Raw genomic sequence first — 71753 nt, forward strand, 5'->3', positions numbered from 1 at the left:
ATGTTTGAACAGGATTCCCAGGCCATAATAACCATCACTTCCTGCATTCATAATAAAAACAGTGTGAGATGGCCATGTTCTCACACATCAAACAAAGCTGCAGGACAGCCCAGTTAAATGATTTGCCAACATACTATTTAATACAGCACTTTTCTTTCTCATTATGCACATGGCTGTTAAGGACACACCAGGGGAAATGCTCACCAGCACTACTAAACTGCTTGATTTAAATTACTTGCTCCATGTCTTGAGGTAACTTTGGTATCTTCAAGCAGGAGGTTGAACGATGTAAAGTATTTTTTTAAACAGTTTGCCAAACCTTAATGTGTTCCTTTACAACAACATATGGTATAGTCATTGTTTAAGGGCAGGTTCTCAGCAGTGCACATCTTTCACTGTAGGGATTGAAACTGGGGACCCATCTGCTCAGATCTATTAAACTCTCAGTACAATTTCAAACATTTGCTGCACTGGTGACACTTTCAAATATGGTAGGATTTTTATAACGTAGGTGAATAACAGGAACAGGATCTCACTTTAAACGAAATCATCTTAAATTGTTGTCACAGAAAAGAAAAAAGGGAATAAACAGCTGCAGTCCTGAACCACGTTAAACACAATGCCAGGGCTGTGTGATACAGGCTCTGTGTTATAAAGCTTTCTTTTTTTCCTTTAAACTAAGGAATGTGCAAATAGTAATCACACTGGCTCAACAGAAAAGCACTTTACAGCACTCCCAAAATGTGGAGGTGATCTCTTTTATTAGGGCAACTAAAAATATAAAGAAGTGGTCTTTGAGAAATTTTGTTTTAATTTGTTTTATCAAAGCTTGTGAGCAGTAAAAAGGAAAATCAAAGGGTTGCCCTGTGTGGTTCCTCTTGGTAAAATAATCAGCTTTGAAGTTATTCTTTGGATAACACAAGACACTGGGTTAAGTAAGGGGCTCCTCCTTAGGATTTATTCCCATTTGACACAGCACTGCCAGACATATGTAAATTTTATACCAAACTAAATGTGAAAACATGTATTATACTAAACAACACTATGAGCACTATGATTGTTCCTTAAATAACCACACAGCTGAGAAAAAGACAGAGGAAAACACAGGAGACTAAAATCAAGGAAAATCTACAGTAAAAAAACACGAAATGAAAGAAAACCTGAACTATTGACCCATCAATATTCTTACACTGGCCACTCCCCAGCTGGAGCAATAAATTTATCACAGTTCACCAAGTCATCAGCTCTGACAACTTAGACAACAAAAGATCTGTACCTATACACAGAGTAAATGAAATTAGATTTGTTGTCAATCTGATAACCATCATATTTTGATAGTTAATTATGTTCATTTAAAGAAGCACATCCCAATTCATAATAATTAAAATGCCCACTATAGCTGAAGATCTGTTCATTGTTTTTCTTACGTGTTTTTTCTGTTAATTCACTGATTTTATTGTCTAACACAAAGAAGAAAAATTTAAAATAGAGCAGGAAAGAGACAGAAATGGAAAAAAAATACATTAAATAAAGATCAATGGTAAAATGAGAAAAAAACACAGATCTCCTCACAGAAGCAGTGTCTTGAGTACAGGATTACAAACATACATACAAGCTCAGACTTTTCTGCTGAATTTTTACACTGAATATGGTCTACCTTGTAGCATAGCTTTCCATGGCAACTTGCAATAAAAACCAACATATGCTGGAATGGCACAGTGGTAAAAGCTAAGCCCTTGCCTAAACTTGCTCATCCAAGTAAGATAAAATACACCTTCAAAGTAGAACAATTGCTTTAAAAAAATCCAGAAATCCAAACTCTCTCCATATGGACAATTTTATTCAGAATAAAAACATCCAAGAGTGACAGTAACAAGAAAAACCTCAGGAATTGTTTTAATGCAGTTCATAACTTGTCTCCTGTATCATGGAATCACAGAAGGGTTTAGGTTGGAAGGGATCCTAAAGATCATCCTGTTCCAACCCCCTGCCATGGGCAGGGACCCCTTCCACTAGCCCAGGTTGCTCCAAGCCCCATCCAACCTGGCCTTGGACACTTCCAGAGACGGGGCAGCCACAGCTTCTCTGGGCAACCTGTGCCAGGGCCTCCCCACCCTCACGGGGAAGAATTTCTCCTCATTATCTAACTAAAAACTGACCCTCTTTCAGTTCCCTTGACCTATCACTCTATGCTTTGTAAAAAGTTCTCTTGTAGCCTCTGGAAGGAGCTCTAAGGTCTCCCCAGACCCTTGCCTTCTCTATCCCTTCCCTCCATTGTATCCACATCACTACACAGGTTGGGGTCATCAACAAAATTCCCAAGGGTGCACTTAAATCCCTCTGTTCCTGTTACTGGCAAAGATGTTAAACAGCCCCAGACCTGAAGCCAACCCTGAGGAATGTGACTTGGCACAGGGCTCCACTTGGACACTGAGCCATTGACTGATACGCTGGGAGTGGGACCATCCAGCCAACTCCTACCCACCAAACACCCACCCACAAAACCCATCTCTCTCCAGTTCAGAGCCAAGGCTGTTGTGTGGGACAGTGTCCAAGGCAGCCTTGCCCAGGTTCAGGTGGGTGACACCAGTGGCTCTGCCTTTATCCCCCAAGGCTGTAACTTCACTGTAGAGAGCCAGCAAATGTCAGGCACCATTTACCTTCAGTGAAAACAAGATCACAGCAACTCCTGCACTGTTCTGATAGCTAAGTGAACACCATGTACTTTTGTTCATTGTTCATTTGAAGGCATAAATCATTTGCAAAAGGTGTGACTTTTTGATGCTGGTATGATCATTCCTCATGGTAGTTTCATACAATCTTATTATTGGAATTACCAAACTGCAGCTTTTGGTTGGTGTCTATTTATTACCAGTTGACTCTATTAATCATCACAATATACTTACTGAATGATTATATTAAATTCATTGAAAAATTCTTTCTTGATAGCAAATACCATAGGAAAAAATATTTTGAAAATTCTTATTTACATTTTTGATAATATTTTGCCACTGGAATATGGTATAGCAGTTCAAATATGCTGTGGCTTTCCACGAAAGTAACTCAGACAAAACAGAAAATTCCTCAAACTAATCTAGGTGAATTTCAAAAGACATGTAGGAATCAAACCACGGCAAAATGAAGGCAAGTATAAGAGGAAGTCAATAAAGAAAAAAAAATCTAGGTGTCAAATCATATTTGTGGAATCTATGGAAACCTCAACAAAGTGAACAAGATCTGTATCAAAGGCAATTTTTGTGATGTCAGAGTGAAATTGAGTAAATGTGCTTGGAAATCTATGTCTCAACAAAACTAAATAGCTCAATGGGGGGCTGTAAAAGTCAGATTAATGAGTGACAGCACAGCCTTCAAATCAGATCCTGCAGCTGGCATTTCTGAGCTCAAGGTACAGAACAGGATGGTCTGTACAGAAAAGGAGGTCTGTAAAAGGCAGAGAAATTCAGAACTGAACACAGGCTCTCAGTGTTGAGAGCTGTCTCTAGATATCAAAGAGAAAAACTACTGCATAAAAATATCCAGCAGTAAGTATTGCAACCAATCTACTGCAATAACTTGTCATGCATTTTGCTAGGGGGTGGGATTATCAAGCTGGGGCAGATCACTGAAGAATCATTTTGTACAATAAAGATCAGACCACAGCAGTAAAAAATTTAGGATACTGTCAGTCCTCAACCACAGACCCTTCATCGTTTGATAACATTCTGCTTGTTGAGTGAAGATTTTAATGAAAACAGTATTTCAGAACTTCCTTCCTTTGTGATTGTATGTCCTCACCTTAACCTTATTTTAACATTGTTTTTTGTGTGGGCGTTTATTGTATTGCAGAGCATGGCAAATCTGATAAGAGCAAAGCAAAGACTGAGCCCGGGCTTATTGTATCAGAATGGCTGAAATGATTCCATATCCTGGAAAACCTGGGAACTTCTGATCCTACATTCAGACACAGAATGGATACACAGTTTTTGATCACAGAAAATATTCTTGCAGTCAAACACAAAGCTAAACTTCAGTTGTATTCTCTGATGAACAATCAACATGGCTCATTTCCTGGGCTTTGGGAGAAAAACTGTTTCTTGCACAACCCAGTGAACTGAGAATAATAGGAATGATATGCTTGATGACAGCAGCAACACAGTATATCTAAAAAATATCTCAGAAGACTGCACTTCTGAATTAAAGTATGAACGTGGTAGGGAAAGCACACAGGATGTTTGATCCCAGAAGATTTCTTTCTTTCAGTGTCCTGTGAGCTACAGCTGTTGCTGTTACCACCACCCATTACCTGGATAGTTAATTCTCTCCAGACGTTCTAACTTGTTTCTCAAAAGATCACAATACTTTCTGAAAGACAACAAAACCCACTAATTTCCATTCTGGTTTCCAAAGGAAAAAAATTATTTCCTTTATCTACACTTTATTTTATTATAACTTCTTTTCAGGCCCTGTGATGCAAAAAAAAAGTGTAATTGCCTGAGATTGTTACCTCACAGGACATAATTTTTTAGAAATAATGGAAATATTATTCCCAGTTCTTTGTGTATTTTTTTGCAAAGCAAGTTTCTTCTGCTTTAACCATAAAACATCAACTAATTATTGAATTGAGGAACGATATGTGCTGATTCTCCCCTAGTCTGTTGGGATCACTCCTGAAATTCAGAAGTGGTTGGCTGCTGCAGGATGGTGGCCTTCACACAACAGCACATCCATATTCTTGGGGGATATCATCTCATCAGTGGCCAGTACAATAATAGCTGCACAATTAATCTGAACACATTCCTACTACTGGCTGGATTCCCATGCACACCTAGAGGAAAAGCAAAGATTGAACAGCCTGGTGTGAGCAGAGCTCCTGGCAGGGCACCATAGAAACTGTTCTCTGTAAAAAAATAATTCAAACTTACAATAGATACAGTTGCCTGTAGGAACTTACCGTTCTTCTAGAGTTCCTATGATGACCAATCATATTGACATATATTTTCTTTAACCTTTACATTTAAAAAAATAATCCTACCACCAATAGATTACAGCTTGAAAGAGATACCCTTTATAGGCAATCCTTTTCAAAATTATTTCTAATATACTTCCCTATGCTTCTGGTAACTGTCAAAAATTGGCTTCATATCAGATGGAATAGTGCTCTGATTTAATACAGCATTTCCTGTTTGGATATTTAACTAATTCCATTATTCTCTCCAGGGCTCCAGTTTTCACTGGGAAAGCAGACTGCACTAGCCTCCAGTGAAGGCTGTCTCAGTGCTCATTTCCTGACACTGATCTGGACTTCTGAGAGAATTAACCATTTAGTTCAGTGAGCTGCTCACTCCCAAAGTGGTCAGATCTCCATCAGCTATCTGCTTCACAACCCCCACCGCAGAATTTAGTTGAAATCATTGGAAAGTTTGTTCCACAAGGGCAAGGACTTCAAATTTCCAAACTGTTGCCAACTGAAATTTCTGACAAATGTTTCTGTTGTAAAAATGAATACTCTGTATGTATATATTAAAGGAAAAAGAGACTTGGACAACAAACAATAAGTCAAGGCTCCTTTGAGAACAGCAAGGCTCCTTAGGACTCAGCTCATTAATTTTCCCAGAGAGATATGCAATTGAAATTCGGTGAGAGCTGAACACTTGACTCCCTCAGGTTCTTTAGAATCCCAGATGAAGTGATATTTAACTAATTCCCACACTAATAGAAATCAGTCACTTGGCAGAACGATGCAATCTAATTGTTGGTCACTGGAATGGGTTCAGTCCCCAGCACAGCATTGACTGACTGGTTAGAGGAGCTCATGTGTCCTGTCTCCGGGCTCACAGCAGCTGAGATCCCGGTCACCTGGAGCGGGGTAGGAGGGAACTGCTGGAGCTGGAGGAGCCTCTCATTACCTGCAGCGAGGCTGTGAACCTGTATCCAGCTTTCCACAAACACTTTCAGAAGCATGGATATTCTACACATTAGAAATAATATATTCTTTGGGTGTGACCATCCTCCCACGTTCTATAAAACTGACGAAATTAGATCCCTCTCTGACTTGTATGAAATAAAACTAGACATGTATGGAAAGACTTACTCTTGAACAGCAAGAGTATTTCTCCCCTTTCCTGGTTTGTTTTCCCTCTTTCATTCTTGGTGTCCTGGCTTTGCTGCCAGAGATTTCTAAACTGGTGAGCTCACTCTCCCCCTCCTCCTTCCTTCGGTCCTTTCTCCTCGCCCTGCCCGGCGGAGGCTCTCAATGGGCTCCCGCAGTCACTCGGGCGGACAGCATTCCGTTGCCTGGCAACTCCCTGAAAAGAAGCACATGGAGCTGCGGCACAGACAGAGCGTGCCCGTCTGCTCCAGTGATGCTGTGGCCTAATTTCTACCTCTGTTGTGTTGGACACAAAAGGGAACATCTCCAGAGTAGTGGGTTAGGGAGTACGGAATTATCTGCACTTTTTTTCGGTGTTTGTTTTTTCCCTCTCTCCTGATCGGGTGCATCCCCTCCCATCCCGGGGCCCCCAGAAGTCATGCATGGCTAATCTGCATGCAGGCGTTTGGGACTGCTCCCTGGGCTTTGTGGGATCCTGACAACTTTCTGTTAGCTTTTGGCCGAGTTAGTAGCACTTATGGAGATCTGTTAAGCTCCCCTGTAGCTCTCCGGTAAGGGCAGTTTTGCATGTAAATTCTCCAGGCCATTCATCTTTTCCTACCTGACTCTTTATTGCCTGGGTGTTTGGGGTTTTTTAAAAGGCCTCTTTAGGAACGCAAGCATAGCTTTTCTTATTTTCCCTCCTTTCACTGTGCTTTCTTGAGAACAAAGAACAGCAAACTAAGAAATTCCTTTGGGTTTTCCATGGCCTGAAGAAAGATCACTGCTTTATCCATGGATTTAGTTTTGGACTGACTAATCTTCTCAGAAGGTAGGCCCATACGCATTCAGATTCTGTGGTTTGAATTCAGCTCTGCAATCACAATCCTCCACTGTCTATTACAGACAGTATTGTCATTAGGTAAAAACCAGAGTCACATAAGAGGCAAGTTTCCAAATAGCTATTGGTAGCTTCCTTCAAATTTATTGTTAGCATGTTTTAATATGAAGGTTGCTCATGCTAATTGCCTTTTGTCAGGTGTGGTACCAGCTCAGCAGCTCACTCAGCCTGCAAGCAAACCTGAACCTCGGAGAGAAGCTGCACTGTATTCAGCCTGACAGAGCCTAATATTGCTCTGGTGCTCTGGGTATTCCACCAAGCCTCCTCTCACTTCAGGATCAGGTCTGAATTCCCAGTCCTAATCTACAAATCCCTAATTTGGTTAGTGCACATCTACTTTAAGAGCAGCCAAGAACCCTCATCCACTGATCCCCAGAGGCAGCATTGTACTACAGATTCCTGCCAGCACAGCTACGTCAACACAAACCGTGAAAAGCACCCAACCTCCAGCTGACACTCCTGCACCACTAAGTGCCTGGTCCAACCTCGTTTATGCCACCAGGGCAGCACATTTGTCAGCTTAGTTTGTGCCTTCAGAAATGTCCTGTAATTAAACTGGCAAAACTCGCAGTGGCACTGAAAAAGATGGGCATGGCAGATGCCCTGTAACAGGTAAGACAGGGCCAGTGTCACTGGACACATGGTAAGAAAGACACAGAGGTCCAACAGCTCTGTAGAAGGAAGGTCCCAGCCCAAATGTCCCAGCACAGTACTTGTGTGATTGCAGCCACAACAGTCCAGTGTACTTCAAGTGTGTAGTGCTGTGGATCAGATTCTGCCTCTCTGTTTCTTATCTGTTGCTTATCTCCTGCACAAAGGATCAGAACTGTTCCATTGTGTGGCAGCCACAGTTCTGCAACACTAAACTCAAATGCACTGGCAAAGTCTCATCCTTTTGGAGCAGGAGGATATTTCAGTTCCTGTGAGTTTCACACACTAGGAAATCACCACATTATTTACAAAACGTTTTAAGACCTTCTGGAAAGAAAGGTGCTATATACAGGCAGAACAATAGTTAGTACTTGCATGAGTCACACATACACAACTTTCAGTATTACACAACTCCTCAAACATCCCTCTTCCCCAAACACTCTCTATAAGATGAAACATGTGGGACTTCTCTCCCTCAAAAACACAACTTAATAGCACTAAAGAAACAACAAAATGTCTCAACATGACATTAAAAATTCACACTCCCATTTGAAGTTAATCTTAAAGGGAAAATGCAGCCCCAGAACTGCTTATGGCTGTGGCAAAGCTAATGAAAAAAGAAAATTAGGTGATCCCTTGCCAGACAGGTAAAGCACTGAAGAATAAAAACGCAAGCCAATTTGCCATATGGACATCAACTTCTTCCTTATTGTCCATGTGTTTTCCGATGTATTTTTGGATCCTGCATCAATTGAAGATGATACTACAGGTTGGCCCACAGCCAGAAAGTGGCAAGTGAAACAGTGTTCCAGTACTTGCACTGTGAACACACAGCTGGCTTCAAAGGGAAATGGACTAATCCTACTTCATTTCCCTTCTCCAGTGTGTGTTTAAAGAGCTTTGGTGCTGAAGGAAATCACCCAGAATTCATTAGTTCCCTTCTGATTCAGCTCAGTGCTGCTGGAAAGGGAAGCAGGTCGGGATTGCAGGATCCTACTCAGTTTCCTTTTGAAGCAGACTTGCAGCCAATTCTGCTCTGTTGTACACATGCAGAGCTCTATAGTGATGCATATATTTAGATGTGATATTTCTCCAAGCTGCCTCAAACATATGAAGACTATGAAGAGAAGAAGAAAAATTAAATAATCTATTTGACTTTGTACCACTGAGAACTTTTGGCTGCGAACATTCCCGAGAAACAAACTCAGAAAATTCAGAGAAGTTCTACAAAGATACAGGAGAAAGGAGAGACAGAAAACCCCAACTGAGACTAGGAAACAATGACAACGAAGGAAAAAAGAGTAATACTTTTTTTTAATACATCATATACAATTTCTGCTATTCATTGAAAAACTACAGCAAATTAAAACACTGACTGTAACAGCTGAAGCAAATCCTAGGGATCATTTTGATCTTGTTTGGAGGTGGTTTTGGAAATGGAGACATGAAGATAAATCACTTACTCTGGACAGAAAGATCTTCTTCCCATTCATAATCAGATCTCTCTGTTTCTCTCTTCAGAGCTCATGTCATATTTTTATGAGCCTTCTAAAGGTTATGGGAAGCAATAGGATTTCAAATAATTCCAGCTCTATCCTGTTCAGTTTAAGGCCACTGCTTTCGAGACACTAAGTCAGAAATCAACATTCTTCCAAAGTAAACCTACAATTAACCACCTAAGCAGAAAGTGGCTTGTGACAAACAAAGCAGAACAGAAGAAAGCTCCAGGTTCATGGTGGGACCATGGCTTCACTCAAATCAAATAAGCACAACATGTAAAAATCACTTTTTGTAACTGCAGTGAAGACAAAGAAGTATTACTGCTGTAATAAACTGCCTCTTAAGCCTGAACTGTGATACCTTAAATGGTGAAGAGCCTTTTGAATTTGGCTTCCCCACTAATTACAAATCCATTAGCTTGAAGCAGTATACTGCAGAGAAAATGGGTCCTGGTTGCCATCGGCCAAAAAGCCTCCAAAATATCAACACTGTCTCTGAGACAGGCGACTCCAAACCCCGTGGTTTAGCAGGTTTTATTGTGTGAAGTTCAAGGGGTGTTTGAGGAGCTCTATGAGACAATTTAAAAATTTGATTCCTTACCAGTCAGCTGCAAAGATCCAGTACAGACACAATTTATATGCTGCACTAATAGCTCCTCAGCACAGGAAAATGAAGGACAATTAGAGAGCAAGTAATGGCTCAGCGGTTCTGTAGAACATTCTACCACCTACAGAGCGAGTTAAAATGAGATTATTTTCCTTTGTGACTCTATGCCAACCTCAGCTTACAGTTTTAACTGTTATCACTAGACCACAATTTAAGATGTTATTCAACCTACTCTAGAAAAAATCATATGACATTTATAACTTATAAAGGCTGAGAGCTTCATATAGAAGTGCTGGGATAGACACAGCAATAACAAATAATCTGCTATCTTTGCATGTACAACTTACTTTCTCACTCCAAAGACAAAGGTTGAATGTCCCACCCCTCCTTGGTTGTAGTGAATGGATATTGTACAGGAAGAAACCTGTCACCACTTGTAGTTTACATAACAAACAAATAAATACATGAAACAAAGACATATCACAGCTCAAACATGCAAAGCCAAAACTAGTTTATTAGACACTTTCTCCATTTTTGTTGTTTAACAGACTTTCAAAGAACAAGACAGTAGATCATACAAAGGCAATTCCAGCTCAGTCAGTATAACTATTTTTTTATCCTTTCTTGTTTACCACATTTATGTCTCTGTTATTATTATTCTTATTTGCTACCCAGATTACACTAAAGGCTTTGTTTTGTATTGCCTTTGCAAAATCTACATGTTCCTTTTTCCTACCTGCTTGGTTTTGCTCTCTCACAAGGAACTATTTCCTTTTGTTCACACTGTGCATACACATGACTTAAAAACTTCATTTGGTGTCACCTCAGAATTCAAATTTCCCTCCAATTTTAGATTAATTATTATGGATAAAACTATATTCTGAATGTAACCAAGCCCCTAACAGAGATGAGAATTTTGTTTTTACTGTCAGAAACATTTCAGCTTGAAAAACAGATTCCAGCAAAACCTGCCCTTGATTCCTAATGTAAAGAGCCACAAGTTCATTCTATGAACACAAAAATGAAGTGCAGAGTGAAAAATGTAGTTCAGCAACTTACCCAACCACAGAGACAGAGTTACTATTTACAAATCAGAATCAGTGTATGCAAGAAGAATTGGGCTCTTGAAGACATAACAGGAAAAGAAAACATCCTTTGATTTACATGAGAGATGTCTCCTAGGCTTCATATAGGAGGCAATGAAACACTGAGGGAGAGATTAAATGCTGTGGCAAGAGGCAGAACACAGTGACAGAGGAACACCTGCCCCTGTTACCATTCCCTGACAGGTACCAAATGACCATGTGTGCCTGCAAGCAGGATTTAATACACTGTGGAGGCCAACACAGGCTGCCCAGAGCAGGAACAAAAGGGAAAGGAAAGCCATCAGGGAGCCAGGAAATATCAAGTCCTCCCACTGTGCTCTGCACATAGTGCACAGGCTTGTGCAGACCACCCTGGACAACACAGGCACTGCATGTTGTTTGAGCAACTCATCCTTGTACTTATCCACAGTCAGGGAAGAAGGAACAGGGGTTGTGGATGCCACGGAGCCTTACAGTGACCTCGGAAATAGCTACTCTGAAAATACCTGGCGGCTCCTCCAAGCTCCAGACATAGATGTATCACCTGCATCCATCAACCATACATCCTGCTCCCAGCATGTTTTTTAGGCATCACAGACTAAGAAGAATTAGATGATTCTATGGTAAGAGTTAGATTTGATATCTACAAACTTATTCTCACTAAGAGGCTTAACCTGCAACTTGTCAATATTATCCCATCCCTCTGAGTTTTCAAATATACAATATCACGAACCACTAGCAATTTAACATTCCCTCTAAACAATGCAGCCTCTGAAGCATGAGGTTCAGAATTTTGACATTGCTAAAACCCCCCACATATTTCTCAATTAATTGTCAAATGTGTTGGCTTTAGTAATGCGCCCAAACCAAGAAAAATGAGTCTCTTTTAGCAGAAAGCCCAGTAGCTAAACTTCAAGTGAAAAAAAGAATGTGTTAAAATTTTCCTCATCTGCTCTAAGCAGCTGTCTATTTACTGGGGATTTAGGAAAACTCCAAATAGAACCCAGCCTATTATTATGCATTAAAAAAGTGAGTTTTCTGTATGAGAATGCCCTCACGTGCTTCACTGTACCAGCTCAAAATATGGGATGTGCAGCTTCTGAGAAACGTGGAGAAATCAATCCTCCACAACTATTAGAAAATGCTGTGTTTAACACTAACCAGTCCAGCTGCTTCTCTGCTTTCTCAACAGCCTTCGTAGCTTCCTTGAGTTGTTTTCTAAGGTCTTCCTTTGGCTGGTCATGTTTACAGCACTAGGAGAGGAAGAAACAAAGCAATTGTAAAGCTCGTTGAGAAGTAGTTCATGTGCTATTAAAGGTGACCTTCCCACTTCCAGTTCTATTTGTTCTTCTTCCTCCCCAAAGTGGGTCAAATCTTTCAGTTTAAAATCTGAGCACCCTTCAGCAGTCAGGGCTCTGAGAAAAGCATTCATAGCAAAGTCCTGAGATGCCCTGAGCTTCCGGAAAGCTCAGAGTCACATTCTAAGAAAGCAACAAAGGGTCACTCCCCAGCAGGTTGAAATGCTCTGATATATTAGAGCACAACCCAGCCCTGAGCAGGGCACACAGAGTTAATGGCAGCAGTGTGGGGAGCACAGCAAACCCGAGGTGCACATCTTCTCACAATGATTCACACTGCAGAAAAACACGCCTTTGCAAACAGCTGTACCCTACATGCCACTGCCCACTGGCTCTTCCTCAGTTGCTCATCACTTCAGAGGAAGCAAACCCTTTTCAGAGGAGATCACTAACCCTGATCTCTGCTCTGTGTTCACCTGAGCATTTCCCCTCGTGTTTCAAGTAAGGTCACGCCAGGTAAACAAACCCCAGGGTCTGGTGACCTGGATGTCTCTGTCTGAAAGGGACAGGGGTGCATTTACAGAAGTACTTCAGAGTGTGGCTTCACACTGAACTTCGGTGTAATTGCAGGTTACCACAAAAGCTAACCTATAAGAGTACTGTGGAGCAGCTCATTGGTAGAAAAGACTATTGTCCCTGGCTTGTTGCGAGGTATTTATGAGGGGAAATTCATACATCCTCAGATTCTTCATCCACATGATCTTCTAGTTCTTTTTTTCTGTACCTTGATCCTTCAAGTGATAAAACCTTGCTCCCAGTTCATGAACCTAATGCTCAGTTTTGCCAGCTCTTCCTCCTCAAGGAAGGCAGCTGAGAGGTTTTGGCTTTGTGCTGGTGTCTGTCAACAACCAAAAAATGGGGCACACCAGTATCTGCAAGCTGAGCAACTACAACAAAGGCAAAACACTGCAAACCCAGATAACTGATACAGCAAATTGAAAGGTGGGTATTTTAAGTATATGTCACAAGATGTAACTTAGTACCTTTCACATCTCATTTTCCTGTTAGATGGGTTCAAGTCTATGGATCATGAAATCTGGAATGTAACTACAAAAATATGAAAAACTAACAGACAGACTTTGACAGTCACATAGTGAAATCATATACAGCAGACAAGCAAAATGAACAGGAATATCCTCAATAATCCAATAAAGAGTAATTTATCAAGGTCTAAGGAATAGAATCTTCAGAAAAAACCCAACTGACTCTGCTGTCAGGTAATGTATTTAGGCATTCTGAATTAAGGGCAGTTAAAACAAAAACCTGTTATCATGTAGATTTGCATTTTCATTCATTAAAAGGATATGCCAGGTTAATCACCCTGTATTTCTGTTTCTCTGGTACCAGCTGTGAACCATATACTCATCAGTTTAGGTCTTAAAAAAAACCAGCAAAATGGAGAGGGGAAACCCCCCCCAGCAGCACTAGAGAACTACCCTGGCAGTTCCACATGCACTCCCCACAGTCTTGAGCACCACAAATTTATAAATATCTACAAGTTTTTCTCAGTAGATCAGAGGGAGGAGGTATAGCAGTGAAAAGTAGCTGCAGTGTGTGTAGTGTGCAGGTCACAGTGGTGTCCCCAGGACAGGCCTGGGCTGTCAGTGTGTTATCATTGCATCACACCGGTTGCTCAGAAAATCAGCATCATATCCTTCTGGCTCTCTCCAGAAGAAACTAAACCCCCCCACATTTTCAGAACTCAGGATTGCATCACACAAACCCCTGACATGTTAGGTTTGCAAAGTGAGGGGTTCAAAATGAAGGCCCAGATCTCAGAGGGATGTGCTGAACTTGGCACTCTGTGTAATCCCACTACCCAAAAACTAGAGGAACTTGAATTTCTAGGAATGTAGACAATTCTGAAAATCTCTTTTCAATTGTGTAAAAACTAAGTAACTTCAATCCCAACTGCTACATTTATCAATCTGTTCTGATCAAACTTAGTTTTATCCCATCTCTTACTGACATGTGGGAGCCATTCATATAGGACCACCAGTACAGACATTTGAATGATAAAAGCTTGTGTTGATCTTTTTCCCAAAAAATGAAAATGACCATCCTTTCTTTGTCCAAAATTCATGAAAAATGTACATAAGCTGAGAACAAATACTAGTAAAGAAAAAAAACCCTCCCCAAATTAAATGTTAGCAACTAAAAGAAAATTAGAAGAACGAGTACAAACTTTATAACAGAATTTTGTGAATATCTTTGTCAAAATCAAATAAAATTTGGTTTTTCTTGTGGTGGTGAATGCAAAGGATGAAGTCATACCTAATTCAAATCAGAGCACTCTAGTGAATGGAATTATCTCAGCTTACAGAAGGAGCTGTTTTAGCCTAATGGTATTTGCCTGGTAGGTCTGATAGCAAAAAGCTCAAGCTCTGATGACAGAGTGTGCAGAATGACCCATATTACCTTTTGGCCAAGCACAACTTTTAGAAAGCTTTAGCAGTTTATCATTGCTGTATGGTAATGATGACTTTTCTCAGACACAGAGAATTATGGTTTTTATCAATGGCTCGTGCCAAATCCAAGTCCTTAAAAGAAATCAGCCCAAAGCAGGTGCACTGAGCTGTCAGACCTTGAAATTTGTTTTGAAACCAACCACCTGTTAGTGTAATTGTGTAGCTGTTTTTCCTGGCTTATGGGATTTCAGTTCAGCTGTTGTTCTCATGCTAACGCTTATTTCCTCTAGGAATCAGCCTGTCCCTTTACACTGCCCTACAAACTTCTCTGTGACTCTTCCCAGTGTGATCCAAGGAATACATGCACAATGTCTGCCGGAGCACCTTTGATCACTAGCACACTTTGTTTACAAAATAGCTCACCACTGCTGTAGGAAAATGTCTCAAAACCAGTACTGAACATCCTCTGTGACACATTTAATCACTTAGATGACTCCTCTCTGCTTTTTGTTTGTTTCAGACTGCAACAAAGAACATTTACTCTTAACGGATGATCTCAAAGATCAGATTTACTGTTGGTGCCTGACTCACATTCTCCTGATAACAGAGCACTGTTCCTGCCGCTGAAACAAGGTCTGAGTCAGGATTCCCACTGAACCCTTCTGCTTCTAAGGGTTTATAACTTCACCACAAGTTGACTCTGGGTTAGGGGTTAGCAAAGATGCTCAATGGAGCAGTTACTCAACAAAATCTGAACGGAAAAAAATCTGCTTGCATGTGAGATAAGAGTGTAAAAATTATCATCAGAAGGACAACAGCGGCCTAAGATGGTTTTTGTAGATGAGAAGTGGCACGTAAGGAAGAACAATGTGCTGGTGCTTAAGGGCCCAGGCAGAACTGCAGTCCCTTTATTCTGCAGTTTGCCGTTTTCAGCACCCTTTGGACATCAGCCACCCCCGAAAAAGAACGGGACACTTGGGTGAGAACAATAGCGGAGCTGTTCCCGAAGGCTCCCGCGCCAGCCAGTCCCGATCAGCCGGCGGCTCCACACTGCCCTCCAGGGAGGGCCCCCAACAAAGTTACCGTGCTTCCCTCAGGTTCCCTCTGGCAGGACAGAATTCCTCGGGAGTGAACACACACAGCGAGTGAGAGAAATACAGCTGACATAAACACGAAAATATGCATATTTCATCACATAAAAACCAGTAGAAAATAAATTATAAAAATTAAATATTCCATGTGTTCTTATTCATGCACAGATAACTGCTATCCAAATGCCTTTTTCAAGCATCATAGGAAGGAACCAATAAACAATGTATGGGTAATAGTTCAGAACTATATGCAGCACTGTATGTCCAATGTGCACGGATATTGTGTAACAGATGATCACTGGGTGTAGGCATGATATGAAATGTGAGCTGTGTGCAGCCATGTAAAACAACTTTGGGACACACAAACTGTTGACAAGATATATCCTATTTAAATGTGTTGCCCATCCCTAACTGCAGAGCTCCTTGTCTCGTGTTTATCGGGAGGAACACCTTCAAAATGCTTTGAGAAACTTAATTGTTGTCATTGTCTGAACTTAAAAAGACTACACCTTTGTATAGAGTTCTGTCAAAAGAAATCCTGCTGCTTATCATAAGCACGTACTTCCCCAAAGTTCCTGTTTTTTTAGAAGTTTTATTAATTGCAAATGTTGTTTACTAGAGGAAAACCGTGACTGAAGCTCTAAAACAAAGAGAATAGTTGCAACTTTAATCCTTTCAATAAGCCTTTGTCTCCCATTGACTAAAAACTTCCTAAAGGAAGTAGAGCTGCGAAAATCCAGGAAGGAATTAGATTTGCCAAATTCTGCTCCTACTTGGATTTAGATGCAAAGGCTTTGTTACACTCCAGCATTGTAAAAAAAGAATGATCAGTTGCAGAAATGCATTTTTGCCAAGGTTGAAATTATTAATAGAAGAGCTTTCTCTATCACAGAATGCACACTATGAACTTACATAACTTAGAAAATAAATAATATATTGATTTTTTAGCTGCTGCTATTTTTTTTTCAGTGTTTTTTTTTTTCTTTTTGTTATCTAAGAGGAACTCGGACACTGGGCTGACAATCATACAAGAACCTAGATAAGTAAACAAATACGGAAAGGGAAAAATCAAAGGCAACCTCTTAATTAAATTAAGCATGCTTTGCAGCATCCAAAATAAGAGAAATCTTCAAAATCCATTTCCATGACAACGAGTAATTGCACACGGAAAAGTGTGCTGTTGTGGCAATAAAGCTGAATTCCCTCAAGACCCTTCAGAGACACCACCAATTTGTTTTGTATTTTTTCCACATGCTCTTTTTAACTCTGTACCACTTCATGCTCTCCAGGTTTTAACTTGCCAAACATATAGAGATTAGGTAAATATATTCTGACTTATTCCATGGGCCAGAGGTCCTTCTAATTTCTTCTCCTAGAATAACTCCAAGGACAATTCCTATCTCCTTCCCACCAACATGGTGTATATTGCAACTGTTCATTTCTGGAAGATTACAGAATATTTGAGCCACCCTGTTTGTAAGATGCCGTGTAAGGACAGATTGTGGAAGGTGCTGACTATGTTCATCTTCTGGTGTTTTCAGTGGGAATGTTGTTCAGCATATTTAAGTAAAATCAGCTTAGTAGAGCAACAAATGTCAGAGGTGTGGCCAAGCTTGGCTGGAGTCATAGTTTCAGTAGCCACCAGCAATGCTGTGGTCAACATCACAGCCAGCCCGTGTGCGCTGCTGGCTCACAGAGCCCTCAGAGGGGCTGGGGCTGAGCTTCAGCCTCAGCAGCAACTCATGCCTCCGGATTCCTAATGAGACAAATTTATGGCTCTGCTATGGAAACACCCCCACAACATTTGTAACATGAAACACCCAGTTTTGGAAGAGCTTCGGTTTAGAACATGACAAGTGCTAACGCCTAAATTTCGAGGACATATTGGATATCATTATTCACAGTGACTGAAAACTTCCTCTAAGGTTTTCCTTCATACATCTCCTTCATAATAGAGATATGTGGAGCACACACCCCAAATCACCAAAAGGGCTTTGATTAAATCAAATTGTAACCGGAGAAAGAAGTGAAATGAAGAGAAAAAAAGGGATTTCTGTGTTCCACTCTTGATCACAACAGTTGACAACCCCCTCCCTTCCTTTAAGGCAGAAAAGCCAATTTTAATTTAAACTACAAACTGTTGACCAGGCCTCAGCTTGGCTTTGCAATTCACTGTATGCCTGAGGGATAAATTATTTAGCATTAGCACATGGTATGTCATGTCTTGTTACTTAAGTGGGGTATGGCCTCCCTCCAGCTGCACCCCCGGGGCCGCGGGATTGGCTGCGGGTGATGTCATTTCCATGTGGTAATCCCGGGCCAGGGCCCGGGGGACAGCGCTGATACCCCCCCCCGGCCCCTCCGCCCCCGGCTCTGCTCCTGCTCATCGCCCCAGGTTCGCTGCAGGTACTGCCCCCATCGCACGGCCTTCCACAGCAGCGCAGTGACACAGAAGGGGCGGCAGATGAGCTGCGTCGTCTGCATGTGGCAGTCCGTGCCCTTCACAGAAGGCTTGGTATTGATTTACCGACCTGGAGGTGGAAAAGAAATTTTTGCTGCAGGCCCAAATTAAATGGAGGATTTTGAGGGGTTACTGTCAGTAATTATTCTTAAAATTAGTTAATTTTTCTAATTTCAGTGCATTGCAGGTTTTTGCTCATAAAACCCCTGTTTCTGCACTGCAAAACAAAGGGATTCTGGAAAAAACGACCCAAGAGCACAAACTCTGGAAAATGCTTCCCCTGAAAGTTGGGCAATGGAATAATTAGGCACAGTCCCCTTCAGATTTTGGTTTCAGCTAACACCCTCATTACATAAAAAGGGCTTTTCCTTCAGAACCACCTTGAGCTTATTCGCCCTGGAGGACACACTCCGTGCTATTCACCACTGGAAGGCTCCAGCACAAAAACACGGGTTACAGGGCTTGTTTCTCCTGAGTTTCACAGCAAGATCAGTAAAGTGCCAGGAATTGCAGAGCACTGTCTCATCGTGTCAGTGCAGATGGTACAATCTGCTCCGTGGTGAGGCACAAGATTTGCATCTGTCTGTTAGTTCAGGTTCAGCAGCAGTTCTAAGTGACAGGTAAGAAAAGGCACAACTGACACTGTGAGAAATCCACGTGTGGTTACTGTTACATTAGCATTTATGTTCACTACACAACACCCTGCCATCAGAACTTGCTTTCTTGTGGTGAGGAATGAAAACTGACTGTGATTTGCCTTCTCTGCCCCTGAATCCTAACTCTTTGGAAGAAGACAAGAAAGGATTTTGTGAAAGCTGCGTGGTCTCGGGGTGAAGTGACAATTCCCTGAGACAGGGCCAGAAGGGGAACTTTGCAAGGGGATTCCCACGAGAAGAGGTGTTGAACCAGCGCAGTGCAAAGTGCTGCAAAACAAACAACGGCAGGACAGGAAACGAAGAGCTCTAATCGATACCGCAAGAGGCATTAGTTAGTCAAATGTGAAAATTCAAAACTGCAGTTTAAATCAGGACAGCCAACTCTTTCTCGCCCTGCACCAAATAAACAATCTATGAGTCTACAGGACTCGACAGCTGCTTGCAGCTTTGATTTGTGTCATTTCAGAGCTGGCACCTGCAGCCAGCCCTGGCCTCAGAACTGCAGTGTTGCTTCAGGCACCCAGCTGGAGGGAAACACCTGCATTTGCACTATTGCTCATCCTCCCCAAACTACCACTTGTAGCTAACTAATAAACAGCTAACTAATTATAAACAGCACGATTGGGCAAGGGGTCAGGAGACTGAACTGCTGCTGGGGTGAGCATGGGGAAGCCACACTTGCTGGGGAGATACATCAGAAGTGCACTTTGGTTTGGTTCCACACACATTAGCTGGCCACCTCACAGTCCAACATGCTTATTTACACGCATATAAATATCTCCAGGGCAGGTGCCAAGAAGATGGTGCAAGACTCTTCAGTGGTGCCCACTGACAGGATGAGGAGTAATGGCCATTGTGATAGCCAATAAAGACCAAAGGAGAGATAATTTGCTTATCAAATTATATTTGCAACACTGTAATTACAAATTGCGATAAACAAAGTCCCAAGTTTCTATAAGTTTCAAGTAATAATTTCATTTAGTGTTTGTCTTGACTACCTCATGCATAATGATTGTATCATATACCTGTATATTCTGTGAGTTTTTGGCTAAATGTTTAATGTGAAAGTTTTCTCACAGCTGAAGCTGAGAGTTATCTCTACAACTAGTCATAGTTCATGTATTCTTAGACGAACTTAGGCGCCTAAAGATTTAAAGTTCTATTATATTTACAGCTAAGGTTAAAAGAGCTATCTCTGCAGCCAGTCCTAATTCATGTACTCTTGGACGAGTAGGCGCCTAAAGACTTAAAGTTGTACTATATTTCATCCTTAGGATAGTGAGAAGGTTTTAGGCCTTTTGACCTTGGGAGGGTCTGTTTTGTTTCCTTGTGGGGGTGTAGTTAAGTTTTAGAATCTATTTAGTCTGTTTTTAATGTAGTCACCCATTTGCTTCACGAATCACAATTATTTATATATATCACACAAACCATAATGTTATGTTACCATAATTAGTGATATTTTGTTATGTTATGTAATAAGAAAAAGAACTGAAAAAGAGAACAGAACTCTCTTCCAGTGGCAAGACAGCACATGCGCAGAAAAAGCTGACTACATCAAAAGGATGAAGTGAACAGAGCCGAGCTTGTCTCCTAGCAACAAGATACGCATGCGTAAAGCCTCTTGGCAACAAGAACAGAGCCTGCGCAGATAAACCTGATGAACAAAGGAGGGGATTTTAAAGGAGATAAGCAGCTCCAAACCTATAAAAGGCAGACTGGAAATTATTGAAGTGTGCCTTAGATGAGCAAGGAAAGCTCACTAAGACACCCAGCGCTGTTTTGCTTATTTGATTTTTATATAAATCTATAATAAAACTTTTTACTACGATATTTGAGCCTAGTGCCGATTTTACTTATAACAGCCATAACTTAAAACTCCAGAAGTGTCACCCCAACATGAAGAACTTTGAGGGCGGCAGAGCACTGGAGCGGGCTGCCCAGGGAGCGTGTGGAGTCTCCCTCTCTGGATACATTCCAAAGCCAGCTGTGTCACCTGCTCCAGGTGACCCTGCCTTGGAAGGGGGGGGTTGGACTGGACCCCCTTCCCATCCTGAGGATTATGTGATTCTGTGATGTTACCTCAGGCCACACCGTGCCTGACTGCGAAGGAGGAAAAGCGAACACCAAACCCTCCCGCTGCGCTGCCTCAGCGCATCCCAGCCCCGCACACCTCCGCAGCGCCGGCATCGGCGCGGGGCTGGAGGCGCTGAGCCTCGTCGGGACGGCAGCGGCTCCATGAAAACGACCCTTTTGAACGAAAAGGGGAGCGGGAGGCGGCCAACAGCGGTGCGGGCGGGGCAGGACCACGACACCTCCCTGAGGGGAGCCCTGAGGGACCGCGGACAGCGCGCGCACAGCGCTGAGCGGAGCACGCGCCGGCGGCGGCTCTCGCGATACTGCGGCCGGAGCCGGGCGGGGCGGGGCAGCTGTTCTGCGAGAGCCGGGCGCGCGAAGCGGCGTGGCCGTGAGGGGCCCGGGACGCGTGAAGCGCCGTGAGGGTCCGCCCCGGGGGCCGCCCCGGCCGCCGCAGGGATGCCGAGCGCCGCTACCGCGGGCCGGGCCCACGACCGCCGCCCGGAGAACGACGACTCGTCGGCGGCTGATGTGGGTCCTCCGCAGGGAACGGGGCGGGCGCGATGTGGAGGCTCCCCAGGGTGGGGTTTGGCCGGGCCCGGGGGCACGGCTGCCTTTGGCTTTACCCTGCCTATCCCCCCCCTCCCACCTTCACCGGGCCCGGTCTGTGATTCCCTGAAGAGCTCAGCCCCTCCAGAAGCACCTGGGCTGCCTCTCCACGGCGGGGGCTCCTGCAGGTGCTTCTGTCCCACGCGTGAGGATCACACAGCAGTAATGAAAGATTGTAGGCCGGTGTTTCTTCAAGGGAAAAAAAAAGTACTAATAATGAACATCAGTTCGTTTTGTAATGAAATCTGTTTTACTTGTTGTTGGAAGGCCAAAATGCATCAGCAGTAAGGAATTGTGAATGTTGGCGGCTTCCATAAAATCGTGAATGTGCCACAATTTATCAAAAGCAGAGGAGCAAAGTCTGTCCAAATAAAGCATTTAGAACGAACTTTAGTTCGTATATTGAATAGAACGAAATAAATAATTCAAGGGTTTTTATTCTAAATGAAACGTTTGGTTATGAAACCAGAATTGTGATATTTTTGGAGAAAAGACTGTGTTCCCCTGTGTCTCACCTGTTTTGTTAACAGTCAGGCTTCACTGGGCTGTGACCATGGCATGTGATCTGGATTTCTCTGTGTGCCTGAATGTGGGAAAGAGATATTTAATGTATCTACTTCTGTAGGACTCAGTATTTTCAGGAGTAGGTTCTTTGTAGAGAAAGTCACACAAATTCCTGTGTAAGAGGTGATGATCCTCGTGCACGTTTGAACTTGTGGGAGTTATTATTTTCTTACCTGGCACAATTGTCTTTTCTCCCTTGTGTGTCTCATACGAGTCTAAACCACAATTTCTTTAATATTACAGCTAATTGTTTTGTATCCCCTCAGTTAACTCTGCAGTGATTTTGTTCATCTTTCTATGTATGCTTCTTTGATGTGTGTTTCTTACCTCCATTTTAGGATTATGCTAAGGAAAGATATGGAGTATCACCAATGATACAATCCCAAGAGAAACCAGGTCAGTTGAAAACCGAAACAAGTACTTGCAAAAGAGAGATGATGGGGAAAGAAGGAAAAAAGAAGTTATGTACTTGATACCTTCAGTACTTTGTTGAGAAATCATTTACCAAACTTTTTCATTCATATCCCACTGGCATTCTTTCACTTTCTTTGAATACATTTGACACTTGTGAGACACTTGAATTTGGAGTGCTATGTCCAGTTTTGGGCTCTCCAGTGTGAGGAAAACTCATATTTTGGAGCCACTCCAGTGGAGAGCCACCAAATTGTCCAGGGGGCTGGAGCACAGGGTCTCAGGGGAGAGGCTGAGGGAGCTGGGCTTGTTCAGCCTGGAGAAGAGGGAGCTGTGGGGAGGTTTTATTACCATTTATATCTGCTTAATGGAAAGGTGTAGGAAAGGTAAAACCAGGATTTGAAAGTGTGTGGTAATTGGACAGGAGGTCATGGACACAAGTTAGAACATGGGAAACTGAAATGAGAGGGAAGAAAAAAATAAAACCAAGAGTGTGATTGGAAATGGGAGCTGGGTCCAGAGAGACTGTGGAGTCTCAATCTTTGCCCTTGCCTGGGCCACACCTTACACAGCTCAGTAGTTTTGTCTCTGTCCAACACTGTAGGGTTGACTTCTTTTGTTATTATTAAATTATTATGATTTATAATGTACTGAGTCCTGAGCTGTCAGGGTTTCTCTGTGTTTGGAGTAAGTGCATGCTGCTGTGGTTGTTGCAGCAGTGCTCCCTGAGTAGGATCTCAGTCTGCTTATGCAGCCTGCATTGCTCCTGCATAGGAGCACCAAACCATTAATATTTATGGGGTTTATATTATTCACACCACCCTGAATTCAGGAAATCCTCTTTTTCTACTGATGGGGAGTTGAGATTCAGAGAAACTTATCAGCTAGAGAACAATCTCCCGGGACAACATCCCAGGAAATACTAATCTTTGTATTATTCAGAGCATGAAACAGGAACATGAGAAGGAATAGACTGACTTTTTGTAACTTCTTCATAGTGAAATGTAAAGAAGCAACATCATCTGTGATGAGTTGATTTTTTTTCCTCCTCTGAATGGTTGTTTCAGTTGAAAAAGGCTGAGTGCTGTATTTAGTTATGTTATATTGTCCCTGTGACTCTTGATACTCTTTTAAAAAAGTCTCAGTGTGTGGACAACATTGAGTGGGTTTTCCATTGGGCTTAAAATACAACCTACGACACTCCTGCTGTTCTGTTATTTAGGAGGTGGTTGCCCTGAACACCAGAATTAGGTAACCATAAAGAACAAAATGCCTATGATAAAAAAAGTTGGAAATCATCTCCCTTCATTGAGACTATTGCACTTTATTATTTAGAGATTCAGTAGTTCCTACCAGGAGAGCTCTTGCCAAAGGGTTCTTGTTCCTCTGCAGACAAATTAAAACTTTCCAGAGGTTCACAGTGGTGTTTCTCCACCCTGCTCTGCTGAGCTCACATACACCTGTGCCTTTCTTGGCCCACTTCAGTCCTTCTCCTGCTAACATTGGCTGCCCTGGCTCTCTGATGTTCTCATTTCTGTTATGTCAGGTCTTTAAGTCCTGACTTGAGGCTGTGATTTCTAGTAAAGCTGCATTTTTTGCCTTTCCTTTTTTCTCCTTTCAGCCCCATTATCTCATCTCCCCTCCCTGGAAGTTGCTTTCATCTTCTACTGCTTTTGACTTCCAGGGTTTTTTTTTTAATCAAACTTACCTTCTCCTTTTCAACTTTATGGAATATTGCAAAGATGCTGGCACTCCACAGGGACAGCAGAAGTACTGATCAATCTGTTCAAAATTCCATGATGCAAGAGAAATTAACTTAGTTGACAGGCAGGGAATGGGGTCTGGAGGTGGAAAAGTGATTTTGTCTTGTATATCCCACACAGCTTTTTAGGCTTTTATCCTCTCCTCCCATGTTTAGAAGAGGTCAGAGCTCTCAGAGAAAGATAGGGAGATTTAATATGTTGAAAAGAAGAGATTGTGCTATATGTTAAGGAAACAAAAAATACAGCTTCCCCATAAAACATGACTCAAAATGGCAATGAAAGTGAGACAGCCTGAATACTGAATTGAGTTTTTAATAATTCATAGCATATAACAATTTTTGTGTTGACCATGTCTTGTTTATTCTTGGTGAAACATGGACCATTATGTATCCAAATGACTTTTGAAAATATTTATCTGGTGCAGGTGGGTCCTGAAACACTTAGAGGATCCATAAAAAGTGTCATACCTAGAAAGTATTTTAAGTTTGTAACAATACAGTTTTAAGTTGACTGAGGTGATTTTTACTGAATATTGAACTCTTAGAAATACCGAAGGTTATGGGTTGTGATGGTTGCATGTTTCCTGTAGTACTACACTGGTAGAGTTTGAATGTTAGAAGTTGCTGGAAAGTGATAGCATCTTTATTCCCCTTTCTCCTTCTCCAGTGCACACACACACACACACACACTTTATTCATTTATTTGAGTTGATTTCCCATCACATTTCTGTCTTTGTTTCCATTCTGTCCATGGTTTTAGTGTGTATCTGTGAAGAAAGAGCTGCATTGCCCTGAGCATGAGCTAATAAACATCTTCAGCCCCCTAAAATCCCTAGTGCAGAATAATGGGCTTGCAGGGCAAGCTGTGACTGGCATTCAGAGACAGAAGGAGGGAGTCCAGAAGAACAGATGGTAGGCTGGGGTGGGCAAACTTTGGAAAAGTTCTGGCGGGAAAAGTCTCCAGTGAAAGTGTCTGAGTAAATTTAGTGTTATCTTGAAATCAGGAGAAGTCTGTGAGGAAAAGTATGTCATAGAATATCTCAGGTTGGAAGAGACCCATAAGGATCAATATCTCCACTGAAGAATTTTTTTGGCTCATAAGCAGCGTTTCTAACTGCAAGTGAGCAAGTGTAGCTGTTAGAACTGTTGAGGTTCGATGCAGTGCTATCTATATCCTCTGTTTGATTTCTAGATACTATAAAAAGTGTTTGAGGCCATGCAAAAATGCATCTGGCCAGAAGAATACAAGTAGACAAGTACATTTCAAGAAACAGTGGCATGCAGCCAGCATATTGGCAGTTCATAATGGTTGTGTACAATTTTTAAAGTCCTGATTTATTTAAAAATATTTTCCTTGATGATTTTTATTTTTTCATTTTTTACCCAAAATCTGACCTTCCTAAACCGTGCATTTCTGTTATTTAGCTTTCATGGGTACATTGAATTTGAAGGGTTCTTTCTGATCAACTTTGGCTCTGACAGTGATAGTGATAGAAGTGCTTGATGAGGTTGTCAAACAGATTCTCTCTTAAAATTGTTATCCATTTCACACAGTACTACTCTTGTTGCTCCAAAATGCTGTTGTTTTTATCAAAATAAATTTTCTTTTAATTTATAATGCACACTTATTTGTGGTTTCTTTCTCATATTTATTTTAAATACATTGCTGTTCATTAATTCAAATTAATTTAAAGTTAATAATTATTTTATGGTGCTATTCACCCTACTTACATAGGGTGGGTACAGAGAACAGCCCTGCCACCTCTGAGCCTTTGCTTTGCTGGTTCAACCTGCCAGCCCTCACATTGCACAGTGGAGCAGGACAGGCATCCCTTAGGTGGCAGAAATTCAGACTAATAAGTGCAGGTGGTGCAGTGAAGTCCTATCAAAACCAGTGTAGTCATGCTGGGCTCTGCCATCCGTGAACTGCAGTGAGTGTTGGTGTTGTTAAAGTGCAGCCTGACCCTGCTGTAGAAGTCAAATTAAATTGAACCAAGTTAAAGCTCCTTGATCCTGTTCAAGTCACTGGGAGAGGAAATGGGATCTTGTGAGTTTTCAGTACATCAGTTATGCTGTAGATACAAAAAAGTAATGGTTTGGATTGATTTTAAATTTTGGCAGGGTATTTGAAGTTTAAAGTGAAAAATGTTTTGCTTCAAAACCACCAGAACTTTTAACGTCTTTGTTTCTTTCTGTGACTCAGACAGAGTTTTGGTTCGCATTAAAGACTTGACACTGGAGAAGGCTGATCAAGAGGTTTGGGTTCGTGGCAGAATTCACACGAGCAGAGCTAAAGGTGAGATGCCTCCAGGGTTTTTAGTTTTATTTCCTCATATTGTTAGTGTAACCTGAATGTTTATTTTGGTTTCATGGCCTGTGGTCTTGCATTCAAGAAAATTTTGCCACCTGGTTACTCAGTGTTCTCTCAGTGTTCACATTGACTGGGTATTTTCTCTTTTTCCACTTTTCTTTTCCCAAGAGGTAAAAGGAAGTTTTCTTTTCAGCAGTGAGAAAATCAGGTTATTACTATTACATTGTAGTCAATGTGAGTTTTGGTTTTATCATATTGCTAAATAATATGTGGAGAATTGTAAATAGGAATTCAAAAATATTACAGCTGTTCTCCTTTGATGCTAACAGTTGTGAGATAAACCAGTTTTAAACTTCTACAGTAAAATGTACTTTTATTATAAATGTACCAGTTGTCAGACAGGTCATATTTATTCTGCTGCATATCAATATCTCCACCATACCTTTTCTTTGGCAGGAAACAAAAATCTGTGTTAAAATTTCAGTTTTACTTTCAGTTACTGGTATCTGATTATATCAATTTGAACTTCAAAGAAGAGGCATCATCTTTCTTTACCAAGACAAAGGGAAAATCCTTTCCTAAGTTCTCAGTAGTGTGGGCTGTCATACTTGGCTCTCTGACAGTCCTATTTCTTCCCTGGAATCAGAAGTTCTCTCTGGAGACCAGGTTGCCATATGCAAACCTAAATAGGCTTTGGCCTTTGCAGTTGCCATCAGATGCTGACAACTGTTGTACTGGTTTCAGTCATGTTTGGCAGCTCTGTAGTCTTTCCAAGAATTGAAAGAAAAGAGCATAAAGAAATTACCTTCCTGAGCGAAACTTAACAGTAATCTTAAAATTGGGAATGATGCAAATTAGGGGCAAGGATCCAGTACAGAATATGGTCACAGATTCATTTCTCTTTTAGAGTCATCATTTTCTTAAAAAATGTCCCACTTAATGAGTGTCTGTGCTGCAGTCAGTTAAAATCAGGAACTGCATTGCTGTATGACATTGGTCTGTGGTCTCCTGCATGGTAGGTGCATTTACTTCAATCACAGTGACATCTCTGTAACATGGCAGGACTAACTTCCAAGAACCTGGTTGTCATCCTTCACCTTTGACCTCAGGAAAAGCTATTGGTTTTGATGAAATAACATTACTTATTTTCAAAACTCTTTAACACAACCTGAAGAGTGAAAGAAAAAGGATCTGATCGTGGGCATGAGTGTTCTGAATTTATTGATTGTGTCTCTTGTTCCCTCTCGGTCTGACAGCAGAGAACAATTCTGACATTCAGGGAGTGCTGCTAGGGAATGCCATATACTTGTTTACTTAAGCTTTGGGGGAAAGAATCTTACAAGAAAAGCAAATGTTTAAGGGTAAAAAGTAATATTAGCCTTTCCCACACACATCATGGCACTATTCCTACCATTATGGAAAAGAAAGCCTTGCAGGAAACAGGAAAATGTTACACAAAAATAGCTTTAGTTTTTCTCAGAAACTTGAATTTGACTCCTAAATAACCAATATACATACCCTTTATTTAACCCTGTCTAGTTCTGACCAATAAACCAAAAATGAATGGGAACAACTGCAGATTCCAGCTGTCTCATATAGCAAGTCACTCCTGAAATCTGATGGAAATGAACTGAAGGATGTGTAAAGAATGGGGTGTTGGGAATTTCTGTGGCCTGTACTAAAGTTAAAGTGCTTGGGGCCCTGTGGTTCTTATCGTAGATTAAATAAATGTTATTTCTGGCCTTATTTGAAAGCCACCCTAAGCTACTGGTTACGTTTATCATGGAAAAGCCTTGGGGAAATTGGTCTGGGCTTGGCCAGGCAGCTGGACTTGTGCAGGATGTTAGACCTGAACTCAGTTTTGGTTTATGAATGCAAAGGTTTATTAAACATCTGAAAATAAGAATCCCACCAAGACCAATTTAAATACTGGACCAAATTTTATAATCAACTGTATAAAGTTTTCTCTTTGCTGGCAAATATCTGAAACCAGCAATATATTAATTTATATGACCAAACAGTTTTTACTCTCTATACACATTCCTTCCTTACATCATTTTCTTTCATAAGGTCTCAGGTGATTTGGTGCTTTTATCCAAGAAAAACAGTGGATTTCTGGTTGGTTTTACGTGCTTACTTTTGATGGAATTCTCCACATGGTGTCTTCTCTTATTTGTTCAGTGACTAAACATTCCTTGCATTATACTGTGTCAGAGCTTTTTAACCAAATTTCTTTTGAAACTTTTTTTTTAGGGGTTCTTGTGGGACATGGTTTTGGTTTGTTTTATAGAAACTTAGAGTAGCTTACTGTTGAATGTGAGTAATGCTGGTCTTATACTTTCCTCTTAAAGACTGTGTAAGTATTTAGAGAGCATCCCATAATCCCAGTTTTTTATTACTCAGACGTTCCTTTGTCCCAGCTCTTGATCTGGAAAGGTATCTAAGCATGAGCTAGATTTGATTATGGCTTGGTTTTTTGATACTTGGTTTTGAACGCCTTCAGCTCTTTGGGGAGAAGTTCTATTTCCTCCTGCAATCCTTGGACTGGGATGTTTTAACTGGTGCTGTCAGTGAGGTCTGTTTGATCACTTATCTGCTCTATGATTAGAAATGGTTGAGTTCTGCAAAACATCCTCTTTGCTAATGAAAACCGCTACTGTTGCTCCCGACAAACAGATCTGAGTCCTTTTATAATGCAGATATTGATCAGGCTTCCAGTGCTGGGGATTAAGGGCAACTGCCAGAGAGTTTTGGATGAGGCTCTGAGCAAGCTGCTCTAGTTGAAGATGTTCCTGCTCCTTGCAGGGGGGTTGGACTGGATGGCCTTTAAAGGTCCCTTCCACCCAAACTATTCTATGATCCTGTGGTATCAGGTTCCTCCCTTATTTCACTATTTTCTCCTTAAATATTTGCTACTTGAGTGACACTGTAGCTGACTTCAGCTGTGGATTTTTTGTTTGAGCACCTCTGGAGTACAGAAATAGTTGTGCTCTGTTTTCTGAAAATTAGTAACTAATTTAGTTGCATTTTTGTTCGTCATATGACAAGATTAATTATTTCCAATCATTATAATGTTAATATTTAATAATATTTTGTACTAGCATGTGTCAAGTGTTCTGTGTTTCTCTTCTGCTACTGTTTAAATTCTCTGTAGCTGTGTCAGGAATGGCAGTTGCATAATTGCAAATGAAAACGGCAACAGGCTTTTTAGTGTCAGTTTTCCAGTTATGTGGATGTTGATTTATTGTTTTAGACTCTAAGTCAACAATAACTGGGAAGTAGCTGTGTATAACAAAGCTTTTGACTTCTTCCTATTCTCACCATTTCAATGGAAATGTTACAATGTTCTGAGTCAGAGGGATAAAGTTAAAGGGATATTGGTGCATTTATCAGATACTGGTACAACAATGAAATGTTTGTTGTTAATGGCTCTCTCTAGGAAGAAGTATTTAAAATCACCATATTTCCTTTAATCTAAGTTAAGGAGTAAATGACTATTAGAGATGTGAGAAGAAATATGAAATGGTTGTAACTGTCAGCTAAACAGATTAGAAAGAGCTTTGATGACTCGGAAATCCCCATTTTAAAAGTCAACAAAATACATTATGTTCTTTGTAAATTGTTATTAATTTCTATTAACTTCTTTTTCCCTAAGATGTTCATGATTAAATTGCTCTTACAGGAATTTTTAATTGGGTCTTTTAGGTTCTTGTCATTCAGTAGAATCAATACTCCTTTTGTACCCCTTCATTCTGAATGTGTGGTGTATTGTTGTTGGTTTAGTCCCTGCAGTGCAAAATCAAGCCTGTTTCTCTCAGAGCAGCTTTGTAAAGTCAACTCTACAGCTTCGATTTGAGAAGATGAGGAAAAACTTCTTGAAAAATAAATTAGACTTGAAGTAGTTGTGAGCAAAGAAACAAGGAAAAGTGTGATTTATTTCTTGCAGTTGAACAAAAATAGTTTCTTTGAAAGTTACGATTTGTTGTTTTTCTTTTGTCTAAATATTATTTATCTTGGAAGACTTATTGTTGTTTTCAGAAGATGTCCACTCACGTGTTTATAGATGTAAGGCAGAATTATTTATCTGAGGGTGTGTGTACATGCACAGCTGAGTAGTGTGATGGAGCTTTTTGGGGGTGGGGGGGCCTGGTGACGATGAGCTAAACACAGACACGCACAGTCTTTAAAGCTCAGCCTAATATTTAAGTAGCAAAGCGTTTTTTCTCATTCCCAGAGAGCTGGAGTAAGTTGTCCTTAACACACCTGTGTTGTTCCCCTTTGTGTTCAGGGAAGCAGTGCTTCTTGGTCCTGCGTCAGCAGCAGTTCAATATCCAGGCTCTCGTGGCTGTGGGACAGCATGCGAGCAAGCAGATGGTAAAGTTTGCTGCCAAGTAAGTAAGCAATTATATCCTGTTGTCAGAGTAAACAATGGTGGGAACCAGGACTCCCAGGGGTCGGGACCATTTTCACACATTAACATCAATGCTTCGTTTGTTTTAAAATGTAGTTATTTAAATTGTCAGCTCTCTATTGCCCTGAATACATTACACTGACAAAAGGTAAAGTAGAGAACAGGCTTGAAATTCATTCTGAACTGCTGAAGCAGCATTCTCTCGCCATAGACAACCTACATTTATTTCCAAGCTGGCTAACAAAAAGTCTGGCAAGCTGAGCTTAGTGGGACACTTCATTCTGTGTGTGGTGCTGCTGTGTGTCTGCACATGTTCAGGGTTTTTCTTCTACAAGATGTGCAGTGTAGCAATACATTTTATGGTTAGAACTGGTGTGAAGGAGTCCCGTGTTGCAAGTGGCTTACCGAGTTGAAGAAATTAAAAGTAGCTTCTGTGCATTGCATTGATCTTATTTACACCTTATTTTTGGCACTAGAATGTTTAATGAGGGATTTAAGTTAATTTTTCAAAAGTTGGGGGAGGAGCACTGATAGACTTGCCAATTAAAAGTGTTGCAGCAACTTGAATTCAGTTATTTGGTTCGTTTTGTTCCTGAAGATAAAAGATGATTTTTCTGTTTGCCTAAGGGTGTGCTTTCAGGTTGCCCAGTAATAAACATGCTTGCATGATAGATGTGTTTTATAGCAGAACTTTTAATCATGTGTATCTACTTGTTCACAAATAGAAATGTGGCTCAGTTTGGTGCAATAATGTTTAACATGTGGCACTTGAGTTGCTTCTGTGTAGCTCTTGGCACTACTCTCGTGCCTGGGAAGGGAGCCCCCACTAATTAACTGCAAAAGTGCTACAGCCTTCAACCTTCAATATGTCAGGAGAGGAAGGATTTGTTATAGTATGGACTTCCAGAAGCTGAGCTCAGAAGGTTGGGATAATGCTTCTGCTGAGGGGGTTCAAGGCAACGGGAAAACAGACCCAGCAGTGTTTGTTGGTTGGCTGTGCTTAGTGCTGGCAGTGCCAGTGTGAAACATGCTGTTTACAGGTGTTTGTGAGCCAAAGTGAAGTGTCCAGTTTCTTCATGAAATGGTTTATTCTCTCCACCACTTAGGATGCTTGAAAAGAATTAAGTGTATAATTTACTTGTTCCCTAATTCATCTCCCTCTAACCTACCAATAGTCTGCCTGTACTCTCTTGGCAAACTTGTGCTGCAGAGCAGTGGAACAACCCTTAGAGTTGTGATCTCCTGTTCTCCAGTTCTCTCCAATATCTGTTTTTCAGTTTTCTTCGTGATTCTTTGCTCCACAGCAGAATTTCTTACATTTCATGAGTGGCAGAGCTCAGTGGTTAGGAGCTCATGAGAAGGAAGTTGATCCTTACTCTTTTCTTCCATATGCTGACTGACACTTATAAACCTTTCATGATGTTTTTTGTGATTCACTGCTCTTTTTTTACTTGGTTAGTTTTCTGCCAGGTTAATGATTTACACTGGGTCATGGAGATCCAGAGCTAACAAGGAATGGTAAATGGTGGATTAGGGTATCTGAAAGAGTCATGGGTAAAGCTCCTTTCTCTCATGGCAGTAGAGATCTGTTGAATCAGACAGAACCTCATCCTTAGTTCTTCCCAACTCCTGTAATCTCTCCACTTTTCCGGACAGGACAGACCTGAATTCCTTTGGGTAGCCAGACTCGTGATGTTTGTAAGCTGTGCTTTGACTTTTCATTCTGCTCCCTTCTGTGACAGCATTTGCTGGTTAAATCCTGGTACTTCAGCCTCTCTTAATTTACAGCATTCATGTTTTGCACGTTATTTGTGGTTCTGAAATGCTTGCATGCTCATCATCACAATGGTGTAACTTTCCCTGTCACAACCCTCTGGGTTCTCTTTGGGGCTTTGGTTTTGTTAACACCATCAGTGCAGCCATCTTCTCATGAATCCCTCCCACCCACAGACCTATTTTATTCATATCCTGCCATGCTCTCACTTTTTCCAGATCTCCCACAACTCTGTCTGATGTTGCCACTGCAACTGCTTCTTATCCCTTCAGAGGCTGCTGCTGTTCCCTGGCTCCTGAGGGCATGTGGGGTCTCTGTGTCACAGCCCCTGAGGCAGAGCCCAGTACGTGCCTGGCCTCAGTCACTTCCCAGCCGGATTTCACCTGCTCTGGAATGCTGCCATTATTTTTAACAGATGAGGCATGTCTTAGATGTCTAAAAATAGCAGTCCTGTTTCCCTGCCCTTCTCGGTGTCTCTTTTCATCATCTCATTTCCTGCACATTAAGTGAGCAAGTACACGTTTATTGATGAAAACATCACTTAAATACCTTAAATTTCAATACATTTTTCAACTTTTTCACTGGTAGTACATAATTTATATTTTTCATGTGCTACTTTCTCATATTTTGATTGTGTTCACAACTTCCTTTAAAATAATTTGTGAAATTCTGGATCTTGTGTTTTTAATGAGAGTTCATTAAATAATGAACATTTCTTGTACAAATTTTCATAAATGATAAACAAACCAGTTCCTCTTTTAGATATTGGCACATGGAAACCAAGAACTTTCATAACCTCCTGTGGTCAGCAACATTCATATACTAATTATCTCCATCATCATAAGAATGTAAGTTCTTTTTAGTGAAAGGTACTTAACACTCATTTAGCTCAGATTTTACAGACATTTTTGGGAGTTTAACTGTGGAAAGTTTCTAGTTGAACTTTCAAAATGTTCGTGGCCAACAGCACAGAGCCACTGGAGATCCTGGATTGGCAGCTGTGGAATTGTTCTTATGTCTTTGCTCAGAAAAGCCAATCCAGCCTGGTCCTGCACGGGATGCTGTGTAAGGGAGAGAGTTCATTGTCTCCTTCAGGCAGCAGAGGTGCCAAGTGGAGCAATTAGTAATTTATCAACCTGCTTTTTCCAGCAAGTGTGGGGTGTGGTTGGTTTTAGTTTTCTTTCTCTTTTTCTATATCAGCATCGAACCTTTCCTGCCACCCCACTGCCAGAGCCACGTGAGATGATAGAGCAGTTGGCAGAGGTGGTTAACAGATTCTAATTTAGCTGCCCAAATGTGTCCTTGCAGAGGAAATAACTTGATGGCTCTTTATAGGAGAGAATAAAAATGCAGGAAAGAGAATAAAAATGGAAGGGGGGAAAAAAAGGGTAAACCTCTGTGAAAACAATGCACAGTGTAGAAAAATAGACATGAGTTTTTAGCTAGATAATTTAGTAAAACCAGGAAAACTGCTGGATACTGCAGAATGTTTTCTTTATGCGTTTCTGTTCAATTTTTATGTCAGTGGTTTGGAAGAAGATGCCAAATTGCAGTTGTTAAGTTTGCTGGTGACACAGAAATTGGACTGGTAAAGTAGATGCTCAGGAGTGTAGAGTAACCAGGGCTCATTTAGAATAATCACTTTGATGCTCTTCAGTGGGAATTTGTACCTTTGTGATCATTACATCAGATTTGGTGTCTGATCAGGATTTATATGTAGCAGAGTACAGAGAGAAATGTGAGATGGTGATGGATAACTGACCTGACAGCAGCCAATGCAGTTCTGATTTGCTGTGCTGGGAGATCTCTGGAGTTTTGAAAAAGAGAAATAAAATGCCATTAATGTAATATGTGCCAGTCATTAGACCATTTCTGGAATATTTAGTCCACTTTTGTTGTCTTTGTGTCTGAATGTATTTCAAATTGGAAAAGGTTGATGGTGAAGTTGCAAGATAAAATGATCTACACTCAGGCAAATCTGCCTTTCTGTGAGACTAAGAAAAACTATTCAGTCCTAGGGAAATTAGTGATTTAAATCCCAGTCTGATGGTACCTATGCAAGAAGATTTTGTGCCAATGGAGGGTTCTTAAGTCACAGATACAAAGGTGTGACAGGTTGCAGTGAACAGAGGATGAAGTTGGGGAAATGCAGAAGGGAAATAAAGTGGAGTTTCTTCAGTAAAAGTTATTAAAAATGCATGGTGGATTTTGTTACTTAAAATCTCTAAAAGCAGACAGGCTTCTTTTTTCCCAGAAGGTAGTGGGGTTCAACCAGTTGTTAGAATGTTGGTATAAGAAACAGATTATTATATTTTTAGAATGAAGAGAATAAGGTGTTTCCCTGACCTTCAGGAGTACAATGTCATTTTTCAGGGGACTTCATTGATACTTGCTCTGTCTGTGCAGGCAGGATCACAGTTGCTCTCATTGAGTACAGAATGTTTATACTCTCAACTCATTTTTTAAAAGTAAACTCCATTGCCTTCAGCTTTCATTGACAGTCACATAAAGTATCATTGATTATTGTATTTTATGACAATTATTTAATACTTTTAGATTTAATAATGGATTAATATAGTAATTAATGCAGAGTGCTTACAGATGTAAAAACAAGAAAATGCCTGAGTAAGTATAGATGCTACAGATGAATTAAAATATTTTCTACTTAAAATCTATAAATAACCAAGTTTTTTCCTATTCTTCAGACTTTTGATCAAGAAAATGTTTATTATTCTTCACCTCAGCACAGGGTTCAGCTTGCAACACAAAGCTGTTGGTGAAAGATGTTGCCATACAGGCTGCAAGGATGCAATCCTGTGGTTGAAAGAGAAAGTCTTGGCTAATAGACATGCACATAATTAAGAGGGACATAAAAAGGCATCTAGTGGACACTTTACTAATTATAGTCTTGATTTTTTGGACCATTACATGTAAAGTAGTTTACTATACAGAGAAATTTTTTAGCATTGGACTTCATAAATCTCTTACTCAAGTAGCTTCTTTAAATATTAAACAATGTAAAGATGTCATCTTTCTTATTTATTTATTTATTTATTTATTTATTATTAAACTAATTGAGTTTCTAATCCTTGCTAATATTAATTGCAGGTATAAATATTGTTGTCTTCTTTGGGAATGGTGGTAACTTTGTCACGCTTTTCTGCTACTTGTTCACTTTTTTTGGTGTGTTTGGGGGTTTTTTTGTTCCCCAGGGGAATTTTATCAAAAATCACCCAGATGACTTGGTCCTGCTGCTGTGGAAAACAAATTTACTGGCATTTCCTTAAAACTTCTTGTTTCTTGTTGTAACTTGACCTGAAATTACCATTTCAGTAACATTATTGGAATTACCTGTTGGGATCAAAGCAGCACCTTCTGGGTTTCTGTAGTTTGTGCTTGATGCACTTTGTTAGGGACTTCTGATTTTTGCAGCTCTAGATCTTGCTGAGTTCAAACAGAACTCAAAACAACAGCTTTCATTTCCATCCCTGATTAAATCTGTATTTTAAGGAGAAAAAGCATATTTTTTATTTATCAGATGAAAGTTAGAGGAGATGTTGAATGTTTGTGAGTACAAAGATGGTCATATGCAGCAGAAACCTTCATAGTGCTTTTGTGTCCAAGCATATTCGGATACAGGGATTTACATAGTTTAATTTAGCAATTAAAATTATGGCAAATGTAACTCCTAAGGAATGCTACAGTTTTAAAGTATGGTCCAGATGAAGAAACACATTTTGTTTGCAGCTCCAGTTTAGAGAGACAAAGCTCATTTTATCATACATTCAGATAAGTTCTGTTATGCAAGTTTGCAAAGCAATATTGCAGTTACAACGTGTAAAAGTGATGTAAAAGTCAGTGTCTTCCTGTGCTTTTAAGCTGATACCATTTTGGATGTCTTGAATTCCTTGCATGTTCTGATCAAAGCTCTGTAAGGACTCCACTCACAGCAGTTCTCAGCCATGGGATCAGTAATCTGGTTGGGAATCCATCATACAACACTTTTCTATTTAACTTTTTTTTTCCCGTAATGCAAAGAATTTCCTTCAGTGAGTCTAAAACATTATTTGCACTTATTAGTGGGAGGGCTTTTATTCAGCAGATTAGAAACTTACATTTTTGGTGAAGACACTGCTCTTCATGTCATTAGTGGTGTTTTCTGGACGTTTGCCAAAGTGTTGACATGGAAAACGAAGCGGGGAAAAATAGACAGAAGAGAACTGTTTGGGGAAAATAGTTCACAAGAGAGTAAAACTTTCTTTAAAACATTCACCTATTTGAAAAGCAGAGGGGATTTATAGTTACACTTGTGACAGTTTCAGCATCATTTATTCTCTGTGCATTTCTTATCATCACATTCTCTTGCATCCAAAGCACTGTATTGGTTCCACAGTCTTTTTAAGGAGTTTTAAACAGTCATTTGTAAGAGAGTGTACTTCCAAGCACTTGGTGTCATTTCAGTTACCCTTTCTTGAATTTGTTGCCTCTGCTAAAATGATGGAGATGAATGGAGGCTCACCCATAACTGAGTTCTGATTTAAAACCAGCTCTCGACCTCTGCTTTGGACAAATTTAGTCATGATTTGAGCAACTGTTTTAAAGTGTAAATGTACCAGAAGCACACCCTACTCATGAGTTTTATGCAGTAGGTAGAGTTACCTAATGGTTAAGAAAGGCAAGCATATGAATCACCATGGTCTATAACTTTTAGAGCAGCTGCCAATGAGTTCTATCCCCTGAAAGTATGACCATCAAAGAAACAGTGTAATCAATTAAAATGCTCGTTTGGCTTTTTTTTTTTTTAAGTTATTCAGAGTTTACTTACGGTGCCACCATTTGGTTTTGAGACTTTTGATGCTTGAATTTTCTGCTGTTACTTCAATGTCATCAGATTTTTCAAGACTTTTATCATCTTTACTCAAAGTAAAAGAAGCACCAGCCTTGTGAACTTGAGGATTGTTAATGGCTCTTTGCTTTGCCGAGACCAGCAGTGACCAGCTTGTCCAGTGACATCCTTGCTCACCTCTTATTATTTGCAGTTAAATTGTGGGCCTGACACTTCCCTGCTGGCTGAGGATGTGGGTGCTCAAGTGATGTTCATGAAGTGCTTTTCAGCCTCCTCAAGGAGGCCCGAGGAGTGAAAGATGAGTTGTAACATTTTTTTGTAGAAAGGGAAGAAATATTTTCTGATATTTGGCCTTTTGTAAGCCTGTTAGCAGAGAGACAGAGTGAAAATATATTTCCAGTGAGGGTGAGAGTATCTGTAGAAAATTACTGGTTTAAATTCCAGTGCCTTAAATATGTAAATAAAAACCTCATACAAATTTTTTTTCTCACCTCTGACTCTTGAGGCTTTTGTTACTGTTTGCTTATAGCAGACATGCTTTATGTCATATCTTTGGAAGACTTTCTGGTGTTTTAATGTACTATTAGGGACTGGTAGTGGAGAGCAATTAGGATGTCCCCTGTCGCCAAAAAATGACTTAGAAGCATCTTGCAGCTCTCAGTAACAAGTCTGTAGTTTAAACAAGCTGGAGCAGTTTTGATTTTCCCCTCCAGTTCTAGGACTTCCCTTCAGTTTGTTGTTTAGCTGAGGAAGGCACATCTTTCAGATAATTGCATCAGCTGACACATGCAAGAGTGTCCGTGGCCTAGAAAAAGAGCTGTGACTGTCAGTTTGTGTATTCACACACAAAGAACGGGACAGCACTGAGCTTAATCATCATTCTTTCCCTCACAAGTCCTCCATCCCAGCTTGAATTCATTGTGGCTGGGAGTATTTTAGCAAAGTCCTTCTTTACTTGCTTATTATATGTATAAAAGTAACTTCACCAAGGTCCTTAACTCTGTTTTCAGCAGTCCATGCAGTACCTGAACGTGCTGTGCCCAGTGCTGAGGCTGCTGCAGTGCCATGGAATTCAGTAACCCTTCTGTCCTCTCTTTATTGGCAGCATCACCAAGGAGAGCATTGTGGATGTGGAAGGTGTTGTGAGGAAAGCATTTCAGAAAGTCGGAGGTTGTACTCAGCAAGACGTTGAGCTTCATGTTCAAAGGGTAAATGTTTGAGCAAATGGAGCACTGGTTAATTGTTTGATAAATGATCTGTTGAGATTGACTCTCTGCATATATTAACTTTGTCAGTAAGGAATCCCATGCCAGAGAAATAAACTCCTTTAAAGTGCAAATTTCAGTGTGTCTTATGTAAACACTAAACATTTCTGGGTTTAAGTTTTTTGGGTTTTATATTTTCCTATTTTTATGTGCCATTCGAATTGCAGTATCAAGTAAAATAAAGTATCTCCCTAGAACAATTTGGGTACAAAAGCTTGTAATTCTTATTTCTGATTCTTAACTGAAGCAGATACTGGACTAAAGTCTGCTTCTTTTTAAGTGCAAGTCAGCAGTTTCTTCTTTATCAGAGTTACAATCTTCCCCTCAATACAATGGAGTGAAATACAGAACTCAGGGCAGAAATAAACTCTCACTGGCTTAACAGTATGGGAGCTTTTGAAATCTAAAATTCCTGGAGCTCGTGCTGTAGGGGTGGAGGAAGTGCAACTTTATAATTTGTTTAAATAGAAAGCATATTTAAACCTTTATGTAATATCCTTTCCTTCTAAAGGTTTTTAAGCAAACTCTGCCTGCAATACAGCTGAAACACAGTGGCCTCAGGGCTAGAGTACAATGGCTATTATAACAGTAAGGTAAATTTTAGCATTGGGGAAAACCTGCAGATTGTGAAGAAACAAGTTTTAATATATGTGCAGGTTGTCATACGCTTGATTTTTCTTAAAGAACATCGAATTCACTGCTCTTGTAACTAGGCTGTAAGGCAGGGCAAGCTGTTTTTCATTCTCTGATTGTACTTTAGGTGTCTCATAAATTTTTCAACCTGAAATAGCTCTTTCAGATCTAATCAGATGATAAGTAAATAATACATTAACAACAAGAAGAACAGGATGATTCTGCTGGAATCAGAACTTAAAACTCGGTGAAGTCTAGCTGGCATTGATGCCAAGAGCCTTGCCCCTCAGGCAGTATGTGCTTGCTAAACTTGGTGCTTCTCAGAAGAAAAAAGGATATTTTTAATCTTTGAAAAGGAAAGCAAGAACTAAGCATTTCCAGTATTGTCATGAGAACGCACCCGTGTATCTCCAGTACTTGAATAAAATCACAGCCTATGCAAACAGTGTTTCAGGTCTGTGCCAGAAATAGCCCTGTGTCAGTGCCAGCTCCCGTGGAGCAGAGCCTCAGCTCTTTCTGTGGAGCAGAGCCTGAGCTCTTTCTGTGGAGCAGAGCCTCAGCTATTCCTGTGGAGCAGAGCCTCAGCTATTCCTGTGGAGCAGAGCCTCAGCTATTCCTGTGGAGCAGAGCCTCAGCTATTCCTGTGCTCTCTCGCTTTCAGCTCTATGTGATCAGCTCGGCTGAGCCCCGCCTGCCCCTGCAGCTGGACGATGCTGTGCGGCCAGAGGTGGAAGGAGAGGAGGTGAAACCTTGGCATCCTCAAATGCCTTTTATTGTCTTTGTAGCTGATCAAAAGCATGAAAGCAGCTTCCTTAATGTGGTGATTTTGGGGGTTTGTTGGGCTTGTATTTTACTTCTTTTATGTTATCCAAAGCTCTGTCCAACATCTCTATAGCTCTGATAGAGAACTGCAGCAGAAGGTCAAAACCAGAGGGTTTCCACTCTTGCATGTGTTTCTGCTGGGTCCTCATAGTTGGGTTCCTCTGTGACCTCTGGGAGAAGTTACACCTTTACCTTTGCTATGCTACCAGTACTGTATGTTTTTTCTAGAATGATCTAGAAATTCTGCTGAACTTAGAAGTAACGCTCATTTTTCTCCATTAATTTTGTTTTGTTGGAGTATTGTTTATTTTTTGGATGTGTATTCACTATGTGTTTTTGCACAACTCTTTAGGATGGAAGAGCTACTGTAAACCAAGATACAAGACTGGACAACAGAATCATTGATCTGAGGGTAAGGAACATGCTGTGCTGCTTGCTTGCCTGCAAGTGTTTATTCTTCACATTTCTAATCCATGAAGCAAGAAAACTCATGGATTTGATGGAAGTGTTTTGTTGGCCAGAAAAAAAATAAACAAGATGTTTTTGTGAGTGGTGTTGTGAAAACACAGGGTTTTTGAATCCTAAATGTTCACCTCTACTGACATTAATTAAAGAACAGGTATTAGGAGTTTGAAGGAGAACATTTAGTATTTGACATGTGGCCATGTACGACAGGGCTTTTATTTACAAAAGTCAAAGGTGACCGAAAAGGGACAATTTAGATACAGCATATTTTCTTGGATGTAGTCTTTGATACCCAAAACCTGTGAAGAGCTCACTTTTGAGGTATAAGATGGAAGTTTAAGTGCTATTGAGGTGCTGTAATGCATGTCCTGGCAGTGAAATTGTGCCAGGCCACAATACCAATCTCATGCTCTTTGTTTCTTCCACATTCATGTATTTTCCTTTTATTTTTTTGAAACACCTTTCTTCATCCAGGTCATAGAGGCACAGCCTTCTCTGAATTCATAGAGCTCCCAAATATTTACTCTTTTTGATCAGCTGCAAAAGAACATCTACTAAATTACTTACAGAATTTTGATTCTTTTTTGATAAAACAGCAGTTAACACTAAATGTGTAAGTAACTAACCAGTCTTACTGACAGGAGGCACCCTAGCCTTTTCCCACCTTTGGCTCTCCACAGTAAAATTTTAATGAACTTTTCATTGAATGAAGACTGTGCTTAGCTCATTTTTTGGTGTACACAGTTCTGATAATGGCAATTTCTCAGTAAATCAGTCTATGGGCTGGGAAATGAAACACAAAAGTCACTTATGGGGAAATTTGGAAAACTTCTGGCACTGAGATACTTAGAGCATTTCAGCATCTGATCTCCTTATTTCAACAACAAAAACTACTTGTGCAAATTGTTTTACTTGGACCAAAGTTATTTGCTTTTCACTTGAGCTTATGTATAATGCTGAGTGACTTCAATTTGCCATTAGTTTTCAGGTTACTCAGTATCTCCTCATGTTGGTCTCTTCATCAGTCTTAAATTAAGCCTTTCAGAATTCTGTTCTAATGATTGAAAGTGAAAATCATTTATTTGAAGGATCATTTATTTGAGCTTGCAGTAGTGGTAAGGCAGTGTACTAAATTGAAAGGAGAGCTCTGGGATGCTGCAAGTGCAAGCTTTGCTTGAACTTCTGGTGATGAATAAAAATAATCAACAGCACTCCAGAGAAACTTAAGAAAATCCATTAAATTAATGAAAATAATAAACTGGAAAGAGCCATGAGCCCCAAAGAGAACAGAGAAGTAATACAAAGGGAAATAAAGGTTAAAAATACTGGCTGAAAAATGGCATGGAGGTATCCTTGGCTGGAATGCAGTTGAGGGCATCTGCCTACTCATTAGTTTGCCTTGTTTGTACTGCAGGAGCTTTGCTTCTGCAAAAGAAGATTCTAAATAAGATTCTGAGTAAGCAGGAAAGGTATTTAATGGAGAAAGGGGACATCCCAGTGGGAACATGTGCTTATATGTCCACACAAGAGTGGGGGTACAAAGGCAGTTTGTCCTTCGAAATAACTGGAGAAGAAACCCAAAAAGCAGTCATTGATTTTCAGTGATTTGGTTCCATTGACTGGAGCTACTGGAGTACAAGTGGGACCTCAAAGAGCCCCTGGTGTTTCCAATGCACTGCTCAAGTAGACATGTGCTAAGGAGGAGAGGAAAATATGGTGTGTTAACTGAAACCATTGCTGGCCACTGCTCTGCCATAGCTCTTCCTTCTAGGAAAACCAGATCATGGGCAACAGGGAAGAGGTGTTAACAGAACAGATCTAATAGAGGTGCTGTGCTGATCTGTTCCTATGAGTGTGGGAGGAAGGAGGACGCCCAACCACAGATATCATCTAGTTCTCTTCTCCTCAGTGCCCCAGTTTTCTAAGGAAGAAGGGGGTCACTGAACATCAAAAACAGAGATACTGTTTTTTGGAGAAATATTTAACAAGCTAAACACATAGATCTTGTCTGGGCTTGGATTAAAAAAGTCCTTAGTATGAAACTAAAATTATTTTTGTCCATTTCACTGCAGTATTTAAAGTAGTTAAGTCATTTAAATAATTTTAAGTAGTGATTAACCAAAGAATTCATTGGATAGGGCCAAATCATGATAACGTGGAGCTGTGAAACTCAGTTACTGCATGAATAAAAAAGACTGGATTTCCAAAACTAGCATCACTCCATCCAGCTATAATGTATCTGGAGGAGAGCTTGATTATGATGCAGAGGAAGGAGTGTAAAATTAATAATAAGGAAATTACATTAGTGGAGCTGTAATATGCAAAGTATTCTACAAAAACTGCAAGACTTCCATACTTGTGTACATGTGAAAATTGCACTGAACTATTAACAATCTTGCATTTTGGTTGTTGAGAGATCTCTCAGAAGTGTCTGATAGGTATTTTTTTTTTAGGTTAGGGATGGGAAGTACTTAAATGCCAAGATCCCAAGCTATTGCTGTAGTTGTTATTCTGATGTATGTAGAGAAAATTGTGATTATTTAGTGCAGAGGGGTTTTAAAAATCATTTCCAAGGAAGGATGACTAAGGAAGAATGAACCTGTTCCTGCTGGGTTAACTCATAAAATACAGATCACACACTTGGAGTAAAAAGTCAGGGGTGTGGAGAAAGGAGAGCTGGTAAGAAGAAGGAAAAGTCCTTGCACAGACCAGATTTTCTTACACATAACCACAGGTGACTGTGAGGAAACCACTGCTGACCTAAGTATCGATTTTTCATGGGGGCTGAATGAAAGTCAAAGCACTTGATTCTAGAGATGTTTGATTTACCCTTCACTTACTGGAACAGTTAAAGAAGGCAAAGTGGAGCGCTGACTGTGTTTTAAATCTTTGCTTTTCTGCTGTTCTTAAGTTTAACTGCAGTGTTCTGTGGTGTGGAGACTTCCCATGTCTATGAAAACACCTACTTCAGTCATATTTCATGAAGTTCTGTGACAGATGAAACGCAGTGAAGAAAAGACCAGTGAAACACTGATTTCCAGGTTTTGCTTCTGAGTTTGTCTTCCTCTGAAGAAAAAAATCAGTTCAGGTGCATCCAGTTTTACAATGGACCTGACTGATGTCCTTGCTCTGGCTTATTTTTGATGTTCAGCAGGGCTTTTATCTCAGCAGTATCTGTCCAAATTTGGCTTGAATTACATGCATTTTGCAGTCCTGGTGCTGCAATTGTGTCTGCTAATGCACAGCTCATTGAGACCAAATTGTAGCCTTTTCAGGGTCAATACTATCTTGTTTATGCTGCTCAGGGTAGAGCATAAACATTAAACTGTATCTTTAGTACTTTATGGATGTCAAACTGTGTCATGTGATAATCCAACTGTACACTGATCTTAATGCACTTTTTTCAAAATACTCGATTACTTCAAGCTTGATTTCATCGTGTCGAATTCAATTTACTCTTTGCAAAAGCTGTGCTTTCCCTAGCTGAATTCAAGCTGTAATGAACAAGCAGATATGCAGTTTATTTTATTGTGGGTACTGAAGACATACACAGTCCCAGTTGTTTAGACAACAAACTTCATAGATTCTTCTTATATGATAAGTAATTTGAATAAAAATTAACTTCAGTCACTTTGGGGTTAAAAAATATTATTTAGTACAGATTCTGTTTCCTAGCAAAACCTTCATTTGTCCTATATGTAGTAAAGGAATGGCAGAATTATTTACATTATTTAAAATAATGTATATTGCTGAAAAGAATATAGATTGCGTTATTTTCCCTTTTTATTTAGCCAACCATGTACTTAGTGGCTGTTTATGGTGGAAGATAGCTAGTTACAGCAGGCAAGCAGAAAAGCAAAAAGGAGGAGAGAGCAGAACAAAATCTAGAGCTGAGGTGAGAGTAAAAAAGAAAAGTTCAACTTTGCATGTCTGTGCCTCGGTCTCAGCTCTGTGAGATACAATCACCTGAGGTGTGAACTGCCCTCAATTCCACTGAAACACATTTGGTCTAGTGCATTGCTGTTGTTCTGTCAATAGAGCTTGTGCCAGATGAAATAATGGTTTTTATAATCTTGCTTACAGTGCTCAGTTCTGTTATTATTAATATCTTCCATTGTAGCATCTGAATAATAAACACACAGGTGAAATTAGGGTGAGATTGTGATTGAAACTTGTATTTCAGCATTATTAGCTAAATGTTCTTTTTCTGCTGTGTGTAACAAAGGTGATCCTTAAAAATAAGGAGTTTTCCTGTAAAATGAACTTTAAAACATAACATGTTGCAGTTAAGTGTTAACTGCAGCAACATTTAGGTGTGCTAAGTGTGTTTCTCTTTCTGCTTAACTCTTGAAGGAATGTTTACTATCTTTGTCATAGTCTCAGGTAAAACAGTTTGTTAGTATGTATGTGGGAGAGTTCATATTGGAGTAAACACTACAGGAAAGGAGTGCCATGGCAAGATCTTTTTTAAGGGAAAGGTAAAAACCAATTAATTTTGGCAGCTGTCTCTGTCTTTAGTTTGCTGTATTGTACAAAGTGTGGAAGTTCTGTTACCCACCATTGTACAAACTGGGTAATACATATACCAACATCTCAGTTACTGAATTGTTTTCTTCAGATGAATTAATTTGCTTTTTGTCCTGAACACCATACCAGTGCAAAAAATTTAATTACATCTGAAAAGTTTTTCTCCATCTTTAAAATCTTCGGAAAGTTGTGTCACATGAAACTTTTGAGGTCATTGATTTACTTACACTGCAAATTGGCAGGTACAGTTCTTTAGGAGCTTGTTTCAGATGTCTTGTTGGGCTGTTTAATCCTTACAAGGAGACTGCAGTATCACAAATTCCCAGCAGTTATCCATGTTGGCAGTCTGTGAATGAATGGACACTGAAACTCAGCCACCTTTGGTGAAAGAAGAGTGGTCTTGTCGGATCCAATTTGAGGTACAGAGAATTGCTGCTTGTTCCTGGTCTGTAGTTAAATAAAAGCTTCAGTGTCCAGTTCTGTGAATTTGGCTGCTTTCATAAATACTGTTTCTAAGCATAATTTATCATTATAGATGGCTTGGGAAGACAGAATCTTTGCCCTGCATCCTCACAAAAGCCAGGAGTTACTGCCTGACAAACCATTGTTAGTGCAGAACTGTGCTAGGTATTGACTGGCTGTGTTTCTGTGCACAGTTTTAGGTCAGACCAAGTAATTGCTTTCAGATTGGGTTTAGCAACCATTCTTTTTCCTGGGAGTGTGTGACTCAGGACTGCGTGCTCACCTCTCTGGCATGAAACTGGGGTTGGGTTCATCAGAAGGGTAGAGGAGGCATTGTCAACTACCCCACTTTAAATAAATGTGACAGATTTTATCTATTAGCATTTTCAGAAATGTGTCTGATTCATCAAAAACTGTATTGGTAAACCCAAACATGACTTTAAATTGGAAAATGTCTTTCACCTTTTAAGTAGGAACTGGTTAAGAAAAAAAAAATCCTTTGAATGATCCTGGTGCTTTGATGTGTCACTGCCAAGTTTTGCCCAGAACTCAGGCAGAGTCTTTGCACGTGTCTGATTCTGGGAGACCAACGTAAAAAAAGTGAAAAACTTTGAGGGTACTTTTGTAACTGTTGCTCAAAACCTCATTTCCTTCGTTTTGAACACTTGGAGTGGCGGCTGTGGTTTGTGCTATCAGACAGTGAGAACTGCCAGCTATTATTTACTAGTCTAAACCACTTGCACCCCTGAGATATTTCGTTGGTCAGCTAAAACGGCAGCCAGCCCCAAATTGCTGCAGGTCTGCAGCCTTCCTGCAGCTTTCTCCTCGGCTGTGTCGGTCAAGGGATGTCTTCATCTTGCAGGGATGGTGGATGGAGCTCTATTTCAGCGTTTCTCCTGACTGACTGTCTAAATTCGGGTGCTTATATAATTTGTTTTGGTTGGGGGTTTTTTGTTTTGTGGTTTGGTAGGAGTCATGTGAAAAAGCCCACAAGTCTTTTCTTGCCCTAACTGAAGAGCTGGGTACCTTTCAGAAAGGAGAAGTAAACAGTGCTGTGACGCAGGTTGGCGTAAAGAGCCGCTCTCTGGGTCCTTTGCAGGAATTTGTTTGACTCTTTGTACCCTTTTAGGTTGCTCACTGTCACGTTTGAAATGCTGCAAGCCCAAAATCAGATATGGGCTCAGTGCTGACGTCTCTCAGTCTCTGCAGTGTTCACTAAGGTGGTTTTGTTCTTCTTCATGCCACAAGTGTTACAGGAACATTTAGTGTAGGTATGTGCTAACCAGAGAAGTAGCTCAGTTGTGTCATTTACATAAACAAAAAGGTGATGATCAATTCAGCTTAATCTACTTCTGTTTTCAGCTAAATGCACTTTTTAAGAGTAAAAAAAGACAGAATTGCAGTTCATATGAACAGGTGTTCTGTGGACTGTTGAAATGCTGGGAGTTTAGCCCTTGCTTTTGGGATGTTTTTGAGGCAGTGTTGTACCTGGTTAACATGTGGCTGTGTTTCCACATGAATTTTGTAGCCTGCTGTGTTTGTAACCTTTAACAGACAAACCTTTCTACCTTCTGTAAGTTACTGATGGCTTTGCTTTTATCATGCTCTGTATGTTACTGCAGCTGTTCTAGTTCACTGTGCTGAAAGCTTCTTAATGGGTTTAGTGCTTTTATTCAATTTCTTACTATAAAACCTTTATTTGCAGAAGCACATCTCATAAATCAGTTATTTTTTAAAATGCAGAATCGACCACAGTGCCTCCTTTATAACTGAATATGCCATAAATTGAAATGAATAATTTCTCTTGTTTCCTCTGCTGTTTCTTTTTGTGTAATAAAGAATTACTGATTTGCACGTTTTGCTTTTTGGGCAGATACGGTAATCAAGTATTCCTAAGGGAAGAGATTCATCCTTCCAACTGCCCAGAAAAAGTAATAGAGTCAGGAAAAACTAACTTAGGATTCATTATTTTATCTTCTTCTTATAGACCTCCACTAGTCAGGCAATCTTCTGCCTTCAGTCTGGTATTTGTCAGCTTTTCCGAGAAACTCTTATTCGCAAGGGATTTGTGGAAATTCAGACTCCCAAAATCATTTCAGGTATTGTATATGTGATCCAGCAGCTCCAGGTGTGCTTGTTTTACACTTGCTCAGTGTTCCTATCTGCCAAAAAGTTTTTATTTTAAAAACATGAAGTTTCATTTCTAGTTTAGATGCAACATAGCAAACTTGTAGCTGGTGTCAGAGTTGTTCTTTCCTTTTCTCCTGACTTTGGATTTTAAAAGAATGACAAGACAGGTATTACATATACCTCATTTATGTATTCCACAGTGCATACTAAGTTTTAATTTGCTAAATACAGGTGTCTGATCATGTGCATTGTTCTTCCAGTGTTCTTACTGTTGGGCACTGACAGTTCCATTCTCAGTATACAAAACAAAAACCCACTCTAATTTAGATTAACAGCAGATTCCGTCATAAAGAAGTTACAATGTACATATGATGGTATAAAATATGATATATACAATATGTCACTTCTTCAGCAATGGGCTCATGGCTAAATAGAAGGTGCTGGGATACTTTTTTCTTTTTGGAAATGTGGCATAACAGCTTCAGCCTAACTTAAAGTCTGGAAATGCATATTTTGCTTCCAGTTCTGTTGTTGATTTGCTGTATTGTTTTCAAAAATCAGATTGGCTTATTGGTGTTCCTTGAGGTTTTGTTGATTCCACTAAGACATATAGCATGGAAAATCAGGGCAAAATATTTGTGGTGTTCTCATTGCATGTACATTGATTAAATAAATACATTTTTCTTCCTGAATTTTGTACTTCTGTATTTATATTTTTGAAGGCAGCTCTTCGTTGAGATAAAAAAATGAGCTTTTTAACAAAATCCATGTAAACAGCTATTCTTTCCTACAGAGACAGTTAAAGCAGTCTGAAGTACTAAAAGACTCCCAAGTAGTTTATTTATGCAGCACCTTTGAGGAAGTGTGCTATTCTTACTGCTCAGTGTACCATTGAGAGCAGGCAAGCAAGCATCCTATTGTTTGAATGAGGCCGGAGTTTGTGACATTAACCAAGTCAATACAATCCTCACTGAACTTCAAATTTAAACATCGTGGCTGTCCTAAGATCTGAGGTTTTAAAAGTTACCTCAGTTGAAAAATAACTGTAAATATTCACTGTAACTGCATCAGTGGGAGTAGTGATGAAAGAAAAGAAACATTAATCTCACTGGAATGGTCAGTAATAATAATAAGTACTTTACCTAGAGTCAGATTAGCATCAGACCTTTCAAAGTTGATTAACTAATCTTTGGCTGTGGCATGTTTTGTTAGCAAGTTAGGCCAGTGCACCTCTCCTGTCCCACCCTGGGGAGTGGCAGGTGGCAGTTCTGGCAGGCAGTTTGCAGGAGGGACACAAATGACGTGTCCTTGGTTCCTGTGCTCTCAAGGTAACTGACTGTCTATGAAAGCTGCCTCAAACTGAGAAAAGCATTGTACCTTTGGCATGTGGCCCCTGGTGAACTTGGGTTTAGCTGTGAGAGGTATCGATGCCTTCAGTTAGAGAGGATGGCCCTGGCAAAACAGGATATGCAGTTTGAGCTCAGGCTCTGCAGTCCCCCCTGGCAGGCTGGGTCACCCACAGAGCTTGGTGGCCACAGAGTGTTGGGCTGCAGGTAGGTGGGGTGGTACACACACTCCAAGGTGAAGGGCAGCTGGGAACAGTAACATTTTAAACTACCCCAACTAAATTTGCAGGTTTGTAAGACAAGGTGTGACAGTCCTAAGCTGCAAAATTTCCCTTGGCATGAATGCATGCAAATATATCTTTTTCCTCTAATATGCTTTGAAGAAAAATCTCTTTCTGATCTCTAGATGTTAGCCCAGTTATCTATCGTTCTCTCTCTGATGTATTTTTTACTGTTTTATTTTAATTATTACTTATAAAAGCATTTGCTTTTCAGCTGCCAGTGAAGGAGGAGCCAATGTGTTTACTGTGTCCTACTTCAAAACCAGTGCCTACCTGGCTCAGTCCCCACAGCTGTACAAGCAGATGTGTATATGTGCTGACTTTGACAAGGTTTTTTGCGTGGGGCCAGGTAAGAAAAGCTTTGCTTTAACACCCGTGTGAAGTGGGCCCTGATGGCTTTTAGCAGCTGCAGCACTAATGAGACAACAGGCACACTGAGAGCTCTGAATGGTTTCACTTAACACAGTTTCACTTACCAAGCACAAATTGCTGTTGAGGCACTAATGAGAGTAAAGTTGACAGAGAAGTTGCTGGAACAAAACTAAAATGGTGAAATAAGGGTGGAATACTCTTCTCCAGTGTCTGCTGTGATGTGAGGAGGAAAAATAGAGTTGCATTGGAAATGGGTAATGTGATGAAGTTAATGAAACGTGGAAAACACCATAACTACAGCCATAGTTTCCTGTTCACCATGCCCCTTTACTGCCCAGTACCAACCAGTTAAAATAGGCAACCTAGCTTTGAGATTGCATATTAACATAGACTTATCCCTTGCTTTTGTGCAGGTACCAAACAACATTATTCAGAACATGCTTACTTTTAACTGGGCTGTTGATAAAGAATGAAAAATTAATAATTTCAGTCCCATTCTCTCTGTCTCAAAAGCATGGACTCTTTAATTGGTAATACAAATTTTTTACTCTAAGACCTCAAATAACCTGTAAATGCTGAAAAACAAGTCAATAACAGCTTATAGAATAAAAAAAAATTCCAAGAAATCCAGAAGATCTTAAATTTCTTGTTAATTACTAACAAATGAGTCATGGTTTATAGGAAGACATGTTTATGTCACTCATATCTGAAAAAAAACAAACCATCCCAGAAGACACACACGTGTACAAGTCCACTTCCTCTGAAAAGGGCAGTTTTCAAATCTGAAAATGTTGCCTGCCTGAAAGTGTGTCTGTTTTTTGCACTTGTTTCTGTGGGTCTAAGGAGAGATCCTGCCTCTCCACGGGACCTGTCTGCCTTGTATCCTCAGAGCACCACAGCTACAGGAATGCTGTCACTGTTTCAAATGATGCTCTGAGGCTGCTGCTTTTCCTTCTGTTTTTCAATGGGAGTTTTCGTGTCTAAGGACAACATGTCTCTAATGCTGATGTGATTGTCAGGGTTATTTTTCCAAATGGAATGATCATTTCAGGTCAGTTAGAACTTCTGTCGTTTAATTTTACAGTATTTCGAGCTGAGGACTCCAATACTCACAGACACCTGACTGAGTTTGTTGGCCTGGATATTGAAATGGCTTTTAACTATCACTATCATGAAGTGGTAGATGAGATTGCAGATACCTTGGTGCAGATATTCAAGGGGCTTCAGGAAAGGTAAGAAGAGCATTTCCTTCTTTTAACGAGCAGCTTTCTTTGTTTGACAGCTCTTGCACTGTGGTATGAAGTGGGTGAGCATTTTATCTTCAATTTGTCAGATAATCATTGATAATCTGATCTAATCTCAACAGAACTTCAAAACAAACATTTTTGCTTTGCTCTTAGCTATTTTTTCATGTCTGACTTTTAAAGTTCACTCAAACCATAGACCAGTAAAGTACTTTTAGCATCTCCTGGAGCGTGCTGGCCTGCACTGAGAAATTTGCTGTTTGCTGTTGGAAGGATTTTCTAACAGAAATGATCCATCATTATTTAAAATGTCTTTTTGTGGCACTACAGGCAGCAGGTAGAACAACAGATTGTTCTGTTTTGGAAATGATCTTGTTCTATTTTGAAAATTATCCTAATATTTGCTATACAAGAAAGTTTTTCTGATTAAAAATTACTGCACCAGCCTGCATCTGTTCCATGATAGCAGCAAAGATTATTTTCCACTGTTCAGTCTAACTCGTTAAAAAGTCAAACCAAAAGTTTAGGAAGTTGTTTTCTTTTGTTTACAAGTTAGACTGTCTTGCCAGCAGAAATGCAAATGTATTCTTCTGTCCAGAAGGAAATGTCTTGTTTATATTTGAAATAGGATATTACTCAAATAAAAGAAGAACCCGGGTAAATATTACAAATCAAAGGGATGATTTCTCAATGTCTTTACTGTGAAAATTTGACCTAGTCAATTATTTCTTACAAAAGGAATTAGACAGAAGTGATAGTAAAATATTAACATGTGTGTGTGTGAAGTAGGTGCATTAACTTGGATGAAACATTTCATTAGGATTGTATAGAATTTCTCCAGAAGTGGCTTTAATACAGTTTTTATATTGCAAGAGGGACCTCTTGTGGTTCAATGTTGTGCCACTGCAAAATCTGTGTCAGATGCAAGTTCTTGATTGTTCTGTATTTGGCTTCTCTTCTTGTTTCCTCATACACAGATTCCAAACTGAAATCCAGACCGTGGGCAAACAGTTCCCATGTGAGCCCTTTAAGTTCTTGGAGCCAACTCTGAGGCTGGAATATCGTGAAGGTGTGGCCATGCTTAGGGAGGCTGGAGTGGAGATGGGCGATGAAGAGGATCTGAGGTACTTTGGCAGTGCACAGATGGGAAGGTGGCAGGAAAGTGTCAGTTTTGTCCTCTGCACCTGACAGCTCCCAAGAAGGAACCACAGCTTTTAGAGGAATAAACAGGGCTTATATCCAGGTCTCTTGACAAGTAAATGAGTAGATGTGAAAATAGTCCTTTCTTTTAACGTAGGCTGTAGGTACAAACTCTGAAATCTGAAAGAAAATAACTTACAACATAAAGTGAGAGCAACTTGAACCTTCTAAGGATAAGAAGTGTTTGTTTGTCTGTCAGTGGCAGCCCTTCATGTGAACTGTCACATGTTTTTGAATAGGATTAAACAAAAAGATTCTTCAGTCTCAAGGTCTTGCTTTTAAGAAACATCTTTCCATTTCTTCCTTCCATCTCTCAGGAAAGTGATTAAGCAGTTTTGATGCATTCCCATTGATTTACTGAAGGATGGTTTAATTAGCTGATTGTATGTCAACTTTTCTAAACACACTTAATGAAATAAAACATTTATTTCCCATAATGTATCCATTACCCTTAGGATAGTGTGCATCTGTGCATCCAAGAAAGTTTCAATCATAAGAGCATGATAGAGCAAAAATAATTTCCTCAGCAACTGCTCATGGTGTTTCTCACTTTTTTTGTTGTACACAAGATATATGGCAATAGGAAATGGAATACACAGTTCTTCAGTAATCAGAATATGGTGACTAGCAAGTAGTTCTATTAAGAACAAGAATACCTTTAGGTATCAGTTAATTTAAGGGATTTTTAGGACCAATACAAAATATTTAAAAACAAATAAATATACTTTATTTCTGCAATTTCTGTCTGCACAATCCAAAACATTCAGAAACAAGTACTAGATTTTCTAAGGCTCAGGGTGCAGCAGATCTGTAGTTTGAAGTCTTTTTGGCTTTATGAAGTATATAGCCAATACATGTTTAAGTTAACTTTAATGGTGATAATCTTTTTCAGCACTCCTAATGAAAAGCTGCTGGGACGCCTGGTAAAGGAAAAGGTAACAATTACTTTAGAATGAATAAATTTGTTGTTATATCTCAAACCTGATGGAGTCATTGGGTTGGTATAAATGCCTGCATGTAAAACAGCTTTTTACACACTGATGGACAATAGAGTGTCTCAGAACGTGCAGACGTTGTGAAGTGTTTCTGATTACTATTTTTAATTATCTGACTGCATCCCCATTTTGGTGCTGTGTATTTAACCTACTCTCAGTTTTATCTTAATCACTGTTAAACTGTTTCACACCATTTTCAGTCTTTTATATTTATTTCTATCATGTTGTACTGAGTACACCAAACAGGATAGTCTGTTCCAAAACCTGTTCTTATAATTGAAAAAAAAACCCCAAATCAGATTCTGACTAAATCTATAGGAAAAGATGAGATCTTTGGGGAAAAAAAAGTACCTGTTGCTACAGCAACACATTTTATTGCTAAACATTTGTAAGTTTACACTAGAAGTAGTATTGGAAAATTGAGACATAATACACCACTTTTATTGATAACTTATTTTTTTAAGACAATATTGTAGGAAGTTATTGGGAAATTTGTTTGAATTTTGTTTCAAAGATTCACTGGTTTTGTCTTCCTCTTGTAATTTGTTCTTTATGTAATTTTCTTTTGTTCTAACTGCTTTAAATTACCTTCTTTCAGTACGACACAGACTTCTACATTCTGGACAAATACCCTCTTGCTGTGAGGCCTTTTTATACAATGCCAGATCCAGCCAACCCTGTAAGTAAAATTCCTTGTTGCTTCAATGTGTTTCTCTTTTTTTCAGTTTAAATTATGCTGTGTAAGGATAACTTGACAATATAGATAAAGTACATTTATATGACCATAGAATCATTGAATGGTTTGGTTTGGAAGGGACCTTAAAGATCAGCTAGTTCCAGCCCCCCTGTGATCTGCTGTTACAATTAACATTCTGATAACAAGAGCAGGTCAGTGTTACACAACTTGGGAAATGTTTCCAGTTGCTGGTGAAAACATACTAGAGAGATTGGGAGAGCTTTATGAAGAGATGTCCATGGTCAAACACTGCTGCCATCACTGAAAAGTGGCAAAAACATTCTTCCAGGGCAGCAGACGCTTTAACATAAAAGATGGTTTTTTACATTTCCACAGTTCAGTCCTAAATCCAGGACAGATATGTTCAGAGCATCTTTTGCTGGGATAACTACATGCAAGTGTAATGGCTTGCCAAAGGGTGTGGGGATGAACTTCAGTTTATTAAATCAGCTCCAGTCTGTTGAGAAGGAGCCCAAGGACTGTAATTCGTGGGCAAGCTCCTAATGTATTGTACTCTTACTGCACAACTTTGAATATCACAAGTGAAGTTACTGAGAGGTGCATATTTGCAACCTATGGAGTCACTGTGGGTAGGAAATAAACTCATCTTTGTTTTTCCAGAAAACCTCTAACTCTTATGATATGTTCATGAGAGGGGAGGAGATCCTGTCTGGAGCTCAGAGAATTCATGACCCTCAGCTGCTGACAGAGAGAGCCAAACATCATGGCATTGGTAACAAATCCATTTAAGAGAGTATAAGTCATGATTGAATTTGTGTCCTTTAGAGGAAGAATTTGGGACAGAAGTTCTTATATGGCCGTAGTGGTAAACTCCCAGTACTGTTTCATTTGTAGTGTTAATCCATCTAATTCTGTTCAACCATCTGGAGTGGTGATATTAAGAAATTAGTTTGTTTCCCTGCAACTCCTTGTTGAAAAGTTATAAACAAAATTGTAAAACAAATCCGTTGCAGTCGTAATTTCTAGGTAGTGCTGGATGATTTATACATTCAAGGAGTAAAACCCCACTGTTAGCTTGTAAATTTTTTTGTGTGTTTGCAGTCCTGTAATCACTTGTATGTCTGGCTTGGGGATCATTAAGCAGGTGAAAACCAGATATTTTTCCTTTCTAGATTTGGAGAAGATAAAGGCTTACATTGATGCCTTTCGGTTTGGTGCCCCTCCACACGCAGGGGGTGGAATAGGTGAGTGTCTGTATTTTATTTTCTTCTGTGTTAGCTTAACCTACACTGCTCAGTCTCAAGCAGAGTTCAATATAAAATTCATAACAGCAGCCTTGTTAGGTGAATTTGTGGGGCTGTTCATCCTGGAGGATTTAAGGAGAGAAGCTAAACTACAAGGATCATCATAAAACAAATAGGCAAAATATTAATGGCACAATCTGGCAATTAAAAAGTAGGTGATCACAAGAAAAAGTGCCAGTTCATTAGCCAGGCACATCACTTTCGAATTTGACCCAAGAGGCAAATTGAAGGAAGCAAGAAGGTACTGTATTCTGTATGGATTTATCAGAGCCACCACCCTGCCAGCAGCCACAGGTCTCTGCATTTGGTGAAGCTGTTCTGCAGTGAGGGGAAATAAGTGGTTACTTCTGCCTTATCAGGGATTTGACAGAGTGTCACTGAGCAGCTTGATGCTTCTTGTTTCAGCAAAGGTATTGAGAGGCTTCATGTCATGGTGTGTGTTTTATAGATAAAAATGAAAAGAAGATAGGTTTTAGGCATCTTAATGACAGCAACTGACAGTTTTGCACGTTGCTTTCATAGGCAGGCTGAAATCTATTCCTGTATGTGGAAACAGGACATTTTGTAGGTCCTGATCAATAGAACCAGAATTTCTTTGATTCAGTCTTTCTGCACTTGCCTTCCGACATACCTACAAGGTGTGAGTGTCGGTGGTCGTGCAGTCCTTGTAAGCAGAGGAGATGCAGCATTTGCTGATGATCCAAAATGATTTAGGGCAGTCAGAACTGACAGCAGGGAAGCTGAAGGTACATCCTTTCTGCAGAGTAAGTGCTCCGTATGGCTTGTCCCAGAGGTCAGGCCAAGTAACAGCCAAACAGGAGATGCTGTGGGAATTAACACTGGGTTCAGGCTGTTCCAGGTGGAAATCTTAATATAGGAAGGCAGTGTGTGGAAAAAGTAGGGTGCACCTGGATTTCACCTCAGCATGGCTGGGGTGCTTATACAGCCTCATGGATTAGAAAGTCCTTCTGTGTTCCTCAGGACACACATAACCTCTGATATTTCAGGAAGAAAGAACACAACAGCCAGTGAAATACTTACTATCATGAAGATATCATCAGAAGATAGTTACACAGATGCATGGTATGAATCTACATTTTTGTACTGCAGAGGATTTGGGATGAAATTACCCAGGTGTAGGTTTTTGCTGTGGCTGCTTATGGCACTTGGTGTCTCTTGCTCTGAAGCTGTTAAGACTGGTTTGGGCTTTATTTGTGTTACTGTATCCGAGGTACAGTTCTCCTGATTACCCACCTCTGCTCTCAATTTTCTATACCTTCCTTGAAGTCCTGAAGTGATTCAGAGCAGGCTTGAGTCTCCAGTGCCATTGCTTGTCAATACCTGTTCCAAATGCTGTGTGTGCCATGGCAGAAGGCACTGATGTAAAATCCCTAATTTTTGGTTTAGCTCCTTCCCGCAGGCACACACGCTGGTGTGAACACCTCAGCCTCCGGTGGGTTTGGCTGCCAGTGGGTGGGAAGTACCTGTAGCTTCTTAAGAGTTTTGAACAACAGACTGACAGCACTGCTGGGTTGTTTTCATCTGTTTTAGGGCTGGAAAGAGTGACCATGTTGTACCTGGGACTGCACAATGTCCGTCAGACCTCCATGTTCCCACGGGATCCCAAGCGACTGACACCCTGACAGGAGCTGCTGCTGAAAGTTGGAGAAGATTTGCCCTGCAGACAGATATGATTGCAAGCATATCCCCTGCTCCTCATGAACCTGTATTGATTTGAGCATTATGATATGCAATTAAAAACAAATTCTCCTTTATGAAGTGCCACATTTTTTTTATCCGTAGTTGTTTATTTAAAGGAAAATATTTTAACAGATCAGGACTCTTTGTATTGGCAACTGCATGTTTTTAATGAAAATGTGATACTTGGAGTTAGTATTCTGGTGTCACATTAAATTGTATCATTTTTCTAAACATTTTAATAAATTATGCAATAACCATTTTGCATTTTTAACTTATGTCAGCAAGATTGAATATTTTGAAGTATGGGCTCAAAGATAAAATTTAAAAATCAGGAGGAGACCAGCCAACTCTTAACTTACAGGAGTGTCAGGTAGGAAGCAGGTGAGAAGAACATTCTTAACAAGAAGCCTTTGTTTGAAATTGTGAAAATAGGGTGAAATAAATCTCTCAAAGTAAATTAGATGCAAATCTGTCTTTCTGTTTTTTGCTTTGTATTCTCTCGAGATAATAATGAATCAATAAGGTTTGTTTGGGTTTTTTTTTAATGATGTAATAACTCTAAAGTTTAAATTTATTTTCATTATATCTTCTTCCCCCCCTTTTTTTTTGAAAGTTGTATACAAGCTGAAGACTTTTTCTTTATTTGATTTTACTATTTGAGAATGGATAGAAGTTTATACATGCTCCCAGAATACACAAGGGATATATAATATTCTCAGAAAATTAATGGACAATGAATTTGAGAGCAGATCATGTGTTTTCCTGCCTGATCCAGCCTCTGGAATAACAAACAAAACAAATCACCAAGGATTCCATGCATCTTATTACCAAGGAAAAAAAGAAGGAAATTTTGTAAGCCAGCCTGTATCAGGTTTGTTGTGGTTTTATTATTTTATTTACAAATGCTGTCCACAACCCAACTGTTGCACATTAAGAGAAATTGGGTGTTTCTCTAAGAGTACTTCTGAAGTTCTTTCTAGACATCCTTTTTCTCAAATGAATCACTTACTTGAACCTCCTCAATTTGCAGTGATGCACAAAGCTACTTCTCCTCGTCCTCCTCCTCCCAGCCCAGAGGATGTGCCCTGCATATGGAGAGGAACCAGTGCCTTGGAAACTTCCTTGTGTGGGCTGCAGCTGAGAGTTGTTTTTCAAATTTGAAACATTTTTGTAAGTGTTGATGCCAAAGAGCAAAGGATTAAATTCCTTACTTGGGCACTGCAGTAGAGTTATCTAATATTCATACATATTTGTAGTTCCTGACTTAATTTTTGTTTAACATTTTCCATGATAAAGCTTTCAGTAGGAGGTACGGTTCAGACTGTCTGTGGTGTTGTTGCTACCTTGATTTTTAAATGTCAGAGAAGTCACATATTGGCTGTGCTACAGAAAGGTCAGTGAGGCTGTGTATAAATTGTGTAGATTTTCACAAAAGGGCAAACCATCTTTTGCACCTGCCATTGAACAAGACTTAATTTTAATGTCTTGTGACAAGAGTTCTCCATTAGAAAACAATCAGACTAAAGGTCAGTCAGGTAAAGTACTGGAAATGTAGAAGTTAGACTTTGTTTAGGAGTCACGCAATTCAAGGAATAACACTTTGCAGAGCTTTCCTTATGAGTCTGTTGTAATGAATTTACTGTGGAATCTTCCCCAGTTATTAACTTGAAAATCTTACAGTGTACCCAGTTGTACTTTGCAAAGCTGAGTGGATTATAAACACAGCTCATCATCACAGACTTATTACTGATGAATCCAAGTTTCAAAACAGTTGTTTATTCAGCTAAGCCAACTGGAATGAATTTAATTTAATTACTTTTGTTCATACAGAACTGGTAATATATTCCACTTCAGAAGCTCATCCTTCTAATAAGGAGCAAAATTACTGACTTAAATTGCCTGCCAACAAAAAAAGTATTCTGAGGACTGTTTCTTGCTCTAGATTTGGCAGCAAGTTTTGTTCATACATTGCTGTAACTACTGTACTCATCCCAGTTCTGTTAAGAGTTATTCAGGCTCCTGCTGTAGTTTGATTTATTCACAGGAGCTGCACAAGAACAAGGGTTGGGATGGAGGCCCCAATTCCTTTGTATGCAGAATCTTTTCATACAGTCTCTCTTAGCTGACAGAAAATAATTGTGATCATAAATCAAAGCGCGTTTGTCCCGAATGTCGTGTTAACAGGATACTTTAGTGGGAGTCTTAGAACTTTGTTTGAAACCTTGCAAAGTGAAATTTCAGAACTTTATATTGCTTTGATAGGTAGCAACTCTGAAAAAGTAAAACCTGTATTGTCCTTTATTTCCAATAATTTGCAGGAAGTTCAGCAGTTTATGTGGAGTCCCCATGGCTGCTGCCTCTCCACCAGGTAAAATGGGGTTTGGTTATATTTTCTTTGAGGGTATACAGAAGGTAATTACAACAGTGCATTTTTTAAACTAAGGAACTATAAAGAACATTGGTAAGGAGTAGCCAGGGAGTCATCTGCTCAAAACAAACACAAAGCTTCAGTTTGCCTCAGAAGTTTTTAACTACACCATTTTCTTGTGAAAATCCATCTGTGTTCGCTGAGCTGTCTGAATCTGCCCAGCAGGAAAGGGGGCTCAGGCTGTTCTTTTGGCAGCCGAGTGCAGGATTGGCTCCCCATGGCTGCCCACACCTGCTGGGATAACCCTGGTGGGCACCACACAGCTGCCTGCTCCTGCCCAGTGGGACAGGGGGAGAGGAAAAGCAGGAAAACTTTGTGCTTCCACCCTGTGCCTGTCAGTAACAGGTGTATTGGACACCACTCCATGTGAAAACAAACTGTGGCCTGCACTCTGCTGCCAAAGGGATGGAGGAGAACACATTGACAGTGTCCACTGTGGAACCACATAGCTGCCTGGGACTCCAGTTCATACTGGGCTTCCAGCATATCCCATATGGTGGAATGATTTTGCCTAGGCCACAGGAGTACACAGTCCCACTCCATCCCATACACCATGCATGTTCCTCCTGGACAGAGAGAGCCTGGAAAAATGAGACTGTGGAAAACCAGGGTATTTTCTGGACAGCCACCTCTAGAGTACACAACTGGCCCAAGCAGACTTTAATTATGTACTGTTTCTTCTTTGGATATTGTACTTATCCACATATGAAGGCTGTAGATTTTATTATTTTGGTAGAGGAAAAGTGATGAAAAAAACAGTAGAAATTACCTGAGAGTAAGTATTCTTTTAAAATAAGCCTCACAACCAATTTGTGCACATTGGTGTGATTTCATAAAACATGGCATTTATTCACTGCAAGTGTTTTTAAAGTTACCAAGTTAATTCTACTAGTTTCTTATTTTCTTTACCATTTTGCAGTTCAGTCTCTGCTCCCTGTATGGCAAGTGCACTGTAACACGAACTAACAGTGCTGCAGGAGGCTGGTGCTGCTGGCACTTCTTAAAGGCCTTCAGAACTGAAAAGGAGCCCTTAGCTGCCTTAATTACAGCAAAATTCCCACTTTAGGCAGAGATTAATGACTTTGCAGGTGGCAGAGCAATTCTAAGCAATTTTTCATGGATGTTGAAGCGGTTCCTGCTGGCAGGCACCGTGTGCCAGCAGCTGCCATTCGGGAATGGCTGTCAGCCATGGCACCGCTTGGCACATGTTACCTTCGACCATCCTGTGTTGCCAACAAGGAGCCAAGTGTCCAGACTGCAGCCTGACCCTCACCTGGCTTAATTTACACCCTTTTCGCCTGGGGTCAGTCCTTCAGCAGCTGGAGCTGCAGCGTCCGGAGTGTCTGGTCAGTGAGCAGCTGCCCCAGTGCTTCCTGCACACACTGGGAGGATTCCCTGGATCTGGGCTTCCTCAGCAGTGGAAGAAACTACCAGAGGAGTTTTAACTCCAGTTGCTCTAGCTGATTTCTTCTCTGGGAAACCAGTGCCCTGTGGAAGCTTCACAGCAGCTGAAGACCTTGCTGAGGCCGTCCAGAGCTGACACCTCCATACCTGTAGTTCTGGAGCCCCCAGCGTAGGAAGGATGTGGAACTGCTGAAGCAAGTCCAGAGGAGGGCCATGAAGTCGGTAAGAGTACTGGAGCACCTCCCTTACAGAGACAGGCTGAGAGAGTTGGTGCTGTGCAGCCTGGGGAAGGGAAGATTGGGTGGAGACCTCACAGCACATTCCAATATTTGAAGGGGGCCTAGTGAGAGGACAAGGAGTAATGGATATGAACTGAAAGAGGGGAAAATTTAGGTTAGATATTAAGAAGAAATTCTTTACTGGGAGGGTGGTGAGGCACTGGCATAGGTTACCGAGGGAGGTTGTGGTATCAAAGCCAGGCTGGATAAGGTTTGAGTAACCTGGTCTAGTGGGAGGTGTCCCTGCCCAGGGCAGGGAGGGTTGTGTCTAAATGGGCTTTAAGGTCCATTCCAACCCCCTAACGCTCTATGGCTATATGTTTCTATGGGACGCGTTCCTCTGGCACAGCCCTAAGCCCTGGGCAGCCCCGTTCTGTGTGCCAGCCCAGCAGCGGGCGGGGATCGAGTCGCTGTGCCCGGAGCTCCCGGAGCTCCCGGGCCGCCTCCTCACGGTCCCGCCCTCGGCCTTTGGCGCGAAAACGGCCTCGGTGGGCGGGGCCCTGAGGGACGGCGGCCGCCTATTGGGCGGCGCGGCGGCGCGCGCGGCCCACGTGGTGCGCGGCGTGGCGGGAACCGGGTCGGCGGGCCGGGCCGGCCGGGACAGGGTCGGTGTCGGCGGCAGGGATGGATCTGGCAGTGGCGGGCGGCCGGCGCCGGGGACCGGCGCAGCAGGCACCAGCAGCTCCGCGATGAGGTTGCCGAGAAGTGCCAGAAGTTATTCCTGGACTTCCTAGAGGAGTGAGTGCCGGGGGCCGGCCTGGGGCGGGCGGGCAGGCGAGCGGCGGCCGCAGGAGCCTCACGGAGGGGCCGCCATTTAGTGAGATCCTGCCGGGGCCTGGCGCCCCCGCCCCTCGGCCTTCAATTGGAAAAGCTCTCCTGTGGTCTGAGGAATGGCTCTGCCGGGAGGAGACTGCTTTGCCAGGGGTACAGGAAGGGAGCCGCGAGAGCTCTCTGAGAAGTATTTTGCACCAGGTCTAGTGGAAGGTGTCCCTGGCCTGGAACGAGATGGTCTTTGAAGTCCCTTCCAACCAAAACCGTTCTCTGATTCTTTGATTTCTTTGGTGCATTTGGTCCCTTTTAACAAAGTTTTGTGGCAGCCGTGTTGAAAACCCTTTCCACGGCTTGGGTATTACACATCTTGCTCCCTGCGTTTTGACTCCCGAGGAGCCTGTCCGTGTCAAATAAGGAAACCATTATAATCACCCTGAGGAAACAAAACCCTGTTTACTGGTGTAGAGTCATTGTTAAATATAAAATAAAACTCAGTGTGGCACTCGGGACAGCACTCTTGCTGCTTGAAATTCAAACCCGGTTCGTCCGTGCTGGGGTGTTGATAGAACAGATGCAGAAGGGAGTGGAAGAAGAAATGTCGTTGGAAAGGGCTTTGCAAGGGACTGTGGGATGCCTTAATGTGAGCCATCCTTTCCTTTGCCTTTGTCCTGAATTCAAAGTATTCAGTTGCTGCCCGGTGCATGACTGTGAGACTGTTTTCCTGAATCCCTTTCAGGTTCCAGAACAGTGATGGGGAGGTGAAGTACCTGCGTGATGCTGAAGAGCTGATCCGGCCAGAGCGGAACACGCTGATCGTCAGCTTTGCGGATTTGGAGCAGTTCAACCAGCAGCTGTCCACCACTATCCAGGAGGAATTTTACAGGTAAAGTGTAGAGGTCCTTTTTCAGGTAAAGCTGAGCCCTGCTGCAGTCTCAGGCTCATAATGCATCGCTTGTTATGTAAAAAATGAGAGGTTTGTCTTCTTTCTGCATCCTGAAAACACTTTGTTTTAACTGGCTCAAAACATTTCTCAGTGGATTCCTCTCTGGAAACCATAAGCTAACTAGGAAATGACATTTATTCTGGTGAAGAAGTAGATAGGAATACAGAATAAACTCTAAAATTTCATGCTCTGAAAATATTTTATTGAGTCAGTCACTTATTTTGAAGATCCGCTTCTTAATGTAAGGATAAAAGTGTCATAAAATGAGATTTTAAAAAGTCCATTATGAAGCCATAATGCAAATGACATTATTATGCAGTAATCCCACATTTAGCATATTTAGATTCACTTTTTTTGTGTTACGTGACATTAAAAGCCAGAACCTGGTAATCTGATACAAGCCTTTGCTGTAGTCTAAAGCAGAGAAGGCATTTTAATAGCTTTTGTAAAATTTGAACTGCTTTTCCATATTTCAGGGTTTATCCTTACCTCTGTCGAGCAACGAAGACTTTTGCCAGAGACCATGGAAATGTTCCTTCAAACAAGGACTTTTATGTTGCATTCCAAGACCTGCCTACCCGACACAAGTAAGATGATTAATAATTCCAGAAGCTTGTGCATTTTTACTACTGGGGAAAAACATGTCAAAGCACACTGAAAATGTTTTGGTTATATAGCATGAAATGAGCAGCTGACCAGAACAGTTGTGAAGAAGTTTCCTGACCTTGTGCAGGATATATTTTGAAAGAGTTTTTCATTTGTGAATAACAATCAGATACTTATATTCATTATATTCCACAAATATGGAGCTTCTCTAATTTAAATAATGTAACTTCTCTAATTTAAAAAAATTATTTAGTGTGTGTTGCTTTTGAAGTACCAGTAGTTTTGCATTGGTTTGACCATTAGCATTAATCTAAAAGTTTATGTAAAATCATAAAACGAGAATATATTTTAGTAACTTTGTTTCCTTTGTTACTGCACTTCTTTAGTCACAGGCTGAATGAAACTATGTTGTATCTTAGTATCTTGGGGCCTAGAATTGTCAGCTCAGTAATTTGATCCCCGTGAGTTTGTGTTTTGCCCAGAATTCGGGAGATGACCTCGGCAAAGATCGGCTCCCTGATGCGCATCAGTGGGCAGGTGGTTCGGACCCACCCGGTGCACCCGGAGCTGGTGAGTGGGACCTTCCTGTGCCTCGACTGCCAGACAGTCATCAAAGATGTGGAACAGCAGTTCAAATACACACAGCCCAGCATCTGCAGGAACCCAGTCTGTGCCAACAGAAGGAGGTTCCTGCTGGACACGAACAAATCAAGATTTGTTGATTTCCAGAAGGTACGAGGGTGAGGTTGGGGGTGATGACTAACGATGGTGTACCTGTGGTAGTTGGAAGGTGTTGTTTGTTCTGCTACAGTTAGCTTTGGTTTTGTGAGGAAAAGACCTCAAGAAAAGGCACTGGATTTTCTGGGGAAAGTTTCTTTCTGTCTATGGAAGGCTTATGTTTAAGCGTGGGAAATTATTTATAGTATCAAACCAATTTTGTTGTGTGACATTTATTGTCTAAGTGAATCACTGAAACCCCACATACTCAAACCATCATTAGTCTCATACTGCTGGTACATCAGTGTAGTTGTTCTATACCAGTATAAAAAGAGGTACCTTCTAGTATCTGCAATGTTTTTTCTTCCACACTGATTTACTCTCCCGAATCCTCCGCACTTTGTGGCCTGCAGCAATATTTTATGCCAGCTATGTTACCTGAAGTTTTCAAGCTGGTTTTCAGAACTGTCACTGTGGCCCCTGTACATCCTCTGAAGTGTCTCCAAGACTCCTTAGACGCTGATTAGTGAAGAGATTTTTGGTTGTTTGTCTTATTGCAAGAGGAGCTTCGCGGTTGGCACGGATGGCAGCAGTCGGATGCTACTGACTATTTACTAGCACAGCTTTTGGAACAGTTTGAGCTCTGGTGACATTTGCTGAGTGTTTATCCCCCCTCCGTGCCCAGGTCCGCATCCAGGAGACGCAGGGGGAGCTGCCACGGGGCAGCATTCCCCGGAGCGTGGAGGTGATCCTGCGCGCGGAGGCCGTGGAGTCCGCCCAGGCGGGTGACAAGTGTGACTTCACCGGCTCGCTCATCGTCGTGCCTGATGTGTCCCAGCTCTCCACACCAGGTTTGTTGCTCCTGCTCACGACCTCAGTGAGGTGTCCTTCACGCTTGTCCCGGTCCCTGCCGCCCTGACTCCCGCTCTCCCGGCAGGGCTGCGCGCGGAAACCGGCTCCCGGCTGACGGGGACAGAGGGATATGAAACCGAAGGCATCCGAGGGCTGCGCGCCCTGGGAGTCCGGGAGCTCTCCTATAAGCTGGTCTTCCTGGCTTGTTATGTTGCACCAACAAATCCACGGGTGAGTCTGGAAAGAGAAGAGATTTAAAGGTGTTCCTGATTTCTGCTCTCTGTGGTTTTCCCCTCAAATTAGGGAGCGGGAATGGGTAAAGTTATAAATATGTATGTGTGCCACCTTGCTGTGTGCATTTGACTGTCTGTAAGTTCTGATTGAATTTGTTTAGCAAGGTTCTCGTCTTCAGATGTGATTATTTGCCAGTGTTATCTGTTTATTCTAAAGAGTTGACTGGTCCATCCATTTCCATTCAGCTTTCAGCCATTTCTGCAGCATTTCCTTTTCTTCCAGGAAATCCTATTTCTTCTTATTCCCTCTGGTTTATCACATAGCATCTTGGGATGTTACTGCAACATAAGTAATACTGGGTTTTGGCATGTTGAGGTATTGTAATCTGTCACTCTGCTAGGAGCTTCACTGTCACACAGGATAAAAATACCATGTTATTTTCTGGGAGTAGAAGTTTCTGACCCCACTTCAGAGTAACAAAAGACCTTGTTAAGTACAAGTTAATGAAGAATGCTTACAAAGGCAAATTTACCCAAAGGAAGCCATACTGGTTTACTCTTCTTTTAATCTCTATATAAGCATCTCATCTGGGGTTTTTCTTAGTAACTGAAGTTACACCATTGATTTTGCCTGTTAAGAAATTGTCTATTGGATTTTAAAGGTATAAGATGATGAACTTCCTTAGCCTAAGGGCAGCTTTTCTGAAGTTCCTCCCATCCTGCTTTCAGTGAGTTTTTGTAACCTGTCTGCAATGCTCACATTCATTAGTGACCATGTTATCCCTTCTGTTACTGTTTTATTTCCTTTGTTTAGTTCGGTGGAAAAGAGCTCAGAGATGAAGAACAGACTGCAGAGAGCATTAAAAACCAGATGTCTGTGAAAGAGTGGGAGAAGGTTTTTGAGATGAGCCAAGATAAGAACCTTTACCATAATCTGTGCACCAGCCTCTTCCCCACTATCCATGGTAAGAACCCAGTTGAAGATTTCCCTTGTGTAAATATTAATTCCTTTTGCTCTCTGTGTGGTGCCATTTTGGGGAAGGTTGGAAGCCCTGTTCTAACTGGCACAAACTCTGCCCTGCAGCACTGGTTGTGCTGGAAAAAGAGAATCTATTTCCTGAGTGCTTGCTGTGTTTAATCATTAAGACCTGCAAGACTAGTGAAATGGGTTGGGTTTGCTATTGGGTGTTGTACTACAGAACCTTACAGCTGACAGTTGGATCTATTTTAAATAATTTTTTTATTATTATTATTATTATTTTTAAATAGGAAGAATGTGGTGTTTTCCTTGGATTTTTAGTTGAGTGTCTTTTCTGTGGCAGGTAACGACGAAGTGAAACGTGGGGTCCTGCTGATGCTTTTTGGAGGAGTTCCTAAAACCACATCAGAAGGCACTTCACTGCGTGGGGACATCAATGTTTGTGTTGTTGGTGATCCAAGTACAGCCAAGAGTCAATTTCTAAAGTAAGCATCTCATTAAAACTCAGTATTTAAATATTGTCCAGTGTGACTGGAGCTACAAATGTGTGACAAACATGTCCCATGCTTTTTTCTGTGTTAAACAGGAAAGGGAAGTAAAATATTTAAAAATATTTTCCAGGGATTGTTTAAATGTGATTGAAGTATTTGAACAGGGCTGGAGCAAACTCACCAAGCCCCTGTGGTATTAAAGAATAGACTGAGACTTTTTTTGTTCTTTACTTACGGAAGTACAAATTTCCAAATATTTTCAAAAAGGCATTGAATATTAAAAATACAAATTTATTGCACGTTTTAAAATGTCAGAGATAAGTGAAACACTGGGTGGGGGGGTGTTATTCCTTCTTTCCACAGGCATGTGGATGAGTTCAGTCCCCGTGCCGTTTACACCAGTGGCAAAGCCTCCAGCGCCGCGGGTCTGACGGCGGCTGTCGTGAAGGATGAGGAGTCCCATGAGTTTGTCATCGAAGCTGGAGCCCTGATGCTGGCGGACAACGTGAGTTCCTGCATCCCTGGAATGCTTTTCATTAATGGCAAAGAGCCCCTGGTTGTGTTAATGGAGCTTTTTTTTTTCCAAGAGTGATTGAATTTGGGTCACTTGTTATTTTTCATTCCTGCCCCGCAGGGGGTTTGCTGCATTGATGAGTTCGACAAGATGGACGTGCGGGACCAGGTGGCCATCCATGAGGCAATGGAGCAGCAGACAATATCCATCACCAAAGCAGGAGTGAAGGTAGCTTACACTAGTCCTCTGTGTAGTCTGTAGGATCCCCTGACTGTTTGTTAGAGGTGCTGACCCTGTCAGATTTTGATACCAGCCCTGCAGCTGCCTCGCTGTGGCAGCACAGAGATCACTTGCTGCAGAGTTCTTGTGCCACGTACCCAGAAAAGATCAGAAATGTTACTGAAAGGAAAAAAGGTAGTAGTGGACAGGAAACAGAAAATGGGAACATTCTTGAAGTAGCCCAAAAACGTTGTAGATTTATGTGTGTTTGTAGAAGTAAAGTGTGTGTTTGCACTGCTAAAAACGGGGTGTTGTGGAAAGCAGTTTTAAGGGCTTATTCTGGTATTGTTGGCAAGAGTGTGACAATGTTACAATATTGATTCTTCAAACTGTGTCTTGGGGCAGAGACCTGGTGAGAAAGGACTGGTTAAGAGTTTGGCTACTTCTGAGGAGTGATTGTTATAACACCTCTATTGAAACTCCTAAACATCTAAAACATGTTATGCTGACCCATTTGGATTGCAATGAGTTAGTTTAGGAAGTGATCACAGATACCATTCTCTCTTCAATTTATTTCTCCCCATTTCCAGGCCACCCTGAATGCCAGGACTTCCATTTTGGCTGCAGCAAACCCGGTTGGTGGGCGCTACGACAGATCCAAGTCCCTGAAACAGAATATAAACCTCTCAGCTCCCATCATGTCTCGCTTTGATCTCTTCTTCATCCTCGTGGATGAATGTAATGAGGTAATTTTAAGGAATTGAAGATTAAATTGTGTCAGAAAAGATCTCTTGGAGGTCTCTGGTCTGACCTCGCGCTCGAGCAGATTATTGGGAACAGGTTGCCAAGACCTTGACCTGGTGAGTTTTGAGTATTTCCAGGGATGGAGATTCTACAGTTCTCAAGTGTTCAAAAAATAATAACTTTTATATCTAATCAGAACTTCTCATGGTTCAGTTTGTGTTGGTTGCCTCTTTTCTATGAGTTATTTGGCTCCATCACTTCTATACTGACTGGCCAATGAGGCAGTTGCTTTCTTTTCAAGTTGAACAGACCCAGCTCTTTCGGCCCCTCCCACATCACATACTCCTGCCCTCTGACCATCTTGGTGGTCCTCTGCAATTTTAGGTGAAGCAGATCTCATAAGAGCACCTTGCTTCTGCTTCTCTGCTCTGCAGCTGAAAGCTGGCAGTACCAATGTGGACACTGCCTTTTCACCATGTAGAGGTTTGACCTGCAAACTTACCACCATTAGTCATTTTTACAAATGGCTGGTCACTAAGGCTGAGGCTGCTACCACCTGTCTTTGTGGCATTTGCCTTGGGAACGCAGGAGATCCAGAGATTAATGTTTGTTCAGTGCTGCTCTTGCCACTGCTCTGCTCAGAGTGATTATCTAATTGGGAAGGGACTGGTGAGAGAGACAGAGCAGGCTGAAAAGGAAGAAAGCAGTTCCCACGCTGCAAAGTGCTGCTTTCTGCCTGTTCTGTGCCTGACTTGTAACCCAGGAGAGTTCCAAGAGGCTATAAATCCTAAAACTGCCTTTTATCCCCGCTCTGCTGTGTTTCCTTGTATTGAAAAATGCCGGGGCTTTCTCTTGGACCTTCTGGCAGACAGTTTGGCTTCTGGAAAGACTAGCTCTGCCATGGGATTGCAAGTGAGGGAGGGGAGTGGGAAGGAAGACTCTAACTGTTGTTTTGCTGTTTGGCTGATGGTGTGAGAGTGATCTGACAGAGCCCCAATGTCCCAGGTTACGGATTACGCCATTGCCCGGCGCATCGTGGATCTGCATTCCAGAGTGGAAGAGTCTGTGGATCGTGTCTATTCCTTGGATGATATCAGAAGGTATCTGCTGTTTGCCAGGCAGTTCAAACCAAAGGTAATTCCACTTTTCCTGTGCAACTTGTTCTGTCTGAGGAGGTCCCAAGGAACAGTCACTCTGCTGTGTGCTCATTTCCAGCAAACACAAAGACACTTAGTGTGGTGTCCTCTCAAAGAAATAGCTATAAACTCACTTATTACCTGGAAAAAGAGCATATTTTGGAGCCATGTACTCTTTTGAGCTCTGAAAATCATCCAACTCAGCTGAGACTGTTGTAATCACTAGTCTTAACTGCTTTGGTGGCAGCTCCTAACCTTTGTCTAGAATGAGGAGTCATTTTATAGCTTTCTCGTACCTCAAGGGCATGGGTTATTCAGCATGACTGAAGCAGAGATTTTTGTATTTTATTGACTTATTGCTTGATCAGCTTGTTTGCCTTTATTTTAAAAGGGTATTGTTCCTTGGTATTTCTTTGCTTGCTTTTTGGTAAAATACAGAACATGGGAAACTGCTCTAAGTACAGGTATTTTGGTAGTAGCAGCTTGGATGAGCTGAGTGTCAGATTTTTCAGAAGTCTGTAAACAGAGAACAATCTGGTATGGACAGACATGAACTATGCCCAGAAGCAAGTCAGCGGAGCAGAAAAATAGAAAATATCAACAAACCTGCTGCAAAATGATTAATGCAGCTATGTACTTATTGTAATATCATTACTATTGGTGAATATAATCATTATTACAGTATGATTTTAACATAATATGATTGTTGCATTTATGTACAGTATGTGTATAGCATAGAGTATTTCAGAGAAAAGCAGCAGCAAGTACAGGAAAGTCTGAGAATTGCCAATCTAATGCAAGAAGAGTAAACTTTTAACAACCTGAACATGCAAACTGTCCCAAAGATATCCAAGGAGTCTGAGGAGTTCATAGTGGAGCAGTACAAGCGGCTGCGGCAGCGCGACGGCGCGGGGGTGACCAAGTCGTCCTGGAGGATCACGGTGCGGCAGCTGGAGAGCATGATCCGGCTGTCCGAGGCCATGGCCCGCATGCACTGCTGTGACGAGGTGCCAGGGCTGGGGGGGGCTTGCTATGAGTGGGTGGGAGCTCTGGCTTTGCTGTTTGACTCTGAGACTGGGTGAGGAGGAGAGCTTGGGTAATGTTTTCGCTTGTGGTCGCACTCAGTCTGAATTTGTGTGCCAGAAACACTGGGTTTAAGGTGTGTCTTTTAAAGCTGAGTTCAGCTGATTCAAACTGAGAACATGCATGTTTTTGCATTACAGTTGTGTCAGCACTCTCAGCCTGTTATCTGTCAAATCGTGACAAAGGGGAAGAACTATCATCTACTGCTACCAGTCATGACTGTTGGTAGTGTCTTTCCTGATCTTTCATAGTTTGTAATCTCTCAGCTCTCTTCCATCTGCAATCTAAAAAGACAAAGTTCATCAAAGTATCTGAACCTCCCCAAGAGTCCCATATATGTGATCTGAGCTCCTGCTCACATCAACCAGTGCTGCAGTGCATGATGTGTTCTGGCTGTTACTACTGCCCATCCTAGTCCCTGCTTTAAAACCCAGCAGGCCTTTTGAAATGTCGATTAGGGGTTATGTGACACATGCAGTGATGGAACCTTGCTCACTGGCTGTGTAAGAAGGACACCCATTGGGTTCTTTTAAATTAAATTCAGCTCATAAAGAAACAGATAGCTTTTAGTTTATGGCTCAGCTAGAGAGGATTTTTCCAGTTTTTGCTTTTCAGTTCTGGAGGAGAGTCTCATTAGGCCCATTTCTTTCATGTTTATTGCTCTACTGATTTTTCTTCTGACTGTTCTTGGCTTAAATAAATTTTTTATTGACTCCACATGATCACTAAATCCTGAAAGATTAATCGGGCAGCTTTTTACCTCCATAACCTTGAGTGACCTCAGTGTGCTTGTAGTGAGATACAATTTAACTTGCAGAGTCTTTACTGCTGAGAATTAATCAGGTGAGATGGGTAGAAAAGCCCTGTGTCAGAGTCACAGATGAGTTTCTGGAGCTGTTGAGAAACCAAAAGAGCCTGTTGAATACATGTTAACCTATTTAATACATATGTTTTCAAATCTTCCTCAGGTTCACCCAAAACATGTGAAGGAAGCTTTCAGGCTTTTAAATAAGTCCATCATTAGAGTTGAGACTCCCGATGTCAATTTAGACCAAGATGACGAGCAACAAGTGGAGGATCAAGAGGACCAAGATGGGGTCAATGGTAAATTACTTACAGGGAATTTTTTCAAAGGGGAAAGTCCTTCCAGCCTTTACAGATTCCCTTTTTGAGCACATACTTCTCTTTCGTTTCTCACCCATTCCTCGTCTAATGAGGTCTAGAAATCTGGATTCCTGTTCTTAACTCTCTTGCTTCTTCAGCCTTCTTCACCACCTCACCTGGTTGGTCAGTGCAACATTTTTCAGTGGCTCAGAGTATTAAATAGGTAAAAGATGTTTCAGCT

At 40.9% G+C, this 71753-nt stretch overlaps 2 protein-coding genes across 2 annotated transcripts in view; both read left to right on the plus strand.

The window, feature by feature from the left end:
- Nucleotides 1–21336: 21336 nt before the first annotated feature.
- DARS1 (aspartyl-tRNA synthetase 1) lies at nucleotides 21337–57470 on the plus strand. Its single transcript, XM_018078916.2, has 16 exons — nucleotides 21337–21409; nucleotides 22390–22447; nucleotides 26428–26520; nucleotides 30824–30926; nucleotides 38672–38774; nucleotides 40126–40206; nucleotides 40639–40698; nucleotides 47728–47839; nucleotides 49712–49846; nucleotides 50954–51101; nucleotides 52091–52237; nucleotides 53206–53248; nucleotides 53907–53987; nucleotides 54666–54777; nucleotides 55178–55249; nucleotides 56861–57470. Exons 1-16 carry the CDS (start codon nucleotides 21338–21340, stop codon nucleotides 56950–56952), a joined length of 1512 nt encoding a protein of 503 aa, XP_017934405.2. The 5' UTR covers nucleotide 21337; the 3' UTR covers nucleotides 56953–57470.
- A 4274-nt stretch (nucleotides 57471–61744) lies between these two features.
- MCM6 (minichromosome maintenance complex component 6) overlaps nucleotides 61745–71753 on the plus strand; it is a 12526-nt gene continuing 2517 nt past the window's right edge. Inside the window, 15 exon segments of the mRNA XM_018078925.2 lie at nucleotides 61745–61762; nucleotides 61764–61858; nucleotides 62628–62774; nucleotides 63311–63421; nucleotides 63923–64172; nucleotides 64843–65008; nucleotides 65095–65240; nucleotides 66057–66207; nucleotides 66565–66706; nucleotides 67076–67217; nucleotides 67347–67454; nucleotides 68036–68191; nucleotides 69195–69323; nucleotides 70171–70332; nucleotides 71377–71512. Of these exon segments, the coding sequence (XP_017934414.2) occupies nucleotides 61745–61762; nucleotides 61764–61858; nucleotides 62628–62774; nucleotides 63311–63421; nucleotides 63923–64172; nucleotides 64843–65008; nucleotides 65095–65240; nucleotides 66057–66207; nucleotides 66565–66706; nucleotides 67076–67217; nucleotides 67347–67454; nucleotides 68036–68191; nucleotides 69195–69323; nucleotides 70171–70332; nucleotides 71377–71512 (2059 nt within the window).

The sequence above is a fragment of the Manacus vitellinus genome, unplaced genomic scaffold (assembly GCF_001715985.3).
Source record: "Manacus vitellinus isolate BGI_N305 unplaced genomic scaffold, ASM171598v3 scaffold_43_pilon, whole genome shotgun sequence".
In the NCBI taxonomy this organism is placed as follows: Eukaryota; Metazoa; Chordata; class Aves; order Passeriformes; family Pipridae; genus Manacus; species Manacus vitellinus.

Excerpts from the sequence above, each read along its gene's own strand:
- DARS1 (XM_018078916.2), top strand. The coding sequence starts at position 21,338 with ATGCCGAGCGCCGCTACCGCGGGCCGGGCCCACGACCGCCGCCCGGAG. Across the intron at positions 40,207-40,638 it reads CAGAGGTGGAAGGAGAGGAG|GATGGAAGAGCTACTGTAAA; the intron begins GTGAAACCTTGG and ends ACAACTCTTTAG. Across the intron at positions 52,238-53,205 it reads GGCGATGAAGAGGATCTGAG|CACTCCTAATGAAAAGCTGC; the intron begins GTACTTTGGCAG and ends AATCTTTTTCAG.